This window comes from Helianthus annuus, chromosome 16, assembly GCF_002127325.2.
Source record: "Helianthus annuus cultivar XRQ/B chromosome 16, HanXRQr2.0-SUNRISE, whole genome shotgun sequence".
NCBI lineage: Eukaryota > Viridiplantae > Streptophyta > Magnoliopsida > Asterales > Asteraceae > Helianthus > Helianthus annuus.
Genome location: NC_035448.2, coordinates 168,124,394 through 168,196,482, shown reverse-complemented (window position 1 = coordinate 168,196,482; position 72,089 = coordinate 168,124,394). Strand labels below are relative to the sequence as shown.

Sequence of the window (72,089 nt, the reverse complement as noted above, 5' to 3'; positions counted from 1 at the left end):
TTTTAATACATGTGCGTTTTTGTAACTTCAGAAATACATTATTAAGTCCCATTTAATATATTTTAATTCCTTTGTCTAAAACTTTCTATCTCCAAAATATACATATTTTCCCAAAAATATTATATTTTGCTTCGTTTAATTCCCAAAATAATACTTTATCAAAATACACCCTTACGAGTATTTTCCGAAAATACATAAGTTACGTTTTAAGGTTCGTGTGGTAATAATAATAATACCGGTGTAACTTAAATATTTATTGTGAGGGCGTTAGTATTATTTTGGAGTCGTTACTGTCCTGTGTATTCCAGTAATATTATTTTTACCCTAAAAATAATATTTATGTAGTTCACAAAATAATCATAAAATCGCACAAGCATTTTTCTATGAAATATATTCTAAATATTTCTTTAACAAGTTTTATTTATGAAAATTCCACCTCCGACACTTGGTTATTTTGTAATAAAAGTTCATGGCGAAGTTTGTCGGGAAAAACAAGTCAAAATATATTTAACATTTGTCACAAAAACATTCTAAGTGTTATTTTCTGGAAAAATTTCGCCAGAGTTTCCTCTGTAACTGGAGGTGGCCACGCTTATGAGCGTATCATTTTCTTTTAAAAACTCAATCAACAATTCCCAACCATCAATATACCATATTCAAACCATCAAATTAGTCAAAATAGACATAAATCGCAAACACATGAACTTGTAAGTTGTGTGAAAATACATAGTAATCTTCCAACATTTTTAGTAGATCTTTCTATTTCTAAAAATAAAATCGGTTCCTTGAAAACTTTATTTTTAAAGAAGATGTAACTTTACAACTTCATAGTCAATATTACGAAAATATTTCTTTGTTAAATCCTTTCGTTACACAAGTGTCTACACACTTGTTTGTTCACAAAAATGCTTTTATTTCCTGAAAGATCCGGCTTTTAAACGTGATCGCATCTTACACTTGGTTCTTCGGAAATACCACTTGTAGATCTTTAGATCTACTAGTTTAGAACTCCATTTTACCAGAAAAACTGTTTTTACACAAGTTCATGTTTATGTATGAAAGGGTTCGTCATCTTGTAACTTTCCTACTTATCATAATGCTAGTTCATGTTCCATGAACATGATCTAGCGTGGTTTGATGACGATCCGTTCCACTACTAGCAACCAACAACATAAAATAACCATTACTAAACAAGATTCACGAGTTTTACACTATTATTTACTCTTTAACCATCTTGTTCTTCATTCTTACAAGACTTTTAGTTTTGTTTTCGAATGTTCTTGATTTTTATCCGTTAAACTTCTTATTAACCACTTTAGACAAGATCAAGAGGGTGTTTAGAATCACTTACAACTAGCTCAAGGCAAGGGAAGAATCAAAGTGAAAACAAGGTGGTTAATAGCGATGTAGAGAGGTCCTTGTGATTCCGTAAGCACCGGGTCTCCTCGTATGAACTCTAGCACACTTGAATGTATGTAGAATTGCAAGATCAAAGTTGGAAAGTGATGATGGGTGGGTGTGTGGGTTCGGCCGATCACAAGAAGAGGAGAGGAGAGATCAATTTTGTTGGAGTGTTTTGTGAAATGGAAGTGATTACCCTTTAAATCTTCTTATAGTCCATTTAACCTTATTGTCCATTATATAACATGTCATCAAGATACTAGACATGCATGATTAAAATAATCAAAAAAAATTTGTGGTGTGTCCCCACATGGGACCGATTCGGTTGAAGGGGGGGGGGGGGGTATTTGGTTTGATTTCAACTAGATGGTTAGTGTCTAATTATGTTAGTTAGGTGATTAATTAGTGTATTATGTGTGTTGTGAATTATAACGGGTGTTAGGGTATTCGGGGACCCTAACTGGCTCAGAAAAGGAAAAACAGTGTCATTGACAATATTTTCATATTCCGGGTAAAGTCCGGTTGTTCGGTTGGATACTGACCCGTTAAAGTGCTTAATAAGCATTTAAAGTGTCTTTAATATTATTTTTAGTGACACAATGAATTTCCGACACTTTGGAAAGTATCTAGTATTATTTTCCCATGTTTTTGCACTTTACTAGTTAGCTTAAATGCTGGATTTTGTATTAAAGTGCAGAATTTTGTGTTTAAAACATGTTTTAGGCACATCTGGTCACTATAACTATCACCTAGTGACGCAGTTCTACAATCCTCACCTCCCTACACTTCCTACTAGTGTAGTAAACTATTCCCGGCTCATACTGGCCTTAGAGACAGTGTCTTCCTGGTGCTGGCTATGTCAGCACGTTTACTGGGTTATCCATTCATTGTGCTACTGTGCTTTTGTGCATCAAGTTTGTCACTATAGCTCTTGTGTAAATAAATGGAGTGACAGTAATAAGGTATGATGCAAGTATATGTATGTATCAGAAATCACGTAGCAGTTTATCCACAATTGTAAGCAAGCATAGTAATTAAGCATTAATTAAATATTAATTAATTCGTACGGATACCTGGTTTGGTGAGAGTTGTCACATTCTCCCCCAGTTAGAAAAATTTCGTCCCGAAATTTTAGGTTCTGCTTCTAGTTGCAGGGGTCTTGGGAAATAAGTGGGGGTACTTTTCTTTCATTCGGTCCTCACACTCCCAGGTGTATTCTGGACCATGTCTTGCATTCCAACGAACCTTGACGAGTTTGACACTGCTCCGGCGGGTTTTGTTCACCTTCCAATCCGTAACCTCAACGGGTTCTTCAACAAAATGGAGTGTGTCGTCAATGTGAATCTCGTCTGTGGAAATGACAACAGTATCTTGCATTGGACTCTTTTTCAGATTTGATACATGAAATGTATCGTGAACACCGTTCAGCTCTGCAGGTAAATCCAACTTGTATGCTACTAACCCAATTCTTTCCAGAATCTTGAATAGACCAATATATCGCGGGTTCAACTTTCCACGCTTCCCAAAGCGTGCCACACCCTTCCAGGGTGATACCTTTAACAATACCATGTCACCTAACTCAAACTCTAGAGGTTTCCTTCTTCGGTCCGCATAACATTTCTGACGATCGCGAGCCGCCTTGATTCGATCTCGGATCTGTGCGATCTTATCTGTGGTTTCCTGGACCACATCCGGACCAACCAATTGCCTATCACCTGCATCAGACCAACAAAGCGGTGATCTGCACTTGTCGCCATATAGAGCTTCAAATGGCGCGGCACCAATACTGGTGTGGTAGCTTTTGTTGTATGAAAACTCGACTAATGGTAAATGTTTATCCCAACTACCACCCAAATCCATAACACATGCTCTCAGCATATCTTCCAAAGTTTGTATCGTCCGTTCGCTTTGTCCAACGGTCTGTGGGTGAAATGGAGTGCTTAGATTCAATTGCGAGCCAAAAGCTTCTTGGAAGGACTGCCAAATCCTTAACACAAACCTTCCGTCTCTATCAGCCAATTTGCTCGTGTTATCTTTCTCTCTGATGGGTAAGAAGTGCGCAGATTTCGTTAATCGGTCCACTATTACCCAAATAGTGTCATGACCTCTTGGCGTTCTTGGCAACTTTGTTACAAAATCCATTGAAATTTGTTCCCATTTCCACTTGGGAATCTCAGGTTGTTGCAGAAGTCCTGAAGGCTTCTGGTATTCAGCTTTCACTTTAGCACACGTTAAACACTTGCTCACATAAACAACAACGTCGCCTTTGATTCTAGGCCACCAATAGTAATCTTTAAGATCTTGGTACATCTTATCCGCTCCTGGATGGATAGAGTACCGTGATTTGTGTGCCTCATCAAAAATAACTTTTCTCAATCCACCAAACGGAGGAACCCAAATCCTTTTCATGAAGCATAACGTTCCTTCCTCGTTTGGTACTAATTGCTTCTCCATCCCACGGAGATATTCCTCTTCAAGCTTCCTTTCCTTAAATGCTTCCTTCTGCGCGGCACGAATGCGCAGAGAAAGATCTGTCCGAATAATCATCTCCAAAGCCCTAACCCTTATGGGCTTGATCCTTTCTATTCGACTTAGGGCATCGGCGACCACATTTGCCTTCCCTGGATGGTACTTGATCTCGCAGTCGTAATCGTTCAACAACTCGACCCAACATCTTTGTCTCATTATCAGCTCTTTCTGGTTGAATATGTGCTGCAGACTCTTATGATCTGTGAAGATTGTACATTTCGTACCATATAGATAATGTCTCCAGATCTTCAATGCAAATATCACTGCTGAAGTGTGTAAAATGCAACATATAAATTACATCAAATGAGGCATAAAACTAACCCTTTTTAAGTACTAATGTTGGAAAAAGAGTGTTTTTGTCTTCCTTTTGTATTTTCAGGATTAAATGAGCTCAAATTCACAAAAGAAGCAAAAAGACAGCTAAATCTAACATAAATACAAGAAAAGGAACATAAGTGGATTGCCCGACCCCTCAACAGCATCCTCCCAAGCAAAATAGAGAAGGCAGAAGGCTGAACACGCCCCGTGCTCAGCCAGCACGGGGCCGTGCCCAAGAAGCAGCAGAAAAGACAAACCTATAGAAGCTTCTATTGCCCACCACGGGGCCGTGCCCAGTGAACACGGGGGCGTGGCGAAAGTACAGCAGGCGCATTAATTGTAATTGCGAATTACAATTAATGAAGAGAGAGAATGTCAGACAGACACAGGGCCGTGTCCAGCGGACACGGGGCCGTGCCCAGCCTTCTGTTCAGCCTATAAATAGGAGTGCTTGGTTTCATTGCAACTCATCCCTTGGCACACCACCTCTCTCACACTTCATCCACCACCCACCACCATCACAACACCATCATCCACCACCATCATCCATTGTCCATCATAGAGTGTGTGAGTCGTCTCGGGATCCAAGATTGATCGTAAGAGTTCTTGACAATCAAGGCCATGTTTGCCTAAGTCTCTTACATCACTTGGTGAAGACAAGTGTTTAGTATAATACTTTTTATTTTTAATCTTTTGCACTTTTTATTTGGTTTTGTATTAATGACTTTAATAACTAGTTGCTTATGTTGAAGGTGATCTTTCCTTATCGTTTGTCCGTGGTGTCTTGACATTATTTTACTGTCTATATAAAATAAAAGATTTTCACCATTCATATCTCCACGGTCTATATGGAGGTATGTTGGCTACCTGGTCGGGGGTTAAGGGAACGGTTTGGTAAGGGTCTTGCCCTTGTTCAGCGTTTAGAGGTCCTGCAAGGGACCTGGGTCAAATTTAGTAGGATCTCCTTCAATACCCATAGGTATTGGATGGCGGGGATCCAAACTCTTTGACCCCCTCATAAGTTAACTACTATTAATACTATAACCCGGCTATTTAGGACTGTATCCCTGCTGACTCAGACTACTTAGTCGAGGGTAACGTCACCTCCAAAAGAGGGGCCTACCATAATTTGCATTAATAACTTAATTCATTATCTTTCAATAATCCGACCCTTTAGGATTGTATCCTTGCTGACTCAAAACTACTGGGTTGAGGGTAATGTCGCCTTCAAAAGAGGGGCCTACTACAATAACTAAGATAATCTCTTAAACAAGCGCAAAAGTGCGAAAATAATCAAAGGTTATACTAATACACGAGTCGGATCCAAGTGATTCATCTTGTCTATTTGTTTTTATTTTTATTTTATTTTTCAGCATTTAGTTAGTTTTTATTTTCTTAGTTTAAAAATCTTTTCTAACATTTTTGATTTGATTAGACGTTGAGGATAAACCGGTACTAAAAGCTCTTGTGTCCTTGGACGACCTCGGTATCTTACCAACACTATACTACGTCCACGATGGGTGCACTTGCCCATATGTGTGTTTAGTCTTAGTAAATATCGTGTTTTATAAATTTAAAACTTGGCTAAAATTGTAAAAAAGGGCTTAAATATACATCTAAAATATAACACACTTCACGCACATCAAGTTTTTGGCGCCGTTGCCGGGGACACAAGGCTTTTAAGAAAGCTTAAAATCGACGGCCTAATCAGTTTTTCAAAACCTTTTTAAAACGCGCGCACATTTTTCTGCATTTTAGTTTAGTTTGCATTTACAGTAGCCTGAACACGGGGCCGTGCTCACTGAACACGCCCCCGTGCTGCATATTTTTTAGTTAGATACCCAGATACAGAGTCTGAACACGGGGCCGTGCTCACTGAACACGCCCCCGTGTCCAACGTGACCAATAACTTTAATTAAAACGCCCAGATACAGACCCTGAACACGGGGCCGTGTTCACCAAACACGGGGCCGTGTCCAGCTTCTGTTTCCGTCTTTGTTTTTGTTTTCTGGTCCCGAGACTCAGTTGTAGTCTGCTGAGTGATTCTTATGGATCAATACTCAGGAGGTTACAACTACACCTATGAGGAGGATGATTATATGAGAGACTATTGCACTAATTGTTGAAACCCGCACTCGGTACAATATTGTAACTTGTTTCAACCATCCAATTCATACAACCATTATAAGGAGCCCAGGTACGAGCCATCAACTTCATACACATCCTATGAAGACCAAAGGTATGAACCTTCTCCCTCATACTCATATTTTGATGAACCAAGGTATGAGCCTTCATACTCATACTTTGAAGAGTCAACATATGAGCCACCACCTTCATACACTTACTATGAGGAACCATGGCGTGAACAACCCACCTCATATGAGTACTATGAAGAACAGAATTTCGACCCTTATCCATCATATACTTACAATGAAGAACAATGGTGTGAACCATCTACTTCATATGGGTACTATGAGGATCCAAGGATCGAACAACCGGATTCAAGCTTTGAGGATCCCAATCCTTTTTCTATCACCGAAGTGACCAATAGGATATTAGAACACATTAAAACTATCGAACGTTGCATAAAAGAATCTCGCGCAAGGGAAGAGGAGTCCCGCGCAAGAGAAGAATTAAATTGTAATAATAACGTAGAGATAGTTGAAAATGTAAAAATGGAAGAACGGGAAAGTGAAAAACCGACACATGAGTTAAACAATGTGAGAGGTGAGGACGATAACGTTAAATTACAAGAAAAGTCCAATTTTGAAGAAATTAGTCTCTTGTCACCTTCTTATGAAAATCATTGTTTAGTAACCCCTCATGCTAAGTTTTTAAAAAAGCTAAACACTAATACTAAGATTGAGGAAATGATAAGTGTTAAGTTAACTAATGATCAAACCTCGCTAATAAAAGAAGATCCTTTTGAAATTAACATCACACCGGTTCCATGTTTCTTTCAAAATTCCTTTGTTAGTAATATCACCATTGATAAAGATCTTTGTGTTAACATAATGCCTAACTATATTTTTGAAAAATTAAGTATTAGTGATTTTTCTCCACTTCAAATACCCATTTTTCTATCCGATCGGAAGGTCATAAAATCAATCAGTGTAGTTGAGGATGTCTTCGTTCAAACAAATCAAATGGTTATTCCAACCGACTTTGTCATCCTCGATGACGCTCCTCTAGTCTTGGGAAAACCTTTTGTGAAAACTCATGAAGCTTTGAAAAAACGGAAATTTAACAATCTACCTCTTCAATTAGGGGCATTCAAAAGGAGCATAGATCTTGAGCGTTCAATGAAATATCCTTTTGGCAATAATGACCCCCTAATTGAAGATGAAGATGAGCCACCCGATACAACTGAAGAAGATGACCACTTTGTTGAAGAAGAGGTCGCCATAGAACAAACTTTTAAGGTTCTTGATCTAGATGAGCCACAAAATAAGGTGTCTTCTAAAGACCCACCCATTGAGCTCAAAGAACTTCCTAAAGGTTTGGAATATGCTTTTCTAGACAAAGATGGTAATTTACCTGTAATTATTTCATCTAAATTAAGTAGCATAGAAAAAGAAAAATTAGTTGATCTTCTTAAAAAACACAAAAATGCGATTGCTTGGAAGCTTGTAAATATTAAAGGAATAAGTCCTTCCATGTGCACGCACAAAATTCTAATGAATGATGAATACAAAACAGTAATTCAACCACAATGAAGAGTAAATCCCAATGTTCAAGAAGTGGTAAAAAATGAAGTCATCAAGCTACTTGACGCCGGACTAATCTATCCTATCTCAGATAGTCCATGGGTAAGTCCCGTCCAAGTAGTCCCAAAGAAAGGAGGTATGACGGTAATAACTAATGAAAAGAATATTAATACCGACAAGAACCGTCACTGGATGGAGAGTTTGTATAGACTATAGACGATTAAATGAAGCAACAAGGAAAGACCACTTTCCTTTGCCCTTCATTGATCAAATGTTAGAACGACTATCCGGTCATAAATTTTACTGTTTCTTGGATGGTTTTTCAGGTTACTTTTAAATCCCAATAGCACCTGAAGACCAAGAAAAGACAACTTTCACATGCCCCTACGGAACTTTCGCCTACCGACGCATGCCATTCGGTCTATGTAATGCACCTGCAACATTCCAACGTTGTATGGTAGCCATTTTCCATGACATGATAGAAAAGACAATGGAAGTCTTCATGGACGACTTTTCTATCTTTGGAGACTCATATGACCAATGCCTCGATAACCTTGAACGAATGCTATCCCGATGTGAGGAAACTAACCTCGCCCTTAACTGGGAAAAATGCCATTTCATGGTAACAGAGGGAATAGTACTCGGTCATAAAATCTCAAGCGAAGGTATGGAAGTTGATCGAGCAAAAATAGAAACTATTTCTCGATTTCCTCCACCATCCTCCGTTAGGGCAATCAGAAGTTTCTTAGGGTATGCCGGATTTTATAGAAGGTTTATCAAGGACTTTTCAAAAATTTCAAGACCTCTAACAAAATTACTTGAAAAAGATGCACCTTTCATCTTTGACAAGGAATGCAATCAAGTGTTTCTAACCCTCAAGGAAATGCTAGTCAATGCACCTATCATGATAGCGCCTGATTGGAAATTTCCTTTCGAAATCATGTGTGATGCAAGTGACTTTGCTGTTGGAGCAGTCTTGGGACAACGAAAAGAGAAGCATTTCCACCCAATTTATTATGCTAGTAAAACGCTTAACGATGCACAAGAAAATTACACAACTACAGAAAAAGAGTTACTAGCTGTGGTATTTGCTTTTGATAAATTCCGTTCTTACCTTGTTCTTTCTAAAACTGTAGTCGATACAGATCACGTAACTATCCGATACCTCTTCAAGAAACAAGACGCGAAACCCCGTTTGATCAGATGGATTCTACTCCTCCAAGAGTTCGACATTGAAATTAAAGACAAACGAGGAGCAGAAAACACTGCCGCATATCATCTTTCACGCCTAGAAGACCCAGCTTTGGAGGCAACCAGGGACGAGTAGATCAACGAAAAATTTCCCACAGAATCCTTGGAAATGATGGAGAGCAGACAAAAACCATGGTATGCCGACTATGCTAATTATTTAGCTAGCGGTATAGTCACTAAAGGATGGCCGCATCATCAAAGAAAGAAATTCTTTGCTGATGTAAAGCATTACTTTTGGGAAGACACTTATCTTTTCAAAATGTGTGCCGACCAACTCATCCGAAGGTGTGTCCATGGTAATGAAGCACGAAGAATTCTCCGTCATTGCCATGAAGGTCCATACGGAGGCCATCATGGCGCCGCTAGTACCGCACGAAAGGTATTTGATTTAGGATTTTATTGGCCAACCATTTACAAAGATGCACAAGATCTTGTAAAGGCATGTGATGCTTGCCAAAGATCAGGTAATATTTCTTCCAAAAATGAAATGCCTCAAAATGGCATTCTCGTTTGTGAAATTTTTGATGTGTGGGGACTCGATTTCATGGGACCCTTCCCACCGTCGAAAGGAAACAAATATATACTTGTGGCAGTCGATTATTTGTCTAAATGGGCAGCGAAGCTCTTCCAACGAATGATGGAAGAGTAGTGGTAAAATTTCTGAAAAAATTATTCTCTCGTTTTGGAACACCAAAAGCTTTGATAAGTGATAGGGGTACCCATTTTTTTGCAATCATCAACTCGAAAAAATCTTAATAAGGTATGGGGTATATCACCGGGTCTCAACAGCATATCACCCTCAAACAAATGGACAAGCCGAAGTGACTAACCGAGGTTTAAAACGAATATTTGAAAAAACCGTAGGGTTAAACAAAAAGGAATGGGCTGATAAATTAGATGATGCTTTATGGGCTTTTCGAACTGCTTATAAAACCACTATAGGCACAACCCCATATAAGCTTGTCTATGGAAAAAGTTGTCATTTGCCAGTAGAAATAGCTCACAGGGCCTACTGGGCAATAAAACGCGTAAACTTAGACTTAGAAACTGCAGGTAAAAATCGATTCTGTCAAATGAAAGAATTAGACGAATTAAGGAATTATGCATACTCTAACTCCGAAATTTATAAGGAAAGAATGAAAAATTTACACGATAAATATATTAAGCCTAATGAATTTCGAGTAGGAGACCAAGGTCTGTTGTTTAATTCACGACTTCGATTATTTCCTGGTAAACTAAAATCTAGGTGGTCAGGACCTTTTTCCGTCACCCATGTTTTTCCTCATGGTGCAGTAGAAATTAAAGCTCGAAATGGTATTCCATTTAAAGTCAGTGGCCAACGGCTAAAACTCGACCGAGGATCCATTGAGGATGAAGAGGAGGAGATCTCGCTTCAAACGGTTAACGAATGAAAAGCAACCACATCATACCCGATATGTTACAAGCAAGAGAGTATACATCGAAACCGGTAAGTCTTCTAACCATGTTTTTGGAAAAAGGGGCACTCACACGAGCACATAAAAAAAATTCAAAATTTTTTGCTCGGCACGAGGCCGTGTCCGCTGGACACGGGGCCGTGTCGACGCAACTGTCGGGATAAAACCCTCATTTCATAACAGTTACCTCATTCCACACGCCCCGTTTTGCCGAAAACGCTCTGGTTCAAGGCGATTTTCCGCAGATTTCCGACGTTACCTCCACGTTTAACAACATCAAGGTATGATTCTATCATCATTAGTAGTTAGATTAGTTACTTGCATGTAGTTAATACATCAAAAATTTGGGGAAAAATCTAGGGTTCTTCAAGTTCATCCGGATCAAACTCAAAATTTTTGATGTAATCTGTTAGTATTAGTTTAGATTAGTATAGTGGGAAGTAAGTGCACTTGAATTGTTGATAGATTTGCCTGATTTCTCACTAAAACCTCAAACCCTTGTTTATGAACCGAAAAAGACGAAATTGAAAGGGTAAACGGGTTGTTTTGGGAAAAACGGCACTTGGGGTTTCATTGTCGGGGGAAACCGCACTTACTTGGCCAAAAATTTTCAGATTTCCGGGATCGGGACGAAAAATGAAGTTTTTGGGTTACAGACGTCTGGACACGGGGTCGTGCCCGCTGAACACGGGGCCGTGTCCAGCTCACTGTTTGCAGTTTCTTTCAGAATTTCACTGTTTCGTGCTAACTTTTGGTGTATTCTTTCAGATGGCAAAGTTCACAAGGTTCAATGCAAGTGAGCTCGATGCTAGGGCAAGATACGAGTTACTTCAAACAAGGCCCGAAGAGTACCCCAGACGAGCATGCACGGACCTGTTAACCTTGGTAAACCAGCTGGACCGATTCAACAACATCGTTACGGGACCACTAGCAGTTGCATTGAACACTCGGCTTCGGTCGGTGCATCAATGCACCATGGAGTTCTATAGTACTTTTACCTTCACTTCAAGGTGTGACCCGTTCGACAATGAAGGGGTTGCATTTCGGTGTGGCGGGACGAGGTACTCGATCTCTATGGCACAGTTTGGAGCTATAGTGGGACTGTACGGGGAAGAGGAATCGGGAAATGAGGAAAATACCGGGGGATTAAGAGATTTGGATGAAAATGAACGATAAGCCGCGTGGGCCCAAATCGGAGAAGGAATCTACAACCCTAGCAGCACCAAGAGTACCAAGCTGAGAGACCCACTGTATCGCTACATTCACAGGCTCCTCGCCTACTCTCTTAACCAACGTCACGATAGTAGTGGCGTTGTAGGGTTGAAAGATTTGGTTATCCTTCACTGTATCCACAACCGGAAGCCTCTCGATGTTCCATATCTCCTGTTACGAAACATGCATCTCAACCGCCTTGCTCGTGCTCCAACGCCTATCTTCTTTGGAGGATGGGTGTACCGCCTCTTCAAGCACTTCACGCGAATCCCTAGATCCTTCGAGAGAAGCCCATGGTCGGGATGAGTTGACTATCACATTTGCCGAGCCATGAACTTACTTTATGAGGCGGAAGACGGGTCAGTGAGCTTCCAAAGGACGCAAGGCTATGCATGGAACCCGCAGGAGGCCCTAGTTCTTCACGCACCACCTCCTCACTACCAGTACCAACCCCATGGTGATCCGGGTCAATCCTCCTCACAAGGAGGCGGTTTTCCTAATTTTCAAAGCTTACATGATCGTTTGCAGGAAAACCTCATGTGTACCAGGAACGCCTACAACCTTGCCAACAATACATACCACCGGGTCGGAGCTATCGAACGAAACATCAACGATATACAAGACGATATCGGCAGCATCCGGGAGTATATGGCGGATCATGGGGATGGAGATGATGACAGCGATGAGGACATGGACTAGGGGGTTGACGAAGCAGGAGCGGGTTGATGGCGAGCCCACAGGTTAAAGTCCATTTATCTATCGAACAGTTTGTGGCCTGCGTGCCAAGTGTTGAACAATTTATTTCCCTTGACTACTTTTATTTTTCGCTTTATTTTTCTTTTACTTTATGCTTGGAACAATTAACTATGGTAATGTAGGATGTTTGTGTTGCTTGGTGTGGTATTTAGTGATGAAACACGTACAAACCGAGGCTTAGAGTGCTAAGCATTAGCACTCATAAAACCAGGATGGAAAAACCGGAGGAAGGAACCTATTTTTCAGGCTTACAGACTGTCCACACGGGGACGTGTCCAGCCGACACGCCCCCGTGCTCACCTCCCAGACCTGCTGTTTGGTTACTTTCCTGCAGATTTTTGCCAGACACGGGGCCGTGTCTAGCCAACACGCCCCCGTGGCCACCTTCTGTAAGTTTTCATTACTGGCAGTTCACCACGGGGTTGTGGCCAATGGACACGGGGCCGTGTCCAGACTGCCAGTAACATTAATTTTTTGCTTTTAAACACCATGTTACACATTCAATCAACCTAAAAATTTATTTTTGGACACATTGAGGACAATGTGTAATTTAAGTGTGGGGGGATGCTTAAACCTTGATATTTTGCAAGTCCTAATAACAAGCCTTACACAAAACTCTATTGGAACCGCTAATCACCCCAAATTTTTTCAAAAACTTTTCATTTTTTTTACTTGTCTTGGTTTAATTCGGGAATAACAAGTTCTAAAAGGATATATTTTTACAAATTTACAACCGATAACGTCGTGATAAAAAGAACTAACATAAGAAAATTATGAAACGGCATGACAAGCTTAGTTAAAATTCGATTATATATACTTGATCACATAGAAAAACCCATTCCCACAAAAAATGAGTTTTGAGCCTTTATTGAGCATACAAATACACATCTTTAGACTAAATGCTCATTTTTCGTTTCTTGTGTGAATAGCCGCTTGGTTCTTACGACTCTAGAACTTGCCACGACGATTCATTCCCGGACCTTACCAACTTAAACCCAAGTAAGTAAATGATGGAGGCATTAGGACTAACCCTTTTTCTTTCAAAACCATTATTTTCATTTTTCTTTTCACCTACCCAAAAACTCCCCCTAGTTAACCCCTTTGAGCCTAAACCTTTCATTTCTTCACCTTAAAACCCTTTTACCCACCAAAACCCTTTTTATTTTTACCCTTTATTTTAGTAACAAGCTCGGTTTTCGTGTGACTTAAAAAAAATGATGAAGTTAGAAATGAACAAACAAAGCTCTTAAAACAAAAGCTTGTTTGAAGAAATACTTCATTAAAAATAAAAAAGTCACTAAAACAAAATGTTTTACGAAAACCGACGTTTTTTACGCTTTTCGCCCTTTTCTACTAACCACTAACCCAACTACCCACCTTTAAGCCCAAGCCTTTACCCAAAAAGTCCTCTTGATATTTACAAAGGTAACAAGTTAAAAAGGAGGAGGATTGATTGCTTGGCAAGCCTATGGTAGGCATAAGTTCCACACCGCTCTCGAGTGATTCACTAAAAATACACCTTCGGCCGAGTGTGAGTGATTTCTCCCGTGAGGTATGTGAACTTGTATATAAATGGAATTTTAAAAAGGCATGCTATGCCCAAATAAGTAATTTATCCTATGAAACGTTCTAAATAAATCATAACGAATAGGATTGTAAATAAATAAAAAATAAAACCAAAAAGATCTTGGATTCCCGACACTCTATGACAAGCCAAAACCTTCTCTTCTATCCATTCCATTTGGGAGTGTAAGCCACATATTAAAGAGTTTTGCTTGAGGACAAGCAAAAATTCAAGTGTGGGGGTATTTGATGTGTGTAAAATGCAACATATAAATTACATCAAATGAGGCATAAAACTAACCCTTTTTAAGTACTAATGTTGGAAAAAGAGTGTTTTTGTCTTCCTTTTGTATTTTCAGGATTAAATGAGCTCAAATTCACAAAAGAAGCAAAAAGACAGCTAAATCTAACATAAATACAAGAAAAGGAACATAAGTGGATTGCCCGACCCCTCAACAGCATCCTCCCAAGCAAAATAGAGAAGGCAGAAGACTGAACACACCCTGTGCTCAGCCAGCACGGGGTCGTGCCCAAGAAGCAGCAGAAAAGACAAACCTATAGAAGCTTCTATTGCCCACCACGGGGCCGTGCCCAGTGAACACGGGGGCGTGGCGAAAGTACAGCAGGCACATTAATTGTAATTGCGAATTATAATTAATGAAGAGAGAGAATGTCAGACAGACACGGGGCCGTGTCCAGTGGACACGGGGCCGTGCCCAGCCTTCTGTTCAGCCTATAAATAGGAGTGCTTGGTTTCATTGCAACTCATCCCTTGGCACACCCCCTCTCTCACACTTCATCCACCACCCACCACCATCACAACACCATCATCCATTGTCCATCATAGAGTGTGTGAGTCGTCTCGGGATCCAAGATTGATCGTAATAGTTCTTGACAATCAAGGCCATGTTTGCCTAAGTCTCTTACATCACTTGGTGAAGACAAGTGTTTAGTATAATACTTTTTATTTTTAATCTTTTGCACTTTTTATTTGGTTTTGTATTAATGACTTTAATAACTAGTTGCTTATGTTGAAGGTGATCTTTCCTTATCGTTTGTCCGTGGTGTCTTGGCATTATTTTACTGTCTATATAAAATAAAAGATTTTCACTATTCATATCTCCACGGTCTATATGGAGGTATGTTGGCTACCTGGTCGGGGGTTAAGGGAACGGTTTGGTAAGGGTCTTGCCCTTGTTCAGCGTTTAGAGGTCCTGCAAGGGACCTGGGTCAAATGTAGTAGGATCTCCTTCAATACCCATAGGTATTGGATGGCGGGGATCCAAACTCTTTGACCCCCTCATAAGTTAACTACTATTAATACTATAACCCGGCTATTTAGGACTGTATCCCTGGTGACTCAGACTACTTAGTCGAGGGTAACGTCACCTCCAAAAGAGGGGCCTACCATAATTTGCATTAATAACTTAATTCATTATCTTTCAATAATCCGACCCTTTAGGATTGTATCCTTGCTGACTCAAACTACTGGGTTGAGGGTAACGTCGCCTTCAAAAGAGGGGCCTACTACAATAACTAAGATAATCTCTTAAACAAGTGCAAAAGTGCGAAAATAATCAAAGGTTATACTAATACACGAGTCGGATCCAAGTGATTCATCTTGTCTATTTGTTTTTATTTTTATTTTATTTTTCAGCATTTAGTTAGTTTTTATTTTCTTAGTTTAAAAATCTTTTCTAACATTTTTTATTTGATTAGACGTTGAGGATAAACCGGTACTAAAAGCTCTTGTGTCCTTGGACGACCTTGGTATCTTACCAACACTATACTACGTCCACGATGGGTGCACTTGCCCATATGTGTGTTTAGTCTTAGTAAATATCGTGTTTTATAAATTTAAAACTTGGCTAAAAGTGTAAAAAAGGGCTTAAATATACATCTAGATATAACACACTTCACGCACATCACTGCTCCTAGTTCCAAGTCATGCGTGGTATAGTTCTTTTCATGTACCTTTAGTTGGCGCGATGCGTAAGCTATAACTTTCTGGCGCTGCATCAACACGCAACCCAATCCTTGACGCGAGGCGTCACAATATACCACAAAATCGTCTGTACCTTCTGGTAGTGCTAAGACTGGCGCATTGCAGAGCTTGTCTTTTAACAGCTGAAACGCTTCTTCCTGTTTGATTCCCCAATCAAACTTCTTATTTTTCTGCGTGAGGAATGTCAGTGGTTGAGGGATTTTTTGAAAAATCCTCGATGAACCTTCGATAATACCCAGCCAATCCCAAGAATTGTCGAATCTCGGTTGGCTTCTTTGGTGTTTCCCAATTCTTTATCGCTTCAATCTTTGTGGGGTCCACATGAATCCCATCTCCATTTACCACATGCCCAAGAAATTGGACGTCGCATAACCAAAATTCGCACTTCGAGAATTTGGCATACAACTGTTCCTTTTTCAGCAACTCCAGAATGGTTCTTAAATGTTGTTCGTATTCAGCCTTTGACCTTGAATAAATCAAAAAATCGTCGATAAACACAATCACAAACTTGTCGAGATACTGCTTGCAAACTCTATTCATCAAATTTATAAAAACAGTTGGCGCGTTTGTCAACCCAAACGGCATCACCAGGAACTCGTACTGTCCATATCGAGTTCTGAAAGCAGTCTTAGGAATACTTTCCTCTTGTATTCTCAGCTGATGGTATCCTGATCGCAGATCGATCTTCGAGTAATAGCTTGAACCTTGCAGTTGGTCGAATAGATCATCAATCCTTGGCAGAGGATACCTATTCTTGACAGTCAACTTGTTCAATTCCCGGTAGTCAATGCACATACGAAAACTACCGTCTTTTTTCTTGACAAACAGGACCGGAGCTCCCCAATGTGAGAAGCTTGGTCTGATGAATCCCTTGTCTAACAACTCTTGAAGTTGTGTCGACAATTCCTGCATCTCAGACGGGGCAAGTCGATATGGTGCCTTAGCCACAGGCGCGGCGCCTGGGACTAAGTCAATGCGGAACTCCACTTGTCTTTGGGGTGGTAATCCTGGCAAGTCCTCTGGAAAGACTTCAGGATATTCCCTCACGACAGGGATGTATTCGATCTTCGGTTCAGCAGCTTTCTTATCCACGATGTGTGCCAGGAAGGCAGCACATTCCTTTTGCAGACACTTTCGGGCTTCTAGGCAGCTGATGATTCTTAGAGGTGTATCGCGCTTTTCTCCATGAACCACAATCATTTCCCCATCTTCGGTTGGGATGCGAACAATCTTTTCGTGGCAAACAATCTCAGCCTTGTTACTTGACAATCAATTCATTCCTACTACCACGTCGAAGCTTCCCAACTTGACCGGTAGTAGATCCAAAGTAAACTCACGCTCTCCCAACTTGATTACACAACCTCTGACCACTTCATTGGCTTCTACTAACTTTCCATTCGCCAATTCGATTGAGTACGGGATATCTAATTTACTAGCGGCTAACCCAAGCATATTCTTAATTCTAACGACACGAAGCTATAATCGGCACCAGTATCAAACAAAACGGATGCAAAGCATTGGTTTATAAGGAACGTACCAGTAACAACATTGGGATCCTGGCGCGCTTCCCTCGCCTCGATGTTAAAAACTCTTCCCCGTGCTTGGTTCAGTTCCGGGCAGTTCCTCTTAATATGCCCAATGTCACCACAGTTAAAACAACCAAGTTTCTGCCCATTACCACCTCCATTCCCAGCTTGAGTATTGTTGTTTCGGTTCACATTACCAGCTTGATTTGCATTGTTGCCTCGATTTCCATTTCCTCCGTTATTTCCTTGTGCACGATTTCCATTTCCACCACGATTATTGTTCCTATTTCCAATACCTCCTTGGCCTCCCCGGCCAGCAATAGCCCAGCAAGAATCCTTCAGGTGACCAACCTTTCCATAAGCTTCACATACTTTTGACCCGCACCGGCCAGAATGGTGACGCTGGCAGGTGTTACACTTGGGATGTGTGCCCATATAACCTTTTCCTTTCTTCCCAGCACCGGTTGCAGCTTGGACCAGTGTGCTTGACTCTCCTTTCTTGCCAACACCGCTTGTTCCTTGTTTAAAGTTCGAGAACTTCCTTTTGTTCTCGCCAGATGACTCTACGTGAGTCTTTTTCTTCTTTGCTTCAACATTCGAAAACTTGTTCAAACGGATGGCCTCCTCAGTAAGAGCTACGCTCAGGTCGATGGCCTCGGTGATTGTCGCAGGCTTTGAAGTAGTGACCATACTCATGATCTGTGGAGCTAAACCCCAAATAAAGCGCTCGATTCGCTTGAATTCCGGTGTAACCATATAGGGTACCACATGTGATAAGTCGTGGAATCTCTGAACATATTTCGCGATTTTGGGTCCTTCCATCTTGAGATGCTAGAACCCAGTCTCCAATTTTTGAATCTCAGCGCGTGAACAATACTTTCTTCGCATAAGCTCTTTCAGCTCATTCCATGTCATCACGTAAGCTGCGGCTTCACCAAGAGTTTGTACTTGTAAGTTCCACCATGATAGGGCTCCGTCCAAAAATAGCCCAGAAATGTAAGTCACTTGTTGGTCTGGAGCGCACTTGATCATTCGAAGTACAGACTCAGTCTTTTCGGCCCATCTTACAAAAGCAACAGCACCTCCGGTGCCGTCAAAGTTCACAGGCTTGCAGTCTAGGAACTGCTTGTAAGTGCACCCTGCACGTACATTAGAATATACAAATGGTATTAGCGTACGTGCTAAAAATGTCCAAATGTATCGCATTATGTCCCAACGACCTAACATTACCATAAGGTGGGTTGTTATTGCCGTTGTTGTTGTTCGAATTGCTTCCACTGGCCCTCCTTGTGAGGCTGCATACTGCGCAATGGCGGCAGCAATGATTTGTTGAAGTTCTGCCTCGTTGGTAGGCATGCGTGCCTGGCGTCTCGGTGGCATCTTCTAAAAGATGGTTCATGTTGGTCAGGTCATAGTAAGGAAAGTATACGTATATAGCAACAACATCACACATAACATCTCATGTTATAGAACATAAACAATCAATCAAACATCACATATGATGAGAATACTACGATTACACTGTCATTAATCGAGACCACAATGTAAGGTTTACAAGTACACAACTGTATCATACAACATCCATGACTAAGGGCCACATCGCCCTAGTCCAAAACTATCAAATCAGTGTCAATAACAACCAATATACAAATCATCAGAAATCATAATCCTCCAAAATGTGGTCTCCAAAAAGGCTGTAAAGTCTGCACAATCGCCGTCCTCTCATCAAAAGTCTACCCGAGTCGTACAAAATGGCCCTAGTCTGATGGCGGTGGAGGAGGGGGAAAACGAGAAAAGAGCAAACGTCGCATGTGAAGCCAATCCTCCTCCGTAGCGCGATGAGATCGCAACAGATATGCTATATGCTGCTCCGGAGTCCAAAAACGAGCGGCGGAATTGGGAGATAACGGACGAGGAGGGTGTGATACTGCAGGTGGAGTCTGGCACTGACACGGGAGTCGCTGAGCTCTCTCCGGCTCCTGCACGCGACGGGTCAGCGCCTCCTGCTGTATCATGAAAGATCTGAGAATATCCTCTGTAGAATAACCCGTGTGATAGGGGTGATATGGATCAGATGGTGGCATAATGGGTGGCGAAGTCCAGAGGAACGGCTCACTAGATGGAGCGAAGGATGGTACAGCAAACTGTGCAACAGGGGGAACAAAAGTAGGATGAGAAATCTGAGGTATAAACTGGTCTCCTCCTGTCATGAAAGGTATATGACCAAATGGCTGACGAGGAGAGACCTCTCCAGGACGTGGCGGAGGGATGTCCTGGAGAAATGTAACAGGAAGGTCTGCGCGATGCGCATCAGTGACGTGTGTGGGAAACAATGGTGCATCAATAGGAACTGAAGCAGGTGTAACATGTACCACAAAAGGCGGGTAGTCATCATCATCGTCTATCCACCCATTGTGGGTGTCAGCATATCGAGGATCAACATGGGTCGCAAACGGTGCATGATCGAACTGCACAGGTACTGGGTCAGGAAGAGGGGAAACAACAGGATCAGCAGGAATGTCAGCAACATGAGTGTCCACTAACGGTGAAGCATCAACAGGATCCCCTAACAAAAGTGGGGCATCAACATGAGCATCAACAGCATGACCATCCTCCAACAGTTGAGCAACAACAGGATGATCGTCGACAGGTAAATCATCAACCAAAGGAGCAACAACAGGTGCATCGGCATGATCAGGGTCATGCTCTATCGCGGGGTCAGGAGCAACTACTGGCTCAGAGGCCACAGCAGGCTCCGGATCAACAAACTCCATCTCAAAATCTGCGGGGTCAGCAAACATAGGGTCGACAGGAACTATAGGATCCTCCAAAGGCTGGTCTAGATGGACGAACTCAATATCATGGTCTGGGTCAAAACCAGGTGGGAAAACAGGATCTGAATCATCATCAATATCATGATCGAACTCAAAACTAGGTGCATGTGCAGCGGATGACGCCATATCAGGTCCGTGTCATGCGAATGGTGCTGCACTCCCTGCGTGTGCGAAGGTGCGGATGCCACAGACTCAAAGGAGTCTGGGACAGGTGAATGAATGGGTGCCTCCTCTGCAGGAGCATCAGCAAGAAGTAGGAGATCACCAGCAGCAATATGGGCCTCGCCTTAAAAGTCATCCTCGAGTGGGTCCTCCTCAAACAAGTCGACGTCGTCGTCAGCGACTACGTCGAGGGGCATATCAACAATAGTGTGACAACTCGTATTTCAGAACATGTCTTTGTGTTTAATGTAACGTGTATGAACTCTATGTGACTAATCGATGTGTTGGTTTTATGAATAAATGTTACATGCTATGTTGATATGTTATATGATTGCATGTATTGTGTGTATATGCTTTGTAGTCGCAAAAGCCCATTCGGTTTGCACTTATTGTACTCGAACCCAAATGCAGCCCATGTATGGGTTCGGCCCACTCCTTTGATGCGTGTACAATCACCTAGGGTAGGAGGGTGTTCCTCATTAGTTACAAAACTCAACACACACAAAACCCTACACTCTCTTTCCCCTCTCTTGAAGCCGACGGCAATTCCCAAAGCCGAAGCCACCTCGTGAAGCTTTCTTAACCGGATCACCCTTGTGTTAACTTCTAATTCGGTTAGTGTTTTACCATGTTTTGGATATTGTTCTATCATGTGATTTATTAGGGGCCATGCTAGTAATCATGATTTGAAGCTATGCACTTGATTTCGGTTATATGTATATATGATGAATTAATCGGCTGTTATAAACTGTATTCGAATGATTAGATAAGTTGCCATGTTAATGAGGATGTTCGTATTGGAAATCATCGATCTGTTAATACGATTGAAAGTTGAGATAAGTTGTTAACCATGATCGATATGCTAAGTGTTATGATAATTGTGATGTTATGTTTTAGGGTTCATAAGAAATTGATATTAAAAACCCTGTTTGATCGATTACTACTTGGTTTGGAAATTGTTAGCATTGATTGATAAATTGTAAATTTGGAAACTAATTGATTGGATGTAACTGATTGCATGAATTGCGAGAATTAGTTAATCAATCGCACAAGCCTCTCGGTCGCACAAGATCAGGTCACACAAGACCTGATCTGATCGCACAAGCCCTTGAATCGCACAAGGACTAGTCGCACAAGCTAAAGACGGCTGAGGTGCAATTGTTTAAGCACTATGTACTAATCACTTATGCATGATCGCACAACATATTGTGGATCGCACAAGCCTGTGCCGATCGCACAATATGTTGGGCCACACACAATTGAGTAAACTGTTGATGTTGCTGGGCCGGACAACCCAATCCCAATCACACAAGTCCGTCCGGACCGCACAAGACTCCTGTTTGTTTATTTGGGCCGTATGCATGTTGGACTACTTTGTTATATTGGGTCGGGCAGTATTTGGGTTTCAACGATCCACTCGCACAAGATGTTAGTGGAATTACAATTCAGCCCATTATATTGTAATCGCACAAGATAGGCTTTACGTGTGTAACCGATGTACTTGACTGTTATGTGTTGATCCATACGTGCTCGAAACCTGTTAGTTATGTGTAAACCTATGTGCATTACTTGAAACCAAAACCTGACTTGTATGGTAACCATGTTAGGACGTGGTTGACCACTTATAACTCAAGTAACCTTCCTGTGTATCTGCCGAGCAAACCAAGGTGAGTTCACACTTCCAAGGCATAGGATTCCCGATGGGTTGGGAATGGGATTGATTGCTATGATAGACTTGTACGTTCGCCACAACTAGACTACTTACCACTGTCCTCGGGTTGTGAAGGGCACTTACGTAAAACCTACGTAAACTCATGCGTACTACTGTCCTCGGGTTAAGAAGGGCACTTACGTAAAACCTACGTAAACTCACACGTACTACTGTCCTCGGGTTAAGAAGGGCACTTACGTAAAACCTACGTAAATCTCACACGTACTACTGTCCTCGGGTTAAGAAGGGCACTTATGTAAAACCTACGTAAACCTCGTACTCACCTCTATTCTCGGACTGGGAAGAACACTTACGTAAAACCTACGTAAACTCATACTGGTACAACTAGTCTAGTGCATACGACATGGGAAGCCCCCACTAACTGAACATACAATCGGCTTAGTTAATAACGTATAGTTATGCAATGAACTTACTATTACTGAAACGAACTCATTGATTGAACAACCAACTGTGAACTCGCTCAACTAGTTGTTGACTCTCCGTTACATGCCTTGCAGGTCGTTAGGTATTCATGGAGCTTGCATTGGGAGGCGTAGTCGTTGTGGACATGGATCGTGGATGCCATGATAAACATTTATGACATTTCAAACTTATAACTTATGTTGGGTTTTACATTATTGCTTCCGCTACACACTTGATTATGTTGTGGTTTTGAACACCTTTCGTATTGATGAATGACTTTTACTTATTACTTATAATGTTCAATATGATTGGTGGCTTGATCCTGGTCATGTCACGCCTCCAAGCGGTGATACTCTGCGTGTGAATTTTGGGGGTGTGACAAATAGGGTAAACGGCAAGGGGCACAGGAGCAGGGATCACCACGAGTGGCAAATCCCCAACAAGATGGCCATCAGCAGGCTCTGCTACGACATCGGGCAGCGCAAAGGGCTGGAAGTCGTCATCGTCCGTGCTGGTAGTATCTGAAGTATACACCTCGTGCTCTGATGAAACTATGTCGTCTGATACTATAGGCATGGGGTCTGTAGTGTCCGACTCTCCAGTATCGGGTGAAGGCATGACGTCTGTAACACAAGCACACGTATGCACAAACAATCAATCATATAATCAAACAAACATGTTAGTCACCAATAAATAAGCAAGCATTTCTTCCTAGTCCCACTAGTCTAACCTCCAGCCTCTCAGACTGAATCTCCTAGTCTCTCAGACTAATTCCCTCAGTCTCCCCGACTGAATCTCCTAGTCTCCCCGACTAATTCCCTCAGTCTCCCCGACTGAATCTCCTAGTCTCCCCGACTAATTTCCCTCAATCTCCCGAACTGAATCTCCTAGTCTCCCCGACTAATTCCCTCAGTCTCCACGACTGAATCTCCTAGTCTCCCCGACTAATTCCCTCAGTCTCCCCGACTGAATCCCTCAGTCTCCCCGACTGAATCATAAATTTTTGGAAAAAGTGTTCATACTTTTGGTTTGTAAAAATATTTCGTACTCTGGATCTGGACGTAGTGTATGCAATGTAAAAATGTTTTCGTGAGAGCCCTAGTGATCATAGTCTAGACTCGAGAAGGAATCCTAGTTCGCTATGATCAAAGCTCTGATACCAAGCTGTCACACCCTGGCTTTGCGGAAGCGTGGGTTTAATTGGTGTGACTTCTTAATACCATAGCTTAATCACAACAAAGTATATGAAAGAAAAACCATGCAGATCATCCATTGATTCATGTTTTAAATTAAAAGTACCACAACATAGTTTTAAAATGTTGTCACATGCAACAGAATTACAACATAACAAAATAAAAACATTGTTCAGAAGACATAACCACAAACATAAAACAGACGCAGTTTAAGAACTGTGACTCGTCCAGGTAAAAGCCACAACCCCTAAACTTGGATGATCCCATAACTCTTATGCAGCGTGAAAACGTAGCATACCGTGCCAGATCCTTAATTCCCTGAAATACATGTAAGTTGAAAAAATCAACAAAAATGTTGAGTGAGTTCATGTGTAGTGAGTATGTAAAACCTTTGTAAGTATAAAAATCCCTGGTATGTAGCAAATAAGGAAATAAAGAGATCACCAATGGTTTGCAAGGCCATTGATATGTGTGAAGTGCAGTAGGAAGACTCAAACCTAGCAGATTTTTGCGTCAGGCTCAAAGTCACCACCTGGCTCATTCCGCGAACTCAGGGGTTGGGCTCGCTACACCCAGATAGATCTACCGCTAATGACCCTCGGTCCTACAATGAGGATTAATGGCCTCCAGTTCCCGCCTACCCACTCACATGATCTAAGTAGTAACCCTCCTTACGCTAACCATACCGTGTAAAAAGTATTCGTAATCATAGTAACATGTATTTCACCCCCGAAGTTTAAAAACTGAAAAACAGTTAAGAGAAAAGGGGGACATGAACTCACTGAAGTGCGTCTCGAAATAGAAATCTCCCAGTCAACCTGCTACGTGACGACCTACACGTACTAACTTCTATTAGACGGACGACCGTGCCTAGGTTTAACGTTTTTGGGAAATAGTTAGGCAACTATTTCGTATTTACACTTCTTAATTATGTATTAATTATATTCCTTCCCAAGGATGTGGGTTTTAATACATGTGCGTTTTTATAACTTCAGAAATACATTATTAAGTCCCACTTAATATATTTTAATTCCTTTGTCTAAAACTTTCTATCTCCAAAATATACATATTTTCCCAAAAATATTATATTTTGCTTCGTATAATTCCCAAAATAATACTTTATCAAAATACACACTTACGAGTATTTTCCGAAAATACATAAGTTACATTTTAAGGTTCGTGTGTTAATAATAATACCGATGTAACTTAAATATTTATTGTGAGGGCGTTAGTATTATTTTGGAGTCGTTACTGTCCTGTGTATTCCAGTAATATTATTTTTACCCTAAAAATAATATTTATGTAGTTCACAAAATAATCATAAAATCGCACAAGCATTTTTCTATGAAATATATTCTAAATATTTCTTTAACAAGTTTTATTTATGAAAATTCCACCTCCGACACTTGGTTATTTTGTAATAAAAATTCATGGCGAAGTTTGTCTGGAAAAACAAATCAAAAATATATTTATTAACATTTGTCACAAAAACATTTTAAGTGTTATTTTCTGGAAAATTTTCGCCACAGTTTTCTCTGTAACAGGAGGTGGCCACGCTTATGAGCGTATCATTTTCTTTTAAAAACTCAATCAACAATTCCCAACCATCAATATACCATATTCAAACCATCAAACTAGTCAAAATAGACATAAATCGCAAACACATGAACTTGTAAGTTGTGTGAAAATACATAGTAATCTTCCAACATTTTTAGTAGATCTTTCTATTTCTAAAAATAAAATCGGTTCCTTGAAAACTTTATTTTTAAAGAAGATGTAACTTTACAACTACTTAGTCAATATTACGAAAATATTTCTTTATTAAATCCTTTCGTTACACAAGTGTCTACACACTTGTTTGTTCATTAAAAGGCTTTTATTTCCTGAAAGATCCGGCTTTTAAACGTGATTGCATCTTACACTTGGTTCTTCGAAAATACCACTTGTAGATCTTTAGATCTACTAGTTTAGAACTCCATTTTACCAGAAAAACTGTTTTTACACAAGTTCATGTTTATGTATGAAAGGGTTCGTCATCTTGTAACTTTCCTACTTAACATAATGCTAGTTCATGTTCCATGAACATGATCTAGCGTGGTTTGATGACGATCCGTTCCACTACTAGCAACCAACAACATAAAATAACCATTACTAAACAAGATTCATGAGTTTTACACTATTATTTACTCTTTAACCATCTTGTTCTTCATTCTTACAAGACTTTTAGTTTTGTTTTCAAATGTTCTTGATTTTTATCCGTTAAACTTCTTATTAACCACTTTAGACAAGATCAAGAGGGTGTTTAGAATCACTTACAACTAGCTCAAGGTTAGGGAAGAATCAAAGTGAAAACAAGGTGGTTAATAGCGATGTAGAGAGGTCCTTATGATTCCGTAAGCACCGGGTCTCCTCGTATGAACTCTAGCACACTTGAATGTATGTAGAATTGCAAGATCAAAGTAGGAAAGTGATGATGCGTGGGTGTGTGGGTTGGGCCGATCACAAGAAGAGGAGAGGAGAGATCAATTTTGTTGGAGTGTTTTGTGAAGTGGAAGTGATTACCCTTTAAGTCTTCTTATAGTCCATTTAACCTTATTGTCCATTGTATAACATGTCATCAAGATACTAGACAAGCATGATTAAAATAATCAAAAAAATTTGTGGAGTGTCCCCACATGGGACCGATTCGATTGAGGGGGGGGGGGGGTATTTGGTTTGATTTCAACTAGATGGTTAGTGTCTAGTTATGTTAGTTAGGTGATTAATTAGTGTATTATGTGTGTTGTGAATTATATTGGGTGTTAGGGTATTCGGGGACCCTAACTGGCTCAGAAAAGGAAAAACAATGTCATTGACAATATTTTCATGTTCCGGATAAAGTCCGGTTGTTCGGTTGGATACTGATCCGTTAAAGTGCTTAATAAGCATTTAAAGTGTCTTTAATATTATTTTTAGTGACACAATGAATTTCCGACACTTTGAAAAGTGTCTAGTATTATTTTCCCATGTTTTTGCACTTTACTAGTTAACTTAAATGCTGAATTTTGTATTAAAGTGCACAATTTTGTGTTTAAAACATGTTTTAGGCACATCCGCTCACTATAACTATCACCTAGTGACGCAGTTCTACAATCCTCACCTCCCTACACTTCCTACTAGTGTAGTAAACTATTCCCGGCTCATACTGGCCTTAGAGACAGTGTCTGCCTGGTGCTGGCTATGTCAACACGTTTACTGGGTTATCCGTTCATTGTGCTATTGTGCTTTTGTGCATCAAGTTTGTCACTATAGCTCTTGTGTAAATAAATGGAGTGACAGCAATAAGGTATGATGCAAGTATATGTATGTATCAGAAATCACGTAGCAGTTTATCCACAATTGTAAGCAAGCACAGTAATTAAGCATTAATTAAATATTAATTAATTCGTACGGATACCTGGTTTGGTGAGGGTTGTCACAGCGACTGAAATAATCGAAAACACCGGAAAACCAAGTCAAGGAATGCGGTAGCCAGTGGCGTGAAACAACAGTCAAACTTTGCAGACTTGTGAAAGGGCAATTTCGTCTTTCACACAATTCTGGGAACATAGAAAGAAGGTTCAAGGCTTCTAAGTTTAAGGTAAGAGACTTTGCCTTATAGAGTTATTGGAACGTCTTGATCATTAACTCAAGTAAAATAGGTTGCTCCTCAATAGATCTATTATAGATCGTTTGAAAATTTACTGTATTTAATGAATTGAGATCTTTGGCGGATAAAGAAAACCGAGCAATGCCGTTATATGTGAACAATGAAAGCTTTGGTGCGGAAACCACAAACTCACACGATTGATGAATACCGATCAAGGATAGACTCTCTAACTCACTTGACTTGATTATGAAAGTATAAATACCAGATAACGTACAGTCATCCAACACAAGAGTTTTCAGATTCGGAAATCAGGAAAACAGATCAACAGAGTTACTTGCATCATCATTAACAAGTTGTAACGTGAATGAAACACGTTTAATAGTTAGAGTGGTTAGAGCCGGAAAATCCCATGTCAGAGATGGACTGATTTTAAGCCCAAAATCAATGTTCAGAGAAAGGCGTTGGAGATATCGAGATCTAAGCAAAGATGAATCAAATCCGCCACGTCATGTTAGCTTATCACCCGAGAATTCAATCTTTAGCTTCCGGGTCTTGTGCGACATTGCATCGAGTATGATCTTTTTAAGAAGCCGAAGAGTGATTGAATTTGATCGGAACTCGATGGCGGAAAGCTCCGTAACGTCATCACGCTTAGATAGAAAGCGGTGCGTGAAATTGGAGAATTTAGACCCACTTACCTGATCGGGAGATGGACCGATCTCGAAGTTCAAATGCGGGTGCGATTTCCATGTATTTTTCCAGCTTTGTGATGGAAGACTACTTTGAACAACAGATCGAGTATCTATGAACGAAAAAATGTGATGGATCACACCATCTGGCAATCGGGTGATCCGATCATCGTCCGACAGTTCCCGAGCCATACGTCTAACCTTCGATGAGTTCCTCCGAACCATATTTTAGAGACAGATGCAATGATCCCCGATGGATTTCTGTAGGATCATTCGCACGACCAAACGAGTCGTTCAAAAGAGATCTCGTCCAATACAAAAGGCACAGATGTATCAGAGTTATTTCAGCTGATTTGCACAGATATTCACTTTAAACTGTCTCTATATTGATATCAGATCGTTTTACAATGTTGGAGACACTTCGGCAGAGCTTCGCTACCGGAATCGAATCGTTACCAATGAAATGGCACGACCTAGTATTTATAGATGTCTCATTTCGCACGAAACCAACTCACACGAAATGGCGATTTCGTGCGGAATGGCCAAAGCTCATTTCGTACGAAATGGTCACAAATACGTATTTCTCGTATTTCATGCCCTAATCTATCTAAACTAATACAAGACTCGATACAAGACAAAGTCGACAGACATATGCACCAACAGACTCCCCCTTGGATGTTGACGAAGTCTTCGGTGTTGAGTCTTCATCGTCTTCAATATTTATCAGTCTTCATGCTCTTCAAAGATTCTCCATTGTAAGTATCCTCTATCAATCTCTCTTCTCTTTTTCTCCCTCTCTTTAGCTTCACAGGATCAGAATCGCAACCTGGTTTTTGAGCTTTCTAATTCTCTTGATCAGGTCTCTTGATTCCTTAAGTTCTTCAACGTTAGCAGCTAGTATTGACACAGTACCAGAATCAAACACTGGCTCTAATCACTTCCTCTTGACTATCTTCAGACTCCCCCTTACAATAAGCTGGGATCGCAGTCTGGAATTCTCAATCTTCAGGCTTTGGATCAGAAATTTGGCTTTTATAACTCTTCACAGGTTCTAAGATCGTAACCTGGCTCTTTGAAACCACAGCATCCTCATGAATCGGGACCTGACTCTTTTCAAACTTCAATCCTACACATTCTCTACCTCACAATAAATTTCACAAATTTAACATTTTACAAATTTAGAAACCACATTGCAGGTATCATTCAGATTATGATTTTTACACTACTAATCTCTGATGAACCACTTGTAAAATATAATTTTTTATTTCAAAAACTAACTCTTCCAACCCTGTTGTTCGACATGTTTAGCACTCGGAAATTTTTGAAAATCAGCTCTTCATCATCAGTTGTCGAAAATCTTTTTGTATTTTTCAAAATTTATGCTAAAACACACTGAAAATATTTTTGGATTTTTTATTTTCGATGAAAAGCAATAAAGAAATATTTACAGACAACATTTTTGCGAGTTTGTGTAAGAGGATCATATCAGTTTTAAGACATATCACTAACACCATTAAGCTTTAAACATTTTAAGTTCTAAACGATTCACTTAGATTATTAGTATACTGATCCTCTTAAATTTTCACACAAAGTTCAACTGTTTCGAGATACGAGATTAGTGTTTTAAGCACTTAAACTCATTCGCATGTACCACCTCAGAATATACTCCCGTATCCAGACTTCTATATTCAGTCTTACAGGTGAGTGTACACTAATAATATCTGTAAATGGGTAATGCGAGACTATTAAAGCAATGCAAAGTATTATACGAGGACTAGGCTATTGCTTCCGCAAAATCAGAAGTCCTGGTATAATACCCCAGATATCACCACGCACAAAGACCTAGTATGTCAGAAATAGAAAGTCTTTCAAACAAGATTTCAGGGGTTACCATATATCCGAGAGATGTTCCCCACGAGATAAGTAAGTTATGATTTTAGGTTTATATCTCGAATACAATCTACTAAATGTATAAAAACCTACTTGCATATCATCCGTGAGACCGTTTATCATATTTGACTTTCCAATTCTTTAGCGTGTTGTGATAGTCCACTGATGTACTATCATTTCCTCTTTTTCACAACAAAACTCTTTTTCATTTTTCAATGTTTTTGGATTTTTCAAATTTTCTAACGTTTTTGGATTTTCTGAAAAATTCTTACTCCCCCTAAAATTTAAAACCATTTAAAGAAAATTTGACAAACTAACTATACAAATAAAGTGACAAACTGATGAGAACCCCCCCCCCTATCAACAAACTATTTTCCCATTATGATTTCAAAACACTTAAGTTTGTTTTAATCAAAATGGTTTTTCCGGAAAATTAGTTTTGTTGATTTTACAAACCACTTGTAGGTTAGGGTTCACTCATCACATTGTTCTATCTATCACTTGAAGATTCAATTTTCTTTTCTTTAACCACTTGTAAGATAGTTAACACAAGTACAACTTAATGTCCTTGATTAACCACTTGTAAGTCGAAATATCACAAACGTGAATTTCTCAAGAAAGATGCCGATTCCTGCTCCACGATTACCAACTTGGGAGCTCCGGCAAGTCTGGCTTTTCAATTAGAGAGATTCTCCCAAGCCTGACGGTCCTTGGGAGATTCCGAGTTATCAACACTCGGTTTCTTACCTTTCTTCTTCTTCTCATAGAATTCCTTTACCCCTTTGACCTTCTTGTCAATCATTTTTCCAAAAATATGTTTCACTTTGGGGTTAAAGGCCTTTTCAATATCAAATTCTTTCTTTTCAGAAAAGAATTGATTTGAAATCTCAATTTTTCCAACTTTTTGCTTAAAATTCTCAAGGTTTTTTATGCAATATAGTTGATAGTGATAGTTTTCACTATCCAAGGTTTTTTATGCCGGAGATCATTCATTGATCAAGGGCTTTTTCCTCGTTTAGATCCTTGTGTACATCATTGACATCATCTCTTATTAGTTCATACATTTGTTCATCAAACTAAGCACTCAACCTCACAAAAATCAGATTTGGTTACATTATCCTTATTATGATTTTTTACCAAAACAATGATGAACTATGTTTCGAAACCCCCAAATCTGTGCGATAAATTCTGTTTCGAAACCCCTAAAATGGCAATGGAACAATGTTGGTTATCTAGAGATGAACAGATCTGATGGAGATGGTGGGTGGTATCTAGCCGGAGATGGTGATGGTGGTTGATTTCAAGTGTCGTCATTGGTGGTGGACACGTGAAACCGATGAAACGCCGGCATGAAACTGGTGGGGTGGTGGTTATGGTAGGTGGCAGGTGGATGGTGGTGACGGTGGTTGAATGTGGTGGGAGTAGGTGGTGCTGGTGGTAAGGAAGTTATAGAGAGAGATTGAAATGTGATATATAGAGAGAGAAAGATTATGTATGTATATGTATAATCTTTTTTAAAGATGTTTAATGTATTTATTATTTCTATTTTTTATGATTATTTATTTTGATATTTAAGGTAAAATGACCAAGATACCTTCATGTGGGGTCTAATTGGTCAGACTTAACCATGAAAATCAACTGAGTTAGAGCTAAAGGACATAAAGGACATAACGTGTAAGGGTTTGTAAACATAAAGTATGTTTTCTGTAATTATTGAAGACAAAGCACACAGTTTGCAATAAGTGACATAATAAAGGACGTTTTTTGTAATTTACTCTAATTATTAATTTTTATATTGGCTTACTTTTTTTACTTTGACTTTGAGGTGAAAAATCACTTTTACATTTTGGTAAATTATTGGGCCATGTCTTTATTTTTTAAAAAGGCCCAATTTGTTGGGTTTTTTTTAACCCAATTGTTGAGTTTTTTTTAATGACAGATCAGCTGATATTCAAGAATCTTTACCAATGGTGTTTGTCCATATTTACAGAATTTGTATTTAGTATGGACTGAACCATAGACATCTCCAGGAGGAAACCTTAGTGGAAAACCCCCTGACCAACTGGGCTATACCATATTAGCGGCCCAATTGTTGTAAGTCATCTTCTTCATTATTTCTCACAACCGGTAGTGTTGACGCCCGGAAAACACAGTCGCGTTTATCTTAGTTTATCGCTTCTTTTCTCATCTCAAGTACTTTGTCTATACCGACAATAATTCTGAGAGTCAAAGTAAAGTGACTGAAGTTACTTACCGATATCAGAAGAAATTTGCCTTCAGTGTGACTGTGACTCTCAGCCACCAATTTCCCAGAAAAAAAAAAAAAAAACAGGCATCAGCAAGGTGTGTTGCTAGCCCACCCCTAGGGCCGGACTTGAAGGGGAGATTGAGATTGTTTGGGCATGTAACGAGGAAGTAGACGATGGCGCCAAAAGACAATTATTAAGAAAATAATATAACCAAAAGACATTGGTTAACACTTTAACAAATATATTAAGAAAAAGACACGTGGACATGAATAATAAACCAATAAAAAATTAGGCTCCGTACAAAATTGTTGAGATTTGTCATAATGAATAAACCAAATTCAAACAGAAGATTTGTCATTATGAAAAACAACATACCATATGCACCTTTAGAATAAGTACATTTTCACACTCCCGTGAAGTTCCCCCTTTGACTAACAAAGTTAAGTTTCTAAACATGTTTGTATAGGTTACAGAAAGCAAACTTTAAAACAAACCAAGACAGTGTTCAACACTTTAACATATATAAATGACCACAGAATAACAAAATGAGTACATCTAATACACCATAAACATGTATTTTAACTTTAAGCAATAACACCGGTGTCTAAAAACCTAAAAACGATTCAAAATCCATGTACAAATCGAACACTAGTTTTTATAAATTTTCTTTTGACCGGCTATCTCACACACAAGTCTTAAAACCTCACCTCGCCACACCTTGATACTACCAGGCTAGAAGAAAATTCAAAGAAGTAATTTTTGTACCAGTGGAAAGTTCAGTCACCGTATTAACGCCAAATTTCTTCACTTCCCTAATAATGTTTTGTATAGTAGTGTGGTTGGATTAAAATGGTAGCAGAAAACGAATAAAGCATATGTGCAGACGAAACATATACAGAAGATCTTCTACAAGCAACAAGCATGGCATTTCTGAAAACTAAACAATATGTCTAGACAACTCACTGTATTCTTGTCCACAACATGGTTAAGGACATATGAAATATTAAGCAAGCTAGACAAATAAAATTTATCCATGTAAGCGGTAAGACAGAGTTAAGGACATATGAAATGGTTCGATTGGCTTGTATTCTCTAGATTGATCTGGAGGATATTGCTACTTTTGGGCACATTCTCATGTCGGCATTAGGGGTGTGAACAAACCAAGCTGCTTGTGAGCCACTCAAGATTGGCTAGCTTTTTTAGAGCTGTAGAGCGGCTAGCTAAAACCTTTAACCGAGCCTTAGGCCAAGCTTCAGGTACCAAAACATAAACTGAAGTTCGTTCAAAGAAATGACATCCTTAATTTGATTCTCCACCTCTGTCAAAAAAAAAAAAAAAAACAAAGAGAAACAAGGGTTCAGAAGATAGAGAGGCTGCTTCCGGTGAGACCCCCAGCTCCAAAACCATAACCAAGACATAAGCTTCTGAAAAAAGGTAGAAACAAATCAAAAGGTAGAAACAAAAATAATAAAGATAAACACATAAATAAATAAGTATTTGTTAGTAAAACTCCGACACATAATAGGTGAAAACCTATAAAAAGCTATTTAGCACCTCATAGAAACTGAAAAATTAAGCTCATAAGACAAGAACCAAATCAAAACCAGGCCAAACTCCTAAATGTCCTTAACCTTAATCCTACATCTCCACGAAGTTCTGTCCTCAACCATGTCCTCATAGAGGTGCAAATCTGGCAAATCTTGCCTAATCCGCTCATCCCAAGTCATTTTCAGCCTGCCTCTACTCCTCCTTCTCTCTACAATGAGTGTTTCAACTATTCTAACCGGTGTATGTTGTCTGCCTCCTCCTGACATGCCCAAACCGTCTAAATCTCCCCTCCCAAATCTTGCCTGAAATACTAGCAACCCCTAAACCATCTCCTGACATGCCCAAACCATCTCAATCTCCACGAAGTTATGTCCTCAATCTCCCATCCCTCTACAATGTGAATACTCGTGTATCATCTTTTTTTACATATTTATTTTGTTACATGCACAAAGTATGAATATAATCTTTCTTGTTTGGATTTAGTATACAAATAGATTAGTTTGTATTCCATGCACATGTGCATATTAATGTGATTTGAATTATATTTTGTAAACATATAATATCAATAGTTTTCTTTTACATGCACATGTTCATAATATGTATATAATGTGACTGTGTTCGAATTTATTGTGAAAAACACATTAGTTTACATTCTACACACGTAACCATAATATGTACCTGTGCATGCAGCAGTTGCAAGTTTAATATAAAAGAATTTTGACTGACCTTACCAGCAACCAGACAATGATTTCTTCATGCTGCAGACAGGATCAAAACACTAATAACGGAACCGCAAAGGTGTTGGATTCGAATCGATATGAATCTTGAGAGCCGGAGAGCTGCGACTGAAATAATCGAAAACACCGGAAAACCCAGTCAAGGAATGCGGTAGCCAGTGGCCTGAAACCACAGTCAAACTCTGCAGACTTGTGAAAGGGCAATTTCGTCTTTCACACAATTCTGGGAACATAGAAAGAAGCTTCAAGGCTTCTAAGTTTATGGTAAGAGACTTTGCCTTATAGAGTTGTTGGAACGTCTTCATCATCAACCCAAGTAACATAGAATGCTCCTCAATAGATCTACTATAGATCGTTTGAAAATTTACTGTATTTAATGAATTGAGATCTTTGGCTGATAACGAAAACCGAGCAATGCCGTTATACGTGAACAATGAAAGCTTTGGTGCAGAGACCACAAACTCACACGAATGATAAATACCGATCAAGTATAGACTCTCTAACTCACTTGACTTGATTATGAAAGTATCAATATCAGATAACGTACAGTCATCCAACGCAAGAGTTTTCAGATTCGGAAATCGGGAAAACAGATCAACAGACTTACTTGCATCATCATTAACAAGTTGTAACGTGAACGTAACACGTTTAATAGTTAGAGTGGTTAGAGCCGGAAAATCCCATGTCAGAGATGGACTGATTTTAAGCCCAAAATCAATGTTTAGAGAAAGGTGTTGAAGATATCGAGATCTAAGCAAAGATGAATCAAATCCGCCACGTCGTGTTAGCTTATCACCCGAGAATTCAATCTTTAGCTTCCGGGTCTTGTGCGACATTGCATAGAGTATGATCTTTTTAAGAAGCCGAAGAGTGATTGAATTTGATCGGAACGCGATGGTGGAAAGCTCCGTAACGTCATCACGCTTAGATAGAAAGCGTTGCGTGAAATTGGGGAATTTAGAGCCGCTTACCTGATCGGGAGATGGACCGATCTCGAAGTTCAAATGCGGGTGCGATTTCCATGTATTTTTCCAGCTTTGTGATAGAAGACTACTTCGAACAACAGATCGAGTATCTATGAACGAAAAAATGTGATGGATCACAGCATCTGGCAATCGGGTGATCCGATCATCGTCCGACAGTTCCCGAGCCATGCGTCTAACCTTCGATGAGTTCCTCCGAACCATTTTTTAGAGACAGATGCAACGATCCCCGATGGATTTCGTTGTTCACGAAAGAAAGAAACGCAATGTAGAATGGGTTAGGGTGTGTGTGCCTTTGTGTTGGATAAAGGATTTGGAAGAAAGTGATTTGGAGCCCTAATTCTGTATAAGCGTTTGAGTTTTGGTTTTGGGGCTGCATATTGACGATTAGCAGTTTTATTTACTTACGCTTTGTAGCTCTGGGTTCATTGAACTTGGACAAATATGGATACCGTCGGAAATGTGCATATACCATGGATTATATTTGTTGTTCAATTTTTACTCGTTACTCAATACTCACACAAATCAGTTAATAGATCATCAAATATACAAAGATGGTTAGCCTTTACTCGACTTAATCTGCTAGTATTATTGTACTCGTAACTCCTTGAACTAAAACTCACAAAGCTACCACAAATGATTAAATTTATTATACAGAACTATTTATGCATGTTCTCGTTAAGGGAAATTTGCTAAAATTTATGAATATGAATAATGTAACATGAAGAAGATATTTGAAGTTGGATTATTCTTATCTAAAATTTATGAATAATGCAACCCAGTTGTGATACGAGGCCTGTGGACCAAGAATTAGCTCAGATTCAGGCTTAAAAAGCTGCACATGACCATGCTCTTATGCGGGAAGCAGGGCTTCCACCAGGTGGGTACATATCTGCTAACCCTAAAAGGGGAGGGGTCAAAATCAAGTATTTCAGGAAGAATAACAGAGCAAAACCAGTGGTCAAGTATGGCCCTATGCTTTCAGACCTTTGAATTAAGGGGTTTGTGGAAGAAACCCAACGAATCTCAGCAAAGACAAAAACGGGTCCATTGAGATGGGCTACAGTTATTGTGGCTAACTCTAATGCCCTAAATGGTGATGAACAAAGCGACGCTGGTGAAGCCCAGGAGCATACAAGTGCAGCGAATTCAGTGCATATGGATGAGGATGAACCGGTTTTAGTCCAACCTGTCTGTTGATGGGGTTTCGGATGTGGTAAAGAGTAATGGTTTAGTCGTTAACACAGGTCCTGACTCGAGCACTGATACGAGCTCAAACCCTGCTGTCCCGGTCCCTGCTGATGCTGCTAATGGTACAATTCAGGATGCCGGGGGGTACCACATCTGCTGCTGCTACAGTTTATCTATTAACCAGAAAAGGTCTTGTTGGGATAACCATAGGGCTGGAAGTCTTTCGTATGCTCAAATGATGAAGCAAAATGAAGAAAATGAAACTGTCAAGGAGTATTTCCCGCCAATCATCACTGCAGAGGGAAAAACTAGGATCATTATCACTCAAGATGATCTTGATGTATCAAAGCCCTGAAAATATTAGATGTGTCCCCATGACCACACCAAGTATCAACTCTGGCGTCGGGATCGTCTTTGCCAAATAATCAAACTCGTCTAACAGCAGCTATCAAAACCAGACACAATCACTACCATCCACCGACTCATGTGTCACTACTCGACTACTCGTCATGACAAGGGGATCGTGGTCGACTTTTTCCAAGATCCCAACATCACCAGCACCAGCACCGCATTGCTTGATGGAAGTTTCGGAAAAAACCCTACATATCGCCACCACCTACCTCCAGAGGCGGTCACCCAAAAATTAGTTGGACTTTATCCATAACAAGCAAGGCAGTGCGGGCACTGGAGCGAGACGCGACGGTGATGTGGATCTCCAACTAACATATGGTTCAGATGCCAAGAGTTGATGAAAGGCACAGAATGAGTTTGGCTGGTAGTGATTGTTTCCTAGGACCATATATGTCAATGGGAATTAGTCAAACAAGTTCGCAAGGATAAATATGAGAACTTGAGGGCTCCAATATATAAAAATTGAATAAGAAAAAGAAAATGAAGAAGACAAAACAGTAGTTTTCCTGACCATGGATGATACACTGACGACACCCTAAGGATGAATAAGAAAATATGAGTCTCAGACTTGCATGAAAATGCCTATCGTAGCATGTGAAATTGAAAGAAAACTGTATAAAATATACAAGGCTAAAAAACAAGATAAATTAAGAAACCGGATAAAACTAGATAAACTCAAAACAAATTAATAAAGTTAGCTATTTTATATTAATCTGATAGTGTCAACTGTCAAATGCAATGGTTACACGGTGCTTAGGTCCTTCAAAGCTAAGTAGTTAATGCGGTAAAATATCAGATATCGGTCAAGGACCTATATTTGAAATATCGGTTATCGCGGTGGGATGTCGGTAATTCTAAAATCATGCTAATTTTTATATATGCAATTTAACACTAATAATTCAGTACTCTCCTGCCATCAACAAGTTAACCTTTTGCATCTTGCAAAACACTAACAATTGTAGCAAGTAGGAACTAACTAAGACATAAAACACTAACAACTAACAATTAAGACTTAAAACACTAATAGCAACAATAAGAAGAAAGACGAATGGTAGAACTAAGAAGAAAGATACCGATATTGGGAAAATCGGTGATATACGGTTATATATCGGTCAATATCGCCGATATTATCGGTACCGATATTCTGCCCCGATGTCTCGGCAAGGGACCAATAACCGATATATCACTACATAGCTTCAAAGATAGAATGTATTAAGAGTTTGGGCATTCTGGTAACTGCAGTTTTATTTCTATCGCCATCGAGGTAAAAGGCTCAAGTATGTAAGGGAAGAGAAAAGGGTCTATGTGACCACACTAACATATGATATGGTCTCAAACTACAGTTCTATTCCTCCTGTTAACAGCAGAAAATTCAAAGTTAATAATAAACAGATTGAGATAAACCAAACAGACCCAAACAATCCAAATCGACAATGATATCAACTCAATTTAGCTTCTGAAACAACCTATAGTAACCGATACATTTAAAGGGATCCTAAAATACCTCAAATGGGAATCTAGGGTTTTTGGAGAAATTATCTTTAGGAAAAGAAACCAATCGAAGCCGCAATTTAGGAAAAGAAACTGATGAAACAATGGTTAACCGGGCAGGGTTAACTCACTGGTCTCGTCAAGAAGGGTTAATCCCTTCCTCTCGAGGATCGCTGGCCGGATCACCGGTGGGTTGATCTCCTGCACAAGGAAACAAACCGTGACTCGTAACAAGGAGGATGGGGTGGGGGGTGCTCCTTGTTACCACTCCGGCGTGAGAATCAGTAGTTTGCTTGGGAAGCAAAGTAAGATAGTAGTAGTAGTGAGAGAGTTGTGAAGAGATACCTCAAACCTGGTTTGGGGTTGGTATTTATAGCCGAGGGGTGAAGGAGGAGGTGGATGGATAGACTGACGGCATGCTGGTTGAGACGACGCCACGTCAGTCTGTCGCTTCCGTAGATCTGACAGGTGACTGCCATTGGTTCCACTTGCACTGTGGTGTCAGTCCCACTTGTTGAGCGTATAGGATGCGGTGCTAGCCGCATCGCTGTCTGCGGTAACATCTGATGTTATCGCGTCTCTTGCTAGTGATCAAGAAATACGCGAGATGCGGTGCTGGCCGCATCGTCGCCTGTGGTGACTGTTGCTGTTATCCAGCTTCCTTGTATTGATAGAAGTGTTCACTGGACGCGGTGCGAGGCCGCATCGCTGTGAATACTTCCGTTTTCATACACCAGATGTGATGCTATGTCGCATCACTCTACCGTTCTCATGTTCCATGTAAGTCCTCCTTCGTTACTAGATAGATTGGATTCACCCCTTGTGTCGATGCGTTCTCGCATGGGCACAAGTAGGTTGTTAACTGGTGGGGGTTTTGATAAGGATAATGGTCACTCGCGGTCGATGCTGACGCGAGATCTGGGACCATACCCCTTCAAGTCCCCCCAGTCTAGTGTTGCTGTCACATACAAGTTGTATGTGGGAGGAGTACTGGACTATGGTGTTTAGAAGGTAGTTTGGAGTCTGGAGAAGATCCTAGACCATGTGGATGGTCTTTGCTGTTTGTAAATCAAGCTGGAGGTCTGGAAGGGTCTTTTGACGCCTCTTCCGTACCGGTGAAAATGTTTCGTCTGATGCGAAATTCTCAGCCTTTGGCTGGTTGCCACCTGTTGGTGTGCTGAACCAACTGTAGGAATTAGTTGGAGGAAGTGTACAAACTTCGAACCAATCTTTGAGATGTGGTTGAAGGTGTGCACAAACTTCGACCCAACCTTTGAAGTGGTGAATGAAGAAGAGAGCATGTTGTTCCCATGATTGGATATCTAATGATGATTCCTTTCGTGGGGTGTTCATGTTCTTCACATTAGCTCTCAAGTAACCACACGTCCTTTGCGGTTACCTCGTTGCTTGACATTGTTGGCCACGGTTGTGGGAGCAACGTTGGGCACTTGCGTCATTGTTGGCCATGTTTGGTCGAACAATGTGATTCTGGATAACGGTCAAATAAACATGATCATAGGCATGGTAATGCCCATCATTGTTTATTCTATCCAACGTACAAGTAGGGTAACAAAGTCATAAGCAGACTTGTTACCGCTTGTTCGACCGCTTGTTGTTCGACAAGGGCTATTGTGATTATTAGGGATCTCGTCCGCCTCTCTTCCTTAGGCACCTTCCTTCCCGCTCCAATACCGAGGAGTTTTCCTTGGAGTAGTTTCGTTCCTCGATGTGGAGTTAGTTGTGGCTCCACCGTAGCAACCATTTCCGGAAGCTATGGTTATGTCCGCAGTGACTCATGAGTGTCTGCGGCTTTGCATTCCCATATTCGCTCGAAACGGGTGTGTTGCTCGGATGTGGCTCTTGAAGGTTCAGGAGTCAGGGTTGCTGATGTGCGCGTGCGTACATTCCCTTCCTTCTTCACGTTAAAGAAGGTGTTCATGTACCCTCTGCGGTTGTGAACCGGACAGGAGGGATTTGAAGCTTGAAGAGAATGAAGGCAATGCGGTTTACCTGTATCTGAGATGCGGTTCAGTCCAAAGAACAACGCTGGTTCTGAGTATCTGACACACCTGAACGGGCTCGTGTGTGTCATTTCCGCATATTCCACGTGTGCTCGTGGGTAGTGCGGAAAGGTATTATACCCCCTTATAGTGTGAAGACATATATTTTGCCTATTTTTAGGGGTATGTAAAAAAAACGATATGCGGTATGGGTTATGGTGCGGGAACCAGAGAAACCGCATACCGCTTGCAATTGGATAAGGTAGTCGCTTTTTGTTACATACGTGGCTGAGCGCACGTGTGAGTTGGTGGAAGTTGTTGAGATTTTCTGGCATGTGCTGAAATGAAAGGACATTTGCACTGCCCGAGGCATTAAATGCACTGTAGCAAGGAGTGTAAACGTCTCTTATGCCAGGCGCGTGGGCGGCCACGCGCGCGTGATAACCGTCAGCGAAAACGGCGCTTGACACGTGGTGTCGCGCAATTCGTTCTTTTTGAACGTGATGATTCGTTTTCTCCCTCCGCATTAATTGCGATGGGTATATAAGGGGAAACCGTTCGTGGTTTCCCCTCACTTGTTCGAAATTTCAAAAATTTGCCGGTGAGAGAAACCTTTCCTTTGTCTTCTCCGACGATATTTGTTGAAAATTCCGGTGAGGTTGTTAGTGTACATCTTTTATATTCTTGATGGCTGAACCGTCAAATCCACACAATGTGGAGGGTGAAAACCCGGAGCCTTCATCGCCGGTGGTGGCGGAGGAAGAAGAGGGGGGAGCCGCCGGTGGTGGTTTACCGGAGTTAAAGTGGACCAAGAAGACCTTTGATCGTCTGATTCTTGATGTCCAAATGCCCCCTGAATATGGGGCCTGCTACCCATCGGAGGGTGACACCGGTGCCGATGCTCCGGCCGGTTACGTGACCATGTGGGCAGACTTTTTTGGTGACTGTAATCTCCGGTTACCTTTGACTGTTTTTGTTGTCGAGGTTTTGGAGTGGTACAAGGTCCACATTTCTCAACTGAGTCCGTTTGGTATGATCCGGATTCGAAATTTTGAATTCACCTTTCGTGCTCTTGGCATAGAGCCTACCGTTGGAGATTTCCGACGGTTTTATCAAATGACGGTGTCCTTGGGGTTCTTTTCCTTCCGTCAACGAGAGGGTAGTCCCAAACTGATAACTCCTCCCAAGGGGATGACGAAGTGGAAGATGAAGTTCTTTTACATCAAGGCTGCTGCCATTGTTGCAAATATGACGTTTCGGAATGTGACCGAGACGATCATAGCAGAGACCATTGCGGTCCCAAGTTTGAAGACGGTGGAGTGGTTTCCGCGGTTGCAGACCATTGAGTCTGTGAAGTTGAACAACACACAGTTGTGGGTGTTGCGCATGATGCTGACAAGGAGGAACAAGAAGTCAAAGCCCGTGGTGCGGGAGAAAAATAGCTTTTATCCATAATAATTAATAAGTTCTTGTTCCACCTTCAAATTCAAATATATGGATTTCTAGAGAGTTTACATTCTCATCCTATTGAACATTGATACACCGTCACACCAGGAATAATGAAAATTTTCTACCTTGAATTTACCAAGATTGATGACATGTCAAAGTTGGTATATCAATAAATATGATGAGGATTAGAAACAATCTGAAATCATAGTATTTAAAAGTGAAACAAGGATCCAAATTAGAAAGGGTCCGGCTAGTTTTTGGCGAATGTGAAGGTCGTAGGTGGCAGCTATGTGTATAGTTTGTTTGGAATCAACCTACAAGCAAGGCCGTGCAGGCACTGAAGTGCGACACGTTGGTGATGTGGATCTCTAAGTAAAATATGTTTCAGATGCCAAGAGTTGATGAAACGCACGGCATGAGTTTGGCTGGTAGTGATTGTTTCTGTGTTTTGTCAGCTGGTTTGATCATATTGTCAAAACTCATATATGCCACCGAGAATTTATCAAAACACTAATTGATAAAGTTAGCTATTATATATGAATCTAATAGTGTCAACTGTCAAATGCCATGGTTACAGGGTGCTTAGGTCCCAAGTATGTAAGGGAAGAGAAAAGATCTATGTGAGCACACTAACATATGATATGGTCTCTGTAGGTCCCTTTTCGCGGAGGATTACGAACCTAAACCTTGTTATACAAACCTGCTAGCGAGTGCGGAATCCAAGCTAGCAAGCAAACCGAGTTAGTAGCAAGTAGAGAAACAAACACACGAGTTCACCGATTAACACAACTTGTATTAATGCAATGAGGGTTCGGTTACAAGCTCAATGTTTACAGAAATGTTCTATAAACTCTCAAAGTGTGTGTGTGAGTTCTGGACAGAATGCTCTCAAGGCTCTCTATCTCTCGGATGTGCAAATGGCAGAACTTCAGAACTCAACACATGCATGGGTATATATACCCAGCTCAGCAGGTCTGCTCGAAGGATTCGATAGATGGTCCGAAGGATCATCTATCGATCACAACATGTTCGAAAGATGAGCATTGACCTCGAAGGATCATCCTTCGAGGTCTAATCAGTCGAACCATATCTTTCGTGCACCTCGAAGGATCAACAGCATCCTTCGAGGATCTATCCTTCGATCAGAACATCTTTCAACTGTTGACTAAGTCAAACCAGGAGGACGGTTGACTTTGTCAACTTACAGGACTGACAAGGACATCGTTTACATACAGACCGAATACAGACAAAGTACAGACACAAGTGCACCAACAAACTCCCCCTTGGCTGTAGCTTTGTCTTTATCTTCTATGGTTGTAGACTCGTCTCGTACTTCGACGGTCTTGGGCCTTCGAGTTATCAAAACTCTGATGTCCTTTCAAGTCTTCAAAGTCGGAGGATCTTCAAAGTCTTCACGTCTTGAAAGCAGAGAGTGTATCAACAAACTACCCGTATCATGTAGGAAGTGTGTTGACAAACTCCCCCTTAACATAAGCTCCCCCTTGAGTTATGCTCGTGAAAAGACTTTATCTTTATGAAGTGAGATCCTTGTGGTGTTGATGATGGCCAGCGGCAACTCGATCATCTTCATCTTTTGAGTGCCTTCTCGTCATGTCTTCATTCCAGAGCTTGTCATCGACCATGTTCTCCTAGCCTTTAGAATCTGCACATGCAAGAAATCTAAACGCGTAATGAGAACAACTGCTTGGAATATAGTATATAAACAAATGACACACGAATGACCATGTCATAATCAAACACCGTCCGACAGTTTGAAAGTTTAATAAGTTTGTCAATTTAAGTCTTTAACTTTCAAAACCATGCAAATTTCGACCGTTTATGAAGATTTAGTCAGTTTGGTTTTCAGTCAGGTTTCAGGTAACGAAGACTCGAGCTCCAACATCGTACGATCGAAAATAAAGTAGAAAGAAAATCTTTTTGGCTTTTATAAAGTTTATATTAAAACACGCCTAAAATCTTTTTGGTATTTTTGAAATTAAAAGACAACAAGTTAAAATCCTTTGAGTGTTATCAAACGACATCACCGCTAATGTCGTGCTGATATGCACCAAACGACGAAACTGTTTAAAAGAAATAATAAAAGTTAAGCAGTAAATAAATATATACAAACATTCTTTTTGCGAGTTTCGAGGGTAAGAGAATCATATCAGTGTACGGTCATGCCAAAACACTCTTGTTGTTCAGTTAGTTAACATTAAGATAAGCATCCTATAACAATTATCGGTATTGTTGTCCACTTAAGCTCAACTTATCAGATGTAATCATGGCGAGGGGATACGTTAAGGTATGATTTATACTTACCGACCGGTGTTCATCCACATCACGACACATTCCCGTATCAAGGTATGCACGAGAGTTCATCTTACCGGTGAGTATACCGATTATCATCTGTTTGACCGTATAAGCTGTGAGATACTCACTTATTTTGATTTGAAAACAAGCCCTTTGTGATATAATCACTTATTGATGAGGAACTTGATTTTCGTATGCATGAGGGCACAGGTGCAAGTCCGTGAACAGGTCAGTACTTCCGTACAGCAGAGAGACGAACTTGACACCCGGAAAAATGTGATATTTTTATCACTTATTTGTTTTGGACATGTGATTGTTTATCACTTATTGAGGTCGAATGCAGTATGTAATATGTACACGTATGTATAGTATCATGGAAGATCTAGACTTGCGTCCCCGTTATTTTTCGGTAAAAGATACAACCATGATACCCAGATGATAAGCAGCATAAAGACCGAATATCTCAGAACCTCGGCAATCTATCAAACGAAATTTCGGTACTAAGACCATATGCCAATGAATGGTTCCCACCTGGTCTTCAGTCGATTAAGATTTATATCACCCTGCACACTTTAAAATGATTGTGAGCCTACCGATACATCTTATATAGAGCTGCTTATCGTTTTTCATTTAAGGTTTAAAGAGGCTTGGATAGACCACTGATGTACTATCATTTTCTCTTTTGCTCGCCAGGAAACTCATTTTTGTTTTTCTATTGTTTTTGTGTTTTTGAAATTTTTCGATGTTTTTGGATTTTCAGATTTTTGGATTTACTCCCCCTAAAATCAATAAACTAAGACAAAATTTTAAAACACAAAGGTATTTACAAAAATGACTTTCCGATGTTGGTTTACTCTTGTGCTTGACCTTAATGCCGTTTACCAAAATTTAGTTTTATCAGAAAGGATTTAACAAATTTTGGAAAAATGAGTTGGCATGTCGGTAAGCGGTGCGGACCATGACAACATTGATGAGTTTCATATTGAAACAATCACTTGTGAGGTGATATCCGAGATCAACGTGTCAGGTCAAAGAGTGCTGTACGAGATAATAACAATTCACAAAGCAGTTAAAATATCGACAAGTATAGGAGAGATTAAGAATTTAAAGGCGTATCCTGCAACTGTTCCGTGCATTGCAAGGAATCTAAGCACTCTCCCAACTGGATATCCACCCGGTGTGGACTTCAAGGTCGAATTTGCAACTACTGAAAAGTCTCTTAACAGCAACAAGCTCATAAACCTCCGGGTCCGGCTGGTCTTCCACATTTCACCAGCGAAGGTCTTTGACTTTCTCTTTCAGAAACGGTGTGCGGATGTTCAATGCACTCCAAGGCATCGACACACATTTCACTTCATTCGTTCCTGAGGACCCGATCAAAAACCAGAATGACCAAATTTTCGGCACGTTCTTCATTTGGTCGAATTTTGCAACTTCATTCAGCCACATTTTCTTTTTCTTTCCTCCCTCTCCATCAAAGGCAACAATTTTTTTTTTTTTTTGTCGCCTATCTTGTGCAAGGACATCCCACTATCAACAATCCTAAGACTATCAATAGTTCCTCCTGGAACTTCCTGCACACTCATTCAGAGATTAGTTGGAGAGAGGGACCCAAGCCATTGTGGTCTTGGGTCTTCCATTTTCATCAATGACAATAACTTCTTGTCTTTGATGGTTTGTAAATTGTGATGGTCCCCCTGATTTAGTAACCGATTTAGGTTTCCAAGTCTGTTTTGTTTTACCAGTGTCTTTCTTTAATATTTTAACTTCTTGATTGTTTGAAGTTTTAGAATTTTCTGGTTTTACAGCAACAGATTGTTTTTGAACCACATCAGTTTTAATTGCCTTTTCAATTTTCTTGACCTGTTGCCTTTTCTGTTTCTTTTCCCTTTCTTTTACAAGTCGGGGATCTTGTTTTGTGGAAACAGTTGGCTTATGGTCAGTTTTGCCACGAGGATCATCAACCTTTCCTTTTAATTTATGAAGATATGGACAATTACGAATAATATGTCCAATGGTTCCACATTCAAAACATGATCTTCGTTCAACAAACCCCGAAGAATCATATGATCGTCTAGCCGATGATGTTGAACTTTGTGAACCCGAGGTACCAGGTTTTGAACTGCTTGGTTCATTTCTTTTCTCGACAATAGCTTTCTTGACAAAATCTAAGTTAGATTGGTTTTCAAACTTTTCAATTTTGTCTGTTCCCGTCGATTTCACAAAGTTAACAGTTTTCTTCTTCTTTTGATTCGGCTTCTTTTGCACTGGAGCCGGTGCTTTACCTTTGGGTTTGGTGTGATTTTGCTGTGTTGGCACTGTTGGCAATTTCTTGTTGCCAAATTGCTTTCGGATTTCAGCTTTTGGAATAGGAGGACACTGTGTAACTGTAACTTTAGGTCCTGCCTTTCCCAAGAACTTACTCGTCGAATTCTCAAAGACTTTACAGATTAAGGATTGATTAACATTCTTAATGGGAAAATCTTTGTCTGAGTAAATTTTATCATCACCAACTAGAGTGTACAGCAAATTCACACTCTCCGACTCCTTCTCAGACGAGGACTCAGTTGCAACAGTCTTAGCGGGTTTGACAGGGGGATGACATAGAATGTGATTCTCAAGAGGTATGTCCTCATTTTTGACTACCGCATCAGACTTTGCTGGGACAGTATCATCAGATTCATCATCAGACGAATCAGCATCCTCAATCACAACTGGAGGATCTTGATTCTGTTCAGCACTCACAAATGTATCTGCTGACACATCTGAATCTGAGGATACTTCCTTTTGGTATCCGAGTCCTGCAGCGAACTCCTTAACATCTAGAGGCACGGAAGGTTCAAAGAAAACCCTGTCCTCTTCATCAGGCATGGCATCATAATTGTGTCTGACTGGTGGTGGACATTTTTTGTATCCTATGCATGTGACATCCCGTTTTTCTTTCTGAACGTCAATGATGTGATCCAACACATAGCTAGAGCTCAAATAACTGTCTAGCTTAAGCTGGATCGCATCACTTTCAGTTTTGACACAAGCCATTTCCTTTTGCATCATCTCAAGGCGAGATATATACAAATTAATGTCCGTTTGTTTTCTGGAAACCATTTTAGTCAATTCAGTTTTATCTTTCTTTAAAGTCTCAATCATTGACTTAAATTCTTTTTCATGGTTTTCATAAAACATATTGGCTTCTGTGCATTTTGAAAGATCCACAGTCAACTTCTGATTGTGGATGAATGTCACATCATATTTTTCTTGCAAAGCCTCGTGTTTGCTTTGCAATGCACACCACTCAGCATTCAAGGAACCATGTTTGTCTTGCAAGTCAAACAAACTAGCTTGTATAGCATCATGTTTGGCTTGCAACTCAGACATGTTTGCCTCTAACTCAGCACATTTAGCCTGCAAGCTATCACAGTTATCACAGTTTACAGCAATGGGTTCATCGACACATACCTGACTTGAAGAACTGTCGACATTAGCCATAAAGGCTGAATGGAGAGAAGACGAAGTACAAGCAGCTTGATCCATCAGAACAGATCTTCTTTGAGTTTCTGCTGCAGCTTCCTCCAAAAGTTCATCAAAGTCAACATCATTCGAAACATTAAATGTCTCACCCACATGATCATCACCTGACCCAGATGAATCTTCATCAACACTCCTGCTGTACCCAGAAGAGTCTTCATCCTCAGAAGATTCACCACCACTGGCGGAAGATTCTCCACCACTGGTGTTAACTACATCCTTCACAACTCTAGCAAAGCAAGCTGTACCATTAGGAGCATCACCACCAAACTGGATTGACCAGTCACAACCTTCATCCATCTGAACTACAAGTGCCCGGTTGGCTTGATTGTTGACAGGCACTAATGTACGTTCATTATTTCTGTTCTGGTTCTGCTGGTTGCCCTGGTTTCTGAAGGGGTTCTGGTTTCCATGCTGTGCTGGCTTTGCACATTCCCTCTTGAAGTGACCCCGTTCACCACAGTTGAAGCACTTTACAGCTTGTTTATCGAACCCATACTTGGTGTCTCTCTTACTTTCCAAGCTGGTTCTTCCAGTACTTTCCATCCAATCCTTTGCTCTTCTTACAGCACTTGCAAAGGCCCACTTGATATCCATCAAGTCCATCTCTTCTTTATCTATCTGCCGATAGTCTTCCTGTGTCAGATTAATGTTGCCAATCTGACCTTCTATCAACCCACAGTACGCGCTCACTATAGTGTTAAGTAGCTCCATGTGTTCCTTGGCTACTTCTACACTGACTTTGGAGAAGCTTGAAGTGTCGAGCTGTACTGTATTTGGCTTTGATTGTTGACCAGCAGATGATGTTCCTCCATAACATGCACGTTGTTGTTGAGCAGGAGGAGGTGGAGGTGGTTGGATTGGATTTCCAAATATGTCTGTGGTGGGAGGTGGCTTAACAGGAACTTGTATTGGATTGCCAAAACAATCTGTACTTGTCACAAACGCCGTTTGAATTGGAGCATGTGAACCAGTTCTTGCAGACGAAGAGCTGGAAGTTCCATAATACACTTCTGGATTCTGTGGCAATGGAACTCTCTTCGCCTTCAATGTTTCCTCCTGATCCTTGTTTTCCAAAAGCTGCACGAAGTCGTTAAAACTTGTAGTTCTCAACGCTCCGTTATACTTAAGGATTTCCAAGAAACTACTCCATTGAGGAGGTAAGGCATCAGCAAACTTCTTTACCACCTCTGCTTGAGTTGTTGTAACTCCAAAATTGTTCAACTCAGTAAGCAGATGATAGAAACGACTTTTCATGTCTCCCAGAGACTCCTTATCCATGCAAGCGAAGCTGTCAAATTCTTTCTTGAGTAGATCATGACGCAGCTGACGTGTTGCTTCATTCCCTACTCCTCTTGTTTTCAACCCGTCCCACAACTTCTTAGTTGTCTTGAAGCTGACGAACTGGTGATAAATATCCTTGCTCAAAGCCTGGGTGAGAATGGCGTATGCTTTCTTTTCCAGATCATACGTTTTCTTTTTATCTTCTGGAAGATCAGCAAATGATGCAGTCTCTGAAGCAACAACCTCTATGGCTTGATCGAAATCTGTGGTGAAACGTATCCACAGTTCCGTATTTTGACCAAGAACATATGTTTTAAACCTCTCAGCCCATCCTGGATATTCATTCAAACTCATCAGTTTTGGGGGTCGATTCAAACTTCCTGTTTCGCTTTCGCTTAATAAGATACTTTGTACACTCGGAGTTTGACCCGTTACTAATGCCCATTGATTTGATGGTAAAGCATTTGCTTGTGAAGATGTAGATACTGGAGATTCGGCCCATGATGGTGATAGACTTGTACACGTGTATTTTCCACTATCAGGAGCCGGTGTACCCCACCATGAAGGAGTAACTCCTGAACTTGTATATTTACCACTATCTGGAGCAGGATTCCACCAATTCGGATTCATGATTGATAAGCAAAATAAATGCTAAGTGAATAATCCGAGAGATCACACAGCCGAACGATCCTGTTCGAAAGATCTGAAATCACAGAAACTTGTTAACAATAAACAGACCACAATCGAAAGATCAACTACTGTTCGAAGGATCAACAGTACTCGAAAGATTACTGTTGAGTCTTGAACAATAATTTCGAAAGATTCAAGAACTCGAAGGATTCCCTTTTGAAAGATCCTTATCTTTCGAGTCAAATCCCTATCTTTCGGACACTTATCTTTCGAATAGCTAACTTCCGAAGGATCACACTTGTTCGAATGATCAACAGTGTTCGAAGGATCACTGTTGACTTTCGAGCACTGGCTTCGAAAGACTCAAAATCTCGAAAGATTCACACTTGAAAGATCCTTATCTTTCGAGATAAAACAACTATCTTTCGAAACGATTCCCTGATCGAAAGATATGTTTCGAACTTCGAAGGACTACTCGAAAGATGTTTATCTATCGAGCTGTCACTGATCGAAGGATTGTCTTTCGATGTCGAAGGATATCTTTCGATGTCGAAGGATATCTTTCGAATGAGCACTGACACACTGACACAGATATGACGGGTTGGTGAAAAGGTGATTGGTTGGTAAGTCAACTTTCGGCAAAAGGGTATGGCAGGCTGACAACAATCTTACCAACCAGGATTTGAAATAAACTATGCCAAAAATGGATAATCTTATCTTCAAACCAGTCACCGGAAGTTTAACCGGAGCTTTCGCCGGAAAACACAAAGTTACTCAAAAACAAGTTTTCAAGTTACCCAACCTCACTTTAAACACTCCCGGTTAGTTTAGACACGTTTTTACTCAAAGAAAATGCAAGAAACCAAGTAAAAACAGGTGCAAAACCAAGTGTTTCAACACACCAAAACTTGTAAAAAACCCGGTTTTAAACAAGGTAAAGAGCCAAGCTCTGATACCACTTGTAGGTCCCTTTTCGCGGAGGATTACGAACCTAAACCTTGTTATACAAACCTGCTAGCGAGTGCGGAATCCAAGCTAGCAAGCAAACCGAGTTAGTAGCAAGTAGAGAAACAAACACACGAGTTCACCGATTAACACAACTTGTATTAATGCAATGAGGGTTCGGTTACAAGCTCAATGTTTACAGAAATGTTCTATAAACTCTCAAAGTGTGTGTGTGAGTTCTGGACAGAATGCTCTCAAGGCTCTCTATCTCTCGGATGTGCAAATGGCAGAACTTCAGAACTAACTCACACATACACTGCATGGGTATATATACCCATACACAGCAGGTCTGCTCGAAGGATTCGAAAGATGGTCCGAAGGATCATCTTTCGGATACAATGCTTTCGAAGGATCAGGAAGGACCTCGAAGGATCATCCTTCGAGGACCATCAGTCGAAGCATATCTTTCGAGGTGATCGAAGGATCTACATTATCCTTCGATCACTCAACCTTCGAGCCAGACAACTTCCAACAAGTTTACTTACTGTTGACTGAGTCAAACCAGGAGGACGGTTGACTTGGTCAACTTACATGACTTACAAGGACATCGTTTACATCGTGACCGAATACAGACAAAGTACAGACACAAGTGCACCAACAGTCTCAAACTACAGTTCTATTCCTCCTATTAACAACAGAAAATTCAAAGTTAATAATAAACAGATTGAGATAAACCAAACAGACCCAAACAATCCAAATCGGCAATGATATCAACTCAATTTAGCTTCTGAAACCACCTATACCGATACATTTATAAGTACCTCAATTGGGAATCTAGGGGTTTTGGAGAAATAATCTTTTGGAAAAGGAACCAATCGAAGCCACAATGTATGAAAAGAAACTTACAAGAAATTATGTGTTACTTAAGAAATAATCTTTGGCAGCATGTATCATCTCTTTTGCTTCCAATTGCTGTGATTACACCAAAAAAACTGTTGGAACAATAATCAAATGCGTCACCTTAATTGGGAATCATAGCATTCGAGTGGGTTGTTGTGTTGCGATCAAATCAAGAAAAAAAATCACCGGCAGATGGAAAAGGAGTGTAAAGTGTTGGTGGCCGGAGATTCATTGGCAGGCAATGTTTTAAAATTCGGTATTTTACACACACTGTACCGGGTTGGGCTCGTCAGACGTTTAAAATTCGGTGTAAACCTTGTGTAAAATTTCGGGCTTTCAAAATTATTTTCTTTTGGAAGTAATTTGTTAACCGATACTTAAACGTAATCCGTTTAACGCGACGTACACTCCGGAACAAGGACATAAGCCACACATACCCTAAATACCCTTTACATAACTTAGAAATAAGTTTCGAAGGGTTAGGAATGACAAAAACACGCTTATTCAAGTTCAGGGACTATTTCCGACAAACTACGAAAGTCTGTCGATTCTCGTATTTCAAAGTACGAACCTCACACACGAATCCAAATATTTTTGTACTCAATAAAATCTTATATTTTATTGAGGAGAATGAAAAAATATCATTCGTTGCGAAATTTGGATCATTTTCGTGATCGTTAAAGCGTTTTACGTATTTTTACGAAACACACAACCATACAACCGAACGAACCGACATCCACGACATTTCCGGACATAATTCAAGTCACTTACGCTTTATATATATCAATAACCGATATCTCGGCAAGGGACCAATAACCGATATATATCAGGATCTTAACTACAAAGCTTCAATGATAAAATGTGTTGAGTTTGGGCATTCTGGTAACTGCAGTTTTATTTCTATCGCCATCGAGGTAAAAGGCTCAAAGTTAATAATAAACAGATTGAGATAAACCAAACAGGCCCAAACAATCCAAATCGACAATGATATCAACTCAATTTAGCTTCTGAAACAACCTATAGTAACCGATACATTTAAAGGGATCCTAAAATACCTCAAATGGGAATCTAGGGTTTTTGGAGAAATTATCTTTAGGAAAAGAAACCAATCGAAGCCGCAATTTAGGAAAAGAAACTTACAAGAAATTATCTTTTGCTGCATTGATCATCTCTTTTGCTTCCAATTGCTGTGATTACACAAAAAACTGTTTGAACAAGAATCGAATACGGTACCTGAAGATACGAATAGGGTGGCAGGAGAAGCAGTCTCATGGGTGGATATTCAGATATTCCTGTTCGTTTGTTAAGAAAATGCAGAAGCTTGTAAATTGTTCACAAACAATTGTAGAAGAAATTTGTGTTTGTGTTTGTGTTCGTTCGTTCGGTAAGGAATTTTAGTTGTTTGTAAACACCGGTTAAAACACACGAACACAAACGAACATTAGACGTGGAAAAAAGAAAAGAAAAAGAAGCACCATTAACATTGAACATCCGAGACAAGTAGTTAAGCAGAACCATTAAAAGATAAATCAAGAATTTAAGATACAAGAACTCTACTACGAACACCATAAATCAAGTTTAGCTAACTTAAACACAATTATTTAAAGTTGCTTAGATATATCCCATAAAATGTCTTTAGTGTCCGACTAATTCATATGTTTAGATAACAATTTACATTTTACTATTTTTTTAATATATTTATTTATTAACTAATGTTGGAGGGGGGGGGGAGGGATTAGGGAAAGTAAAACTTAAGAGTGAAAGTGAAATATTAAAAAACATTAATTTTTGAACAAATTAACATAAATAGACGAACACGAAGGCAAGTAAACAAATGAACATGAACGAACATATTACCGAACATTCACGAACACAGTCGAACGAATGAGAGATGTGTTATGTTCGATCATTTAGTTATCGAACGGAATATCTTATTCGTGTTCGTTCATTAATTAAACGAACTTCTCGCCGAACGGTTCACGAAGCTGTTCGCTGAATGTTTTTTTTTTTTTTTTGGGGGGGGGGGCATTAGGGAAAGTAAAACTTAAGAGTGAAAGTGAAATATTTAAAAACATTAATATTTGAACAAATAAACGAACACGAAGGCAAGTAAACAAATGAACACGAACGAACGTAAACGAACATATTACCAAACGTTCACGAACACAGCTGGACGAATGAGACATGTGTTCGTGTTCGTTCATTTAGTTTTAGTTTATCGAATGAAATATCTTGTTCGTGTTCGTTCATTAACTAAACGAACTGTTCGCTGAACGTTTGGTTCGTTTACAACCCTAAATTTATCTAATTATTTGTCACGCCGAGACGCATTTGAATTCACGGTTGTAATGCCTGAAGTTGATTAGGGCGAGTTGTATGATGTCGTCCTCCCCAAGGTCACCACCCGCATTTTTCATCGTGGTGTGCACCATCTCGAATCTTTCACTATCCAAACTGTAACAACCTGAACTTTTGATTGTTCCTACCTTACCCTTGTTTCATTTCGTAAACACGTGTACTCCGAGATTTGATTTATGCCAAGGGTTAAACTATATATTTTAAACGCATTTCACATCACTATTTATCACATTTCATCGCATTTTACACGCTTATTACTTGAACGCTTATCGCAACGCAAACTCAACGCAAACTCAAAACGCGGATTTATTATATTATTGTGTTATTGTGTGTTACTTGTTTAATTATGTTATATGTTGTTATACGCTCAAACGCAAACTCTCGCAACTCGATTTATCACAACGAAACGTAACACAACGCTACACGTAATATATCGCTAAAATACTTAACATACTCGAACTAACTAACGCAACAAAACGCACCAAACGAGCATCCTACACGCGAAACGGTGAACTTCCTCACCAAACTGGCCCCTTCGAACGAAGCCAGCAGCTTCGTACGAAGGCAGCCAGTTTCGAACAAAGGCTGCCAGCTCCTCTATAAATACCTAGTCCCTTCTCCATTTCATTCATTGCTGCCATTTCGCTCCCGAACTGCTGACCTTCGATTTTCAAGTAAGATTTATCATATTCGCAAGTTACACAAAGTTTTCCACTACAATTTTTCACGAGATTCATCTCCGATTTCATCCAAACTTCTTTCTTTTTAAAAAAAACCTTCAACTTTTATGAAGATCTACATCTTTTCGCCTAAAACTTCATCTTTTTCATCTAAACTTCATCTTTTTCATGAAAACCTTCATCTTTTTTCATCAAATCTTCTTATTTTATCACGGATCTACACTTAACCGAGTGTATTGGGCCTAGCTTCGGCTTCCCAAGATAGAAATCTACAGATTTCACACTCACTAAGTGTTAGATCTAAGTGAAAACCCTTTAAAACCCTTTTTAAACTCGATTTTTACACAAAAACGGACCAAAACCGACACATATTTCGCTCACTGGATAGTGGAACGAAGTGGTGTCGAAACCGTCTTGAATAGGACTCGAAAACACATCTGATTCAGACAAAAACACAGCTCCGAACGCAAGAAACATCCACTTGTGAAAACTGGACTGTTCTGTGTGAAGCCCGACTTCGTACGAAGGCACTGCCTTCGTATGAAGGCACTGGTTTCACACAATCCAGCCCAAGTTCTCACCTGTGACTTGAATAAAGACCTCTCCGGCTCTAAGTTAATTAGTAGCTTAAGGCTGGAGGAATGAACACTCGATTTCTCGAAGCAAGACACGAAGAACACTCGATTTTGGACAATAGAAGCATCATTTGTGCGAAGTCTCCCTTCGTACGAAGGCACACCTTCATACGAAGGCACTGGCTTCCTACGAAGCCTCTGTTTCCCACCGACACTCCGATTTTCGACCGTTTCAGCATTTTGGAGGACTCACGCTTCTGTTCCCATATGCAGGCTGATCCGGCGCTCCCTTCATTCCATTTCAGGACGTGTTTACTTGCTAGACATGCACTGTGAGTATACTCGAGCCCATTTTCGCTTAACGCACTTTTGGGTGTGACATACTGACGAAGTATGACCCGGATCGGCTAACCCAACCCGGTCATCGCCTATTATTTTATTACAAATATTTAATTACACTTGTTTATTCTAGAATGTTCCATTCTGCATGGATAAACCACGTAACCAAATCCCCAAACTTTTGGGAAGATCATGCAAATCCCTAACTTATCGGAGCCCATCCTAAGTTAAAGGAAACCCTAACGGTAAACTATAAATAGAGGTAAACATCAAAGGTACGATTCATTCTGCTCTCGTTTACTCTCTCTCTACTCATACTTTCTTACTCCCAAACCGAGATTTATTCTCACGCCGGAAGGTGGTTACAGGAATAACCCCATTCCTGTAACGAGTTCTAACGGTGTCTGGTTTTGCAGTTAGCTGTTCGGATCACCAAAGAGTTGAAGTCCTAGCCGGAGCTTACCTATAAGGTCAGTGTTTCTTCATTGGCGCCATCCGTGGGACCTTTCGGTAACAACAGCAAGATCAAACCCAATGGCAAGCGATCAGAACACGGCAATAACACCAAATCAAGCAATGACAACCAGCAACCCGTTGTTGGTAACGAGTTCTGTGGCCACCACCATACCGGCCTCACCTACTGTAACCAGGTCTCTTGACCTGGAGTTTGAAGCAGAGGCACCACTACCGAGGTTTGCAAACACCTCTGCTACTTCTTCTGGGACGACAGCCATAGACCCTCTCTCATACACTTCCTGGCAGCTACGATCAATGGCACCAACCACAGCAGCCACCATCGTCTCCACCCTGGCATCGGCAACAAGTGCACAGACTATACGCCATAGCACTATGCCTGTTATCACAACTGCGGGCCCAAGTATCACTACACAGCAGATGAGCATGGCTCAATATTATCAGCCGCCGGCCACATTGTTGGTGCACTTGTGTCTGTACTTTGTATGTATTCGGTCTGTATGTAAACGATGTCCTTGGTAGTCTGTAAGTTGACCAAGTCAACCATCCTCCGGATTGACTTGGCCAACAGTTGGAATATGTTTGATATGTTTGTCTGAATCGAAGGATAGCCTCGAAGGATAATGTTGATCCTTCGAGGTGCTCGAAAGATATGCTTCGAATGATTAGACCTCGAAAGATGATCTTTCGAGGTCCCTGCTTATCCTTCGAATACTTTGTCCTCGATAGATGATCCTTCGGACCATCTATCGGATCCTTCGACCAGACCTGCTGTGTATGGGTATATATATACCCATGCAGTGTTGAGTTTTAGGCAGATGCACACAGACAGAAACTTTGAGAGTTGAGAGCATTTTGTCCGAAACACTCACACACTTTGAGAGTTTATAGAACATTTCTGTAAACATTGAGCTTGTAACCGAACCCTCATTGCATTAATACAAGTTGTGTTAATCGGTGATGTCACGACCCCGACCCCATCCTGGCCGGAATCGGTGCCGTGAGCAGTCCAGTGGTACCGGTGATTATTTTGAAAAACATTGCAGCGGAAATTTCATCAGGACCGTGAGTTAGGAAAAATATCAGAGTTTAGAAACACCGGATTTTATTTAAAAAGATAGAATAAATTCCATGTTTTACAAAGGTAGCTTTTAATGAAAACAATATTTCTTAAGTTGATTTAATTAATAAAATAAGCCACTTCTTGAAGTCTTTTAGTGCCGGATCCAATCCTTACTCCAATCTACTGTAATTACCTGAAACGCGTTTTAAAAAGGTTTTGTCAGCGGGAAATACTGAGTGAGTTCATTCATTTTACTGAAAACAACACATTTGTTATAATTTACAGTATTAAGGGTTTTTACATATGTTTATTATCAACCAACATTCAAGAATAGGTATTTGTCACAGACCAGCTCTGTGACTGTGGTCATATCACCATTGGCTGTCCCAATGAGTGACGTATATCACTTTCTTTTAGGCTTGCCCACCTAATATGATTAAAACTATAGTAATACTGTGCACAATACCCCACATACCGGCTGTAATTTGGTGATTACATAAACTTAATCACTGTAATTATAACTTTGAAAAATGATTTGGAGTATTGTAAAACAGTTAATAAAAAGAGAATGACTCACATTGCAGATTTAGTACTGACAGAATATGATTTTATCCCTGTTAACCTAATTTTACAACAATGCACCCAAAACAGAGTTAGTGATCAATACAGCAGTTACGATAAATTTCCCGAGATCAAATTCTCACAATGAATGACCAAGTGCAACACTTCAACTCATTTATCAAAATGACAAACGACAAAGTATAGTACTTCAACTCATTATCGAATTATCGACAACGACAAAGTACAATGCTTCAACTCATTATCGAATTATCGACAACGACAAAGCATAACCCAATGTGGGCGGCACTTAGACATTCTTTGGATATATTGATCCCGGAAAATGAATCGTAATAGCGATCGAGTAATTACCCTGTTCCGCGGCAGCACCTCGATAATAGTGTGTGTTTAATTCGTAGTATAATTGATCTAATTCGATGCACAGAAGGTTTTTGATCGAGATTTTAACACCAACAGTCGACTGCCAAGGTCGGCTATTTATAGTGCAAATTTCATGTCGCTTACGGACCGTATAACCAAACCCTTGCGGTCCGTAAGGGAACTGTTTGGCTTATGGTCCGTAAGGACTAACCCTTACGGTCCGTAAGGGGTGTGGTCTAGCTTGTAGACTAGCCTTCTCAGTGGTATAGCTTCGGTGACTCACAATTGAAATCGATTTACAGTATAGACAACGAATTTTGAAGATAAATATTAGGTAGGGTTTAGCCCCCCCTGAGTTTTAGGGGCCCTGATCCTGATTCTGATTGCTACGAAAATTTTAGGAGTTGTGCAGGATTACTTGGGTGTCTCAACTATGGTTCCCTATTAGGTAAATAAAATAATAGGCATGACTTTGATGAAAGTTTGTTTACAAAATAGAAATAATAAATAATAAATAATAAATAATAGTTTTGGGTAACTTACAAAAAGAGAATAAAATTGTGGGAAAAAGGGATGGACCCACTATGTAACTTTAGGGTTCAACTAGAAGGAATCCTGGTATAAATTTTGGGTATAACCTTTGGGCTAAAGAGAATATATAATGTACTCGTGTTAAGTATATAACCCCAAATTCAACCTTGTCCCGAAGTTCCGAGATGGAATCCAAACGAACTTAGTCGGGCAGAGCCTTGACATGCGTTATGGGACTCAGATCAATTGAAAAGGGTAGCGGTGATCGGGAGTTACAATACTTAATACGGGGCATGGCTTTATTTTTATTACTATAGGTATGATATAAAAGAAAGATTAAATTTAGGAGAAAGGGGATAGTGGCGATATATGGGGGGAGTGCATCAAATGGTTTTGAGCAAAGTTACTGAAGCCTTATGTTCCTATTTATAATTATAATTATAATTGGAATGTGAGAAGCTTGGAGGACATGCAAACATCCACGTATGTATATGAAACAAATTACAAATGTCTAATTTTTCTAGCACATGCACACGTACTCAACTTTTGAATTTAGGAATTTTGTTTTGTAGGACACACGTCCATTTTTAATGTTTTTCAAATATTTTAATTGTTATTATTATTTTATTTTCAAAGTATACACGTATACTTACTTTTTAATATGTTTAGTTTTTCATTTTTAATTTTATTATTTATATTATAATTAATTTATCTGCTTTACTTATTTGGCGTGTATAGGTTCTAAAATATAACGTTTTATAAAATAACGAATATGTTTTTAGAACGAGAATATTTTTGTCTACATTTGGGTCTAAGTTTTATTAAAAATAGTATAGGTTAAAATACAATGTATTTTTATATCTTAATTATTATACGGTTCATGGGTCCGTCTAGTTACTTCATAATTATAACAGTTGACATACCCATAATCTACCCGTCTAATAGTATAAGCTTTTTATAGACTTTTATTTTATTAGAAAGGTCACCCATATACAGGCCAATTAATTAATATAATATTTCAACCAACTTTATAAAATAGTGTTTAAAACTATTTGGGTTGAATATTTATATTAAAAATAACTAGTTACTAGTTACTAAAATTTAACCAAACCTTATAATTTATATGATAAAAAATTGGTATGTTACATCCTCCCCACCTTGTTTTAAATCTCGTCCTCGAGATTTGGGTTATGATATTTCTTTTAGACTTATGTCATATTTTAGTCAATAAAAACAATATTTCTTTTAGAGTTATGTTACTTTTTGATTAAAAAGAATAATAGTAAGGTAAATGATATCAAATCAAAATATCAAATTTTGTGACTATAAGTTATACAATAGATAGGACTCAATGGTTCGACTGAATTAGTATAAGAATTTAATGACAAACGAAAGAGATGAAATGGTATAATTTCCAAGGTGACTAGGTTCAGGCCAAAAAATATATGATCTATAGAGTCTTAAAATGAATGTGAAGAACTTTTTGGAATTAGTAAAATTCTTTGTCAGAAGAAAACTTACCTTGATTGGTACCTAAGGAAGACTTAAGATTGACCAATTTAAAATGAAATGAAACCATGAAAATGATTCGGCAAATATTGAATTATGATATGAGAAAATCAATGTGTTGCGATGGGTGATTTGTAAGAATACATGAAAAGACAATAAAGTTAGAGTATTTTTGTTTTAATACACCATTGTATTCAAATCAATATGTTTGATTTAAAGATGGTGATACTTTGATTTATTAAATTCCTTTTCCTTTTATGTTATCATAAGATGGAATAATAAATAAATATAGATAGGTTTAAATATCAGAACCCGTGGTAACTTTGACAATATACTGATATAGGTTTTATAAATTGGATTACCCAATATTTTACGATTATTATTTTTAAAATCAAGTATGTTTAACTATAAGATTTTATAATAGGGTATTTTAAATCATAAAAGTAAAATAATAAATGTTTACTCTAATATCAAGCATACTTAAATATTGGGTTGCGTACATGACATTTGATATTTTAATATGTACATATTTATAAAAGAATATTTATATAAGTATTTAGTAGTTGTGAAATATTAATTAAGATAAAAATTTTATTTATAACATGTCTTGGTTATGAATATTTAGGCGATTATTTAGATAATTTTATTCGTCCCTTTATTTGTTTTATGAAAATATGTTTTCTCTTTACAGTACGAAGTATATATATATATATATATATATATATATATATATATATATATATATATATATATATATATATATATATATATTTCTATATATAGAAAATATTTTTACATATAATTGAAATTTATTAACTAAGTATGATGACTTAATTTATATATATATATACTAGATAGTTATTATCATGGTTGGATATTGGTTAGTGCTGCCTTGTTTAAGCATAGGTGGCCAGTCCATGCCTAACTAAGGCTATACTATTCAATACCTGTCCTTGACAATAATCCTAGTATCTGAAGACAATAATACCAATAATATTACTAATAATAAAATTAATATTAATTTGTCAATAATTAATGTATAAACTTAAATGAGAATATACTTTAAACAAAAATATAATTTCTTTACCTTAATGGTTTTAACAAAAAAAATTTAATTACAGATATACTATATTGTAAGTTTCTATATATAATCAATTAAGTTTATACAATGTTTTTCGATTAATGATGATAAGGTAAGAAATATCACGAAAGGCTTGATTGGTTGTAAGGACTACGGAATTTAAGACATGAAATGGTGGATCATTATTTTAGCATATAATTGTGTTAAGATTGCTTTTATAAAATAAACCAATAAAGTGGATTCAATATAAATAAATAAATAAATAATTAAATCCTAGATTAGCGCAATCTTTAATTTTGTGAAAATGTCATTTACAAAGTGATCGTGATTAAAGAAATAATTCAGTGAAGTCGAAGGCCAAGAAAACATGTTATGGTTCAAGAGAATTGAAGTGCTTGTCGGGACTATTTTGAATATGACGGCTTCAATCCATCATATGGGATTTTGAATTGAATATGTAATACGAGCAAGTTCAAACAATTGAACTTGGTGTAAACAAAACGAGTTCATGTATTAATAAGAATTTTTGGATATGGTTACAACAAAACCCATGTATGCTAAAGAAAATTGAGTTTTTCAAGAAACTTATTGACTCGATATCAAAGAGTCAACGTTTTGCAATAACCGTGGTTTATAAATGCAAAGATCAAGTATAGTAATACGATATTTGAACTTTTGATAAAAATAACAATTTGGAATGAAGCCCTCCAGTGGTCTTCATAAATCAAGTGAACCACATACGCAACAACAGTGTATGTGTAAAGTGTGGATTAACCAAGAAATGAAATAGATCAATATTTGCTACTATGAAAGAAATTCTCATGGTATGATGACTATTAGAGGAAGTAGAAACACGAAAGTCAACTCTTTATAGGCAGAAGCCAGAATTGCAACGAAAGAAATATAAGAACTTCTTATCTGGAATTTCGTGTGATAACCTTTGTTAAGTGACATTACCAAGGAATGTCGAATGAAATGAAATGAAATGAATTAGGGGATTTGCAATGGTAGATGACTTCTTTTGTAGTGCCAATAATTATGACTATAATTAGACTGTGCATTGATGGTTGTGAAATATTGTTCCAACGTACCTCAGCGATATTTTGATCGTTTGTAAGATCATGTGGCAAAGTGCCGATTTTTTAATTAGGAGTTCTTTTACTGATGGTATTAGTGTTGGTATCATTGTGCCCAAATTTATATTTTTTAAAGGTCTTGCCCTGGGAAATTGTAGGTGATACACTTTGATGTCTTGTGGACGTGAAATTTTAGGTTTCATGTGTTTTCTGGTGCATTAGCACAAATTTAGATGGTTCTTACTTGTGTTCATAATTTATGGCGTTAATAATTTATGGTAACGCATTGGTAATTCTTATATTTTTGATGGTGTTCCAACTTATAGAGTTTCCACTGTTTATGTTGACGCTCGTGTTACGAGGTAGATGATTAAACAAAATAATGTTTGATATCGATATAGGTAAGAGATTTTTGATAAAGGAATCTAGATTTATTATTGACACATATACTTGTGCTTTATCCTTAATTATCAATTGTTATGGCTTTTGAAATTTCTTATAGATATACATATCTATATAATCATATATTTCACATGCTGTAATATACATCCCCTTTATAAGGTTAATGTATTTAACAGATTCTTATTTCCAAAAACAAGTCTGATATCAGGCCATGATACTTATTTAGGGAAATCTTGTCACTTGTTTGACATTTTATATATACCCCATCTTACCCGGTTCGCGCCGGAGAGGTAACCTCAGTATATCCGGACAAGCTGGAGAGTCTGCTACTCTATACCCAGTTTTGCCGGAGAAAATTTTTTATTTCCCATAAATAGTATCTTTTCAAGATTTTAAAAGTGTCTCTTTTATTAGGACTTTTATCCAGAATCAAAGAAATTTGTATTCCCATAACATATCTTATTTTAGACCAAATAATATCAATAAGCAAGAATAAATAGCAATTAAGTGCTATTGCCTGCTAACCGTTATTCTTATGACATACCAGTATCCATTACATTATACTTATATATAAGTAATTTACCTTAAAGTTTATTTTAAGACAAAATTCTTAAGTTCAAGTCTAAATCTCATTCAGAATGTTATCAGATAATATTAAGTTTCTAACTTTCCGTTTAAGCTTAGGTATTATTATACACCTATTTGCGTAAACAAGTGGCTTAGCTCATACTAAGGCATCTTTTCTTATGTTCAAGTCTAAATTCTGTCAAATGTGCTACCAGTTAATAGCAATCTCCTAACTCTTTTATTTAAGTATTGTTATCACAACACTTATAGGCTTAAAGCAGTGGCTTAGCTCTGATACCACCTTCTGTCACGACCCCGACCCCATCCTGGCCGGAATCGGTGCCGTGAGCAGTCCAGTGGTACCGGTGATTATTTTGAAAAACATTGCAGCGGAAATTTCATCAGGACCGTGAGTTAGGAAAAATATCAGAGTTTAGAAACACCGGATTTTATTTAAAAAGATAGAATAAATTCCATGTTTTACAAAGGTAGCTTTTAATGAAAACAATATTTCTTAAGTTGATTTAATTAATAAAATAAGCCACTTCTTGAAGTCTTTTAGTGCCGGATCCAATCCTTACTCCAATCTACTGTAATTACCTGAAACGCGTTTTAAAAAGGTTTTGTCAGCGGGAAATACTGAGTGAGTTCATTCATTTTACTGAAAACAACACATTTGTTATAATTTACAGTATTAAGGGTTTTTACATATGTTTATTATCAACCAACATTCAAGAATAGGTATTTGTCACAGACCAGCTCTGTGACTGTGGTCATATCACCATTGGCTGTCCCAATGAGTGACGTATATCACTTTCTTTTAGGCTTGCCCACCTAATATGATTAAAACTATAGTAATACTGTGCACAATACCCCACATACCGGCTGTAATTTGGTGATTACATAAACTTAATCACTGTAATTATAACTTTGAAAAATGATTTGGAGTATTGTAAAACAGTTAATAAAAAGAGAATGACTCACATTGCAGATTTAGTACTGACAGAATATGATTTTATCCCTGTTAACCTAATTTTACAACAATGCACCCAAAACAGAGTTAGTGATCAATACAGCAGTTACGATAAATTTCCCGAGATCAAATTCTCACAATGAATGACCAAGTGCAACACTTCAACTCATTTATCAAAATGACAAACGACAAAGTATAGTACTTCAACTCATTATCGAATTATCGACAACGACAAAGTACAATGCTTCAACTCATTATCGAATTATCGACAACGACAAAGCATAACCCAATGTGGGCGGCACTTAGACATTCTTTGGATATATTGATCCCGGAAAATGAATCGTAATAGCGATCGAGTAATTACCCTGTTCCGCGGCAGCACCTCGATAATAGTGTGTGTTTAATTCGTAGTATAATTGATCTAATTCGATGCACAGAAGGTTTTTGATCGAGATTTTAACACCAACAGTCGACTGCCAAGGTCGGCTATTTATAGTGCAAATTTCATGTCGCTTACGGACCGTATAACCAAACCCTTGCGGTCCGTAAGGGAACTGTTTGGCTTATGGTCCGTAAGGACTAACCCTTACGGTCCGTAAGGGGTGTGGTCTAGCTTGTAGACTAGCCTTCTCAGTGGTATAGCTTCGGTGACTCACAATTGAAATCGATTTACAGTATAGACAACGAATTTTGAAGATAAATATTAGGTAGGGTTTAGCCCCCCTGAGTTTTAGGGGCCCTGATCCTGATTCTGATTGCTACGAAAATTTTAGGAGTTGTGCAGGATTACTTGGGTGTCTCAACTATGGTTCCCTATTGGGTAAATAAAATAATAGGCATGACTTTGATGAAAGTTTGTTTACAAAATAGAAATAATAAATAATAAATAATAAATAATAGTTTTGGGTAACTTACAAAAAGAGAATAAAATTGTGGGAAAAAGGGATGGACCCACTATGTAACTTTAGGGTTCAACTAGAAGGAATCCTGGTATAAATTTTGGGTATAACCTTTGGGCTAAAGAGAATATATAATGTACTCGTGTTAAGTATAATACCCCAAATTCAACCTTGTCCCGAAGTTCCGAGATGGAATCCAAACGAACTTAGTCGGGCAGAGCCTTGACATGCGTTATGGGACTCAGATCAATCGGAAAGGGTAGCGGTGATCGGGAGTTACAATACTTAATACGGGGCATGGCTTTATTTTTATTACTATAGGTATGATATAAAAGAAAGATTAAATTTAGGAGAAAGGGGATAGTGGCGATATATGGGGGGAGTGCATCAAATGGTTTTGAGCAAAGTTACTGAAGCCTTATGTTCCTATTTATAATTATAATTATAATTGGAATGTGAGAAGCTTGGAGGACATGCAAACATCCACATATGTATATGAAACAAATTACAAATGTCTAATTTTTCTAGCACATGCACACGTACTCAACTTTTGAATTTAGGAATTTTGTTTTGTAGGACACACGTCCATTTTTAATGTTTTTCAAATATTTTAATTGTTATTATTATTTTATTTTCAAAGTATACACGTATACTTACTTTTTAATATGTTTAGTTTTTCATTTTTAATTTTATTATTTATATTATAATTAATTTATCTGCTTTACTTATTTGGCGTGTATAGGTTCTAAAATATAACGTTTTATAAAATAACGAATATGTGTTTAGAACGAGAATATTTTTGTCTACATTTGGGTCTAAGTTTTATTAAAAATAGTATAGGTTAAAATACAATGTATTTTTATATCTTAATTATTATACGGTTCATGGGTCCGTCTAGTTACTTCATAATTATAACAGTTGACATACCCATAATCTACCCGTCTAATAGTATAAGCTTTTTATAGACTTTTATTTTATTAGAAAGGTCACCCATATACAGGCCAATTAATTAATATAATATTTCAACCAACTTTATAAAATAGTGTTTAAAACTATTTGGGTTGAATATTTATATTAAAAATAACTAGTTACTAGTTACTAAAATTTAACCAAACCTTATAATTTATATGATAAAAAATTGGTATGTTACAGGTGAACTTGTGTGTTTGTTTCTATACTTGCTACTAACTCGGTTTGCTTGCTAGCTTGGATTCCGCACTCGCTAGTAGGTTTGTATAACAAGGTTTGAGGTTCGTCATCCAACGGATAGGGACCTACAAGTGGTATCAGAGCTTGGCTCTTTACCTTGTTTAAAACCGGGTTTTTACAAGTTTTGGTGTGTTGAAACACTTGGTTTTGCACCTGTTTTTACTTAGTTTCTTGCATTTTCTTTGAGTAAAAACGTGTCTAAACTAACCGGGAGTGTTTAAAGTGGGGTTGGGTAACTTAAAAACTTGTTTTTGAGTGTTTTGGTGATTTCCGGCATACTCCGGTAACTATTCCGGTCACCGGACTGTGTGGATAAGGTTGTTCATTTTTGGAAAAATTTTCAAAGTTGGTGGTGAAAGGACAGCCTGCACATACCATCTTGCCGAAAGTTGACTTACCAACCTGTCACCTTTTCACCAACCTTTCACATCAGATCAGTCTGTGTCAGAGGTCTCGAAAGATATCTTTCGACATCGAAAGACCATCTTTCGACCAAGGAAGGCTCGAAAGATTACTATCCTTCGACCCATCATTCGAAGTCTGAATCATATCCTTCGAGAAAGGAATCTATTCGAAAGACAGTGTCCGAAAGATAAGGATTTAGCTCGAAAGATAAGGATCTTTCAAAGGAGAATCCTTCGAGCTCTTGAATCTTTCGAAATCATTGTTCGAGACTCAACAGTAATCTTTCGAGTACTGTTGATCCTTCGAACAATAGTTAATCTTTCGATTGTGGTCAGTTTGTTGTTAACAAGTTTCTGTGATTTCAGATCCTTCGACCAGGATCCTTCGGCTGTGTATCCTTCGGATCTTTCTTACTTAGCATTTATTTTGCTTATCTATCATGAATCCGAGTTGGTGGGGAAATCCGGCTCCAGACAGTGGAAAATACATGAATACCAGTCAATCTCCATCATGGGCCGAATCTCCGGTATCTACATCCTCACAAACAAATGCCACTCCAGCTGGTCAATGGGCGTTTGTATCAAATCAAACTCCGAGTATTCAAAGTCTTCTACTAAGCGAAAGTGAAACCGGAAGTTTGAACAGGCCTCCAAAGTTGATGCATCTTAATGAATATCCGGGATGGGTTGATCGTTTCCATACATACATTCTTGGTCAAAATACAGAGTTGTGGTTGCGGTTCACTACGGAATTCGATCAATCTATCGAGGTTGCTGCTTCTTCGACAGCTACATTTGCTGATCTTCCTGATGATCAAAAGAAGACGTATGACTTAGAAAAGAAAGCATACGCTATTCTCACTCAAGCACTGAGCAAGGATATTTATCATCAGTTCGTCAGTTTCAAGACTACAAAGAAGCTGTGGGATGCATTGAAGACAAGAGGAGTAGGTAATGAAGCCACACGTCAACTACGACGAGATCTACTGAAGAAAGAATTCGATGGCTTCACATGTATGGATAAGGAGTCCTTGGGAGATATGACAAGCCGTTTCTATCATCTACTTACTGAGCTGACCAACTTTGAAGTCACAACGACTCCAACAGAGGTGGTAAAGAAGTTTGCCGATGCATTGCCTCCTCAATGGAATAACTTCCTGGAAATCTTGAAGTACAACGGAACGTTGAAAACTACAAATATCAACGATTTCGTGCAGCTTCTGGAGAACAAGGATCAGGAAGAAACGTTGAAGGCAAAGAGAGTTGCAGTGCCACAGAATCCAGAGATGTATTATGGCACCTCCACTACTTCATCTGCAAAAGCCGGTTCACATGCTCCACTTCAAACGGCGTTTGTCACAAGCACGGATATGTATGGCAATCCAGTGCAAGTTCCTGTAAAGCCGCCTCCAACCACAGACCTGTATGGAAATCCAATACAACCACCTCCTCCTCCTGCTCAACAACCACAATATGCGTGTTATGGAGGAACATCATCTGCTGGTCAACAATCAAAGTCAAATACAGTGCAGCTCGACACGTCAAGCTTCTCTAAAATTAGTGTAGAAGTAGCTAAGGAACACATGGAGCTACTTAACACTGTAGTGAGCGCGTACTGTGGGTTGATAGAAGGTCAGATTGGAAACATTAATCTGACACAAGAAGATTACAGGCAGATAGATAAGGAAGAGATGGACTTGATGGATATCAAGTGGGCCTTTGCGAGTGCTGTGAGAAGAGCAAAGGATTGGATGGAAAGTACTGGCAGAACCAGCTTGGAAAGTAAGCGAGACACCAAGTATGGGTTCGATAAGCAAGCTGTCAAGTGCTTCAACTGTGGTGAACGGGGTCACTTCAAAAGGGAGTGCACAAAGCCAGCCCAGCACGGGAATCAAAACCCCTTCAGAAACCAAGGCAACCAGCAGAACAGAAACAATGATCGTACATTGGTGCCTGTCAACAACCAAACCAACCGAGCACTTGCAGTTCAGGTGGATGAAGGTTGTGACTGGTCAATCCAGTTGGGTGGTGATGCTCCTGATGGAACAGCATGTTTTGCTCAGATTGTGAAGGAGCTAGTTCACACCAGTGGTGGAGAATCTTCTGCCAGTGGTGATGAATCGTCTGAAGAAGAAGACTCCTCTGGATACAGCAGGAGTGTTGATGAAGAATCATCCAACTCTGGTGATGATCATGTGGGTGAGACATCTAATGTTTCGGATGATATTGACATTGATGAACTCTTGGGGGAAGCTGTAGCAGAAACTCAAAGAAGATCTATTCTGGTGGATCAGGCTGCTTACTCTTCGTCTTCTCTCCATTCAGCCTTTATGGCTAATGTCGACGGTTCATCAAGTCAGGTATGTGTCGATGAACCCACTGCTATTAACTGTGATGAATGTGATAGATTGCATGCTAGGTGTGCTGATTTGGAAGGAAACATGTCTGAGTTGCAAGCCAAACATGATGCTTTACAAGCTAGTTTGTTTGACTTGCAAGACAAACATAGTTCCTTGAGTGATGATTGGTGTGACTTGCAAAGCAAGCATGAGGCTTTGCAAGAAAAATATGATGTGACATTCATCCACAATCAGAAGTTAACTGTGGACCTCTCTAAATGCACAGAAGCCAACATGTTTTATGAAAACCATGAAAAAGAATTTAAGTCAGTAATTGAAACATTAAAGAAGGATAAAACTGAACTGACTAAAATGGTTTCAAGAAAACAAACTGATATTAATTTGTATATATCTCGCCTTGAGAGTATGCAAAAAGAGATGGCTTGTGTGAAAACCGAAAGTGATGCGATCCAACTCAAGCTAGACAGTTACTTGAGTTCTAGCTATGTGTTAGATCACATCATTGACGTTCAGAAGGAAAAGAGAGATGTCACATGCATAGGCTACAAGAAGTGTCCACCACCAGTGAGACATAATTATGACGCCATGCCTGATGAAGAGGACAGGGTATTCTTTGAACCTTCTGTGCCTCTAGATGTTAAGGAGTTTGCTGCAGGACTCGGATACCAAAAGGAAGTATCCTCAGATTCAGATGTGTCAGCAGATACATTTGTGAGTGCTGAACAGAATCAAGATCCTCCAGTTGTGATTGAGGATGCTGATTCGTCTGATGATGAATCTGACGATACTGTCCCAGCAAAGTCTGATGCGGTAGCCAAAAATGAGGACATACCTCTTGAGAATCACATTCTATGTGATCCCCCTGCTCAACCCGCTAAGACTGTTGCAACTGAGTCCTCATCTGCAGAAAAGCCGGAGAGTGTGAATTTGTTGTACACTCTAGTTGGTGATGATAAAATTTACTCAGACAAAGATTTTCCCAAATGTTAATCAATCCTTAATCTGCAAAGTCTTTGAGAATTCGACGAGTAAGTTCTTGGGAAAGGCAGGACCTAAAGTTACAGTTACACAGTGTCCTCCTATTCCAAGGGCTGAAATTCGAAAACAATTTGGTAACAAGAAATTACCAACAGTGCCAACACAGCAAAATCACACCAAACCCAAAGGTAAAACACCGGCTCAAGCTAACAAGAAGCCGAACCAAAAGAAGAAGAAAAAGGTTAACTTTGTGAAATCGACGGGAACGGACAAAATTGAAAAGTTTGAAAATCAATCTAACTTAGATTTTGTCAAGAAAGCTATTGTTGAGAAAAGAAATGAACCAAGCAGTTCAAAACCTAGTACCTCGGGTTCACAAAGTTCAACATCATCGGCTAGACGATCACATGATTCTTCGGGGTTTGTAGAACGAAGATCATGTTTTGAATGTGGAACCATTGGACATATTATTCGTAATTGTCCATATCTTCATAAACAAAAAGGAAAGGTTGATGATCCCCGTGGCAAAACTGACCATAAGCCAACTGTTTCAACAAAACAAGATCCCCGACTTGTAAAAGAAAGGGAAAAGAAACAGAAAAGGCAACAGGTCAAGAAAATTGAAAAAGCAATTAAAACTGATGTGGTTCAAAAACAATCTGTTGTTGTAAAACCAGAAACTTCTACAATTTCAAACAATCAAGGAGTTAAAATTTTAAAGAAAGATACTGGTAAAACAAAACAGACATGGAAACCTAAATCGGTTACTGAATCATGGGGACCATCACAATTCACCAACCATCAAAGACAAGAAGTTATTGTCATTGATGAAAATGGAAGACCCAAGACCACAATGGCTTGGGTCCCCATCTCCAACTAATTCATTTGAGTTCATGTGCAGGGTGCTTCAGGAGGAACTATCAGTAGTCACTGGATTGTTGATAGTGGGGCATCCAGGCACATGACGGGCGACATGAAGCTTCTCTACGACGTTAAATCTATTAGAGGAGGTTATGTTGCTTTTGCTGGAGATAAGGGTGGATATATAACGGGTGAAGGAATGATATCTAACGGGATTGTCAGCTTTGACAAGATCAATTTTGTGCAACAACTTGATCACAATCTTCTTAGTGTTTCTCAAATTTGTGACAAGAAATTTTCAGTACACTTTGATGCTAATGGATGTTATGTGCTGAAACCCGGCTTCAAAATTCCAAAAGAATGGATTCTCTTGTCGGCTCCAAGGATAAATGATTTGTACGTCCTTGACATGAGCCAGGCTATTACTACGTCTGCACAAGCAACTTGTTTCGTTTCAAAAGCCACAGAAAAAGACACTATCTCTTGGCACAGACGAATGGGTCACATTCACTTACGCAAAATGAATCATTTGGTTTCAAATGAATTGGTGAATGGTGTTCCCCTCAAAAATTTCCATCTTCAAGACGTCTGTGTTTCGTGCCAGAAAGGAAAACAAACAAAGAAGAAGCACCCTACAAAGAAGATCAACACAGTGGCAGTTCCTCTTGAACGTTTGCACATGGATTTGTTCGGTCCTGTCAAGCACAAGAGTATTCGGGGTGACCAATACTGCCTCGTGGTTACTGATGATTATTCAAGATTTTCTTGGGTTGCGTTCATGGCACACAAGAGTGAAACCTTTGGTATTATCAAAAACTTAATCATTCAGATTGAGAATTTGTATAAGTTGAAGGTTAGGCGGATACGTAGCGACAATGGTACTGAATTTAAGAATCATTCCATGGCGGAGTTCTGTACTTC

General features: G+C 39.3%; 1 protein-coding gene and 1 long non-coding RNA gene across 2 annotated transcripts; both read right to left on the bottom strand.

Annotated features, from left to right (window-relative positions):
- Window positions 1-28,161: 28,161 nt before the first annotated feature.
- On the bottom strand, window positions 28,162-28,569 carry LOC110919967 (F-box/LRR-repeat protein 25-like). The gene has a single exon (XM_022164212.1). The coding sequence runs from the start codon at window positions 28,567-28,569 to the stop codon at window positions 28,162-28,164; it is 408 nt and encodes a 135-aa protein (XP_022019904.1).
- A 4,821-nt stretch (window positions 28,570-33,390) lies between these two features.
- Window positions 33,391-51,979, bottom strand: LOC118487944. The gene is made up of 2 exons (XR_004882925.1): window positions 51,897-51,979; window positions 33,391-33,801 (listed from the first exon to the last, which is right to left on the bottom strand). It is a non-coding gene; the product is annotated as an uncharacterized LOC118487944 (long non-coding RNA).
- Between the last annotated feature and the right edge of the window lie 20,110 nt (window positions 51,980-72,089).

What these genes read in the sequence shown, in the direction of transcription:
- LOC110919967 (XM_022164212.1), bottom strand. Translation starts at nt 28,569, where the DNA reads ATGGTTCGGAGGAACTCATCGAAGGTTAGACGTATGGCTCGGGAACTG.